This window comes from Dasypus novemcinctus, chromosome 16 (genome assembly GCF_030445035.2).
Source record: "Dasypus novemcinctus isolate mDasNov1 chromosome 16, mDasNov1.1.hap2, whole genome shotgun sequence".
NCBI classification, from domain to species: domain Eukaryota; kingdom Metazoa; phylum Chordata; class Mammalia; order Cingulata; family Dasypodidae; genus Dasypus; species Dasypus novemcinctus.
Genome location: NC_080688.1, coordinates 37526200 through 37598288, shown reverse-complemented (window position 1 = coordinate 37598288; position 72089 = coordinate 37526200). Strand labels below are relative to the sequence as shown.

The following is a 72089-nucleotide window of genomic DNA, read 5'->3' as shown; positions in this document are numbered from 1 at the left end:
TTTCATTGTTATTATTCTTACTGTCATTATTCAGCCAGGAAGTAGAAGAAAAGGGACACGGAATTCTTTTGTAACTACCAAATGGAAGAGTAGCCACAATTAGGGAATCTGCTATAGTTCTCACTAGCAATTGCTGCATTCTCATTATAAAGTACACCATCGATAACTTCCTTAGAGAAGCAAAGAAGGGCATGGCAGGCAGCAGAAAAAGGTTTTTCAACCACTGCAGATTACAAAATAGACTCCCTGCATCAATCAAGGGTTTACTTCTTCCAAGGGGGTAATCTCAAGTACATGACACAAAATAAACACAGAGCTGTGCTCCATTAAATTTATGAAAGGATGTTGTTTATTTTTTATCACATTTATTAGACTTGAAAGATATCCCTTCGTTCTCGAATTAACATCAGCGTCCATGTTTATTTCTGGGTTGCTGAGTGCTTTAACAAATAATGAAATGCTGATCTTTCACCTCTTGAAATGCAGTCTAGAACCAAGTCGGAGAGAGGAGGAGTCAAGATGGTTGAGGCGCTGCTGTGTTGCAACGTTGAGCTGGAGTCTTAAAACAGCTTTTTCTGGTGGTTGAAGGCATCCCAAGATTCTGTAAGACTCAGAAACGCAAGTAGTTCTATCTGCCTAGAGAAGCTTTCAACTCTGGTCAAGCTATTTGGAGCTTTACTGAAGGTTTTAATGAGTACAACACTATCTGTGCTAGAAGTGGTCAAGAAATAACCCCTACCAGTGCCTTCTCCAGCTGTCCCCTGCCCTCCCACCTACTCCTTCCAAGGCTGCTGTCTTCCATTCTGGAGAATTCTAATGCATGAAGAGGCCATGTCTAGCACAAAGAAAGGCTAGCCACACACCCTCTCCCTCACAGTGCTGTGTCCTGTCTAGCAGTGCTGGTATAGACACATGTGTTTTCTTGTCTTGGGGTACATTTCCATGAGTTGAAAAGAGGACCAGGTTTTTGTTAGGCTGTAAAGATTTTTCTATCTTTTATCATTTACTATCCTCTTAACAGCAAAATTTTCAAAGCTGTTTTTCACTCCAAATGGAAGTAAAGACAATTTGGTAGGATTTTTTAATGAGACTGCCTTAAGGATAAACACTCTAAGAAAGTTCAAAATATTCTCCAAATCCTGAGCAGTTAGCATGACATAATTAAAATAGGGAGGGCTGTGTGGGGTCACCCTGGGTACCTGGAGATTTTCTGCTTCTTGCCAGCCCAGTGAGCTTCTGCTGTTAGACAGGTAATTCTGCAGGCTCTACCTCCATTCTACTATCATTTCCAATAAACTTCCTTCCCCAAAGATCTATTAAGACCAGTCTAATGCCTCCTTTCTTCTCCCATCCCCCATCTATCTGTACCAATATTGTCAAGCCTCCCCCACTCATTACTTATTTGAAATCATCTTTCTGAACATTCGCAGTGAAAACTGGTGAAAATGCCTGTGATCAGGTCCCCTTGAAAGTCACTGCTCAAAAAAATAAAAATTGTGGTTAATAATGTAAATACATGAATGTTTCTCTATTATAAGATGTTAAGAAGATAGTGATACATGGAATAACTACAACTAATATAACTTGTAGACTATAGTTAACAGTAATACTGTGATATTTTTGTAGCAAAGGCAAAGAAGGTACCCTATCAATGCTAAAAAAAGAGAATATGGGATTTAGTTTATGAGATATGAATATGATTAAGCATTTTTTTTCCCTTCATTTTCTTCATTAACAAAGAGTCCTTGGTCATGTTATTTAATCTATCTGTGCTCATTTATATATCTTTCTGAATACTGGAGAAACAATTGAATTTGTTTTTAGGATTAAATAAGATAAATGTGCCTGGACAGATGTGGGAAGCCAGCACACAACCACTGAACCATATCGGCAATCCTGAGTTGGTTTTTTCATTTGTTTCCTTGTTGTTTGTTTTTGTTTTTTTTTTATTTTTAGGAGGCAACAGGAACAAACCCAGGACCTCCCATGTGGGAAGCAGGTGCTCAACCATTTGAGCCACATTGGCTTCTCTGGACAGAATTTTTTAAAGTAATGCTTTCATTATTTGTAAAAGTGGCTTTTTGTCTGTTATTTTATTTTTTGAAGTTGAAATAAAGTTTAGGGAAGCGGACTTGGCCCAGTGGTTAGGGCGTCCATCTACCACATGGGAGGTCCGCGGTTCAAACCCCAGGCCTCCTTGACCCGTGTGGAGCTGGCCCACGCGCGCGGTGCTGATGTGTGCAAGGAGTGCCCTGCCACGCAGGGGTGTCCCCCGCGTAGGGGAACCCCACGTGCAAGGAGTGTGCCCTGTAAGGAGAGCGGCCCAGCGTGAAAGAAAGTGCAGCCTGCCCAGGAATGGTGCCACCCACACAGAGAGCTGACACAAGATGACACAACAAAAAGAAACACAGATTCCCATGCTGCTGACAACAACAGAAGCAGACCAAAAAGAACACGCAGCAAATAGACACAGAGAACAGACAACTGGGGGGGGGGGCGGGGAGGGGAGGAAGGGGAGAGAAATAAATAAAAATAAAAATAAAGAAATAAAGTTTATATCTATATGTCTTTATCTGTCTATCTGTCTGTCTATCTATCTATCTATCTATCTATCTATCTATCTATCTATCTATCTATCTATTTATCTATCTATCTATCCGTCTATCTATCTATCTAGATATCAGTGAGTATACCAAAAGGCACCCAGTCCATTCCCAGAGACGGTCTCCTCTGTTGGGGGATGAGGGCCCCACTTTCTCCTCAAACACAATCCTGATCTTTCTGAAGCAGACACTTTCTCCTCTTGCGTCACCACTTGCATTTCCTCTTCCGTCTCCTTGGAGGCTAGAGGAGAACCTGTGGCCAGGACAGAAGTCTCAAACCCAGTTGCCACCACTCCTTCGGTGTTGAGATAATAATAAGATGATGAACAGAGTCTGGAAAAGACAGTCTTAGCCATTTACCCTTCTAAGAAAAGATGAAGTCTTAAGGACACTGAAAAGTAAGACATTCCCCACCAGTACTTGGGAAGGCTTTCACCCTCAGTGAGAGGTGCTTCATTATTCAAACAGCTTTTAAGACTGACAAAATGAGGCTTGAAACTGCCTGGTCAAACCAAGAACACAATGGTTTGGAGACCCATGTCCAGCAAGGCATCTACCTTTCCCTTTCATTTTCTAATGCTCCTGGGGCCTGTGCCATTTTGGGTGGAAGAACCACGTTGGACTCATTCAGCAACTTCTAGTTCTTTCCAGTGAGCCCAACGTTGTCGTCCTCATTGATAAAATAGAAACATTAAGCTCCACGGGCTTTAAGGTCTCGTCCAACTTCAAGGTTCTGTGATTCCATGAAAGCAGCACGCTTCCCCCGTCGTACTTCCCGTCCCGAGTGAGGTCATCAGAGTGGAAACCGGTGCCACCCCAGTCTCCAAGGTCTTCTCCAGCGTGGCGTGTCCAGCCATGGCCAGCATGCCTCTGAGATCACCATAGTAGTAGTCCTGGTTTATTGATTCAATAATAATTGGTGATTGATCCTTATTTTCTTTTCCCCCCTTGTCTAACAGCTCAGTCATTTAATCACACTTTTTTTTTTTTAACTACCAAGTTCTCTCCCCGAAACTGAACTGAACCTGGGGAGTAGCTGTGGGTCAGAGGCACAAGAACAAAGGACAGTCTACCCCAGAGAGGAAATACAGAAAGGATTATCCTTTTTCAAAGGTACAATAATGAAATACTTTCCTTCCCCTGGACAGGCAATTTTATCAGGGTTCAGTGCAGGGGGAACAAGATGCTATTGTCTTGACTTAATTGGCATAATATCTCCCCCTCCTCCAAATGATAGGTCAGACATCCACTAACTGCTTTCTGCTTAAAGATGAAATCCGTTTACGTTTTGCACCTTTTATCTTGCGAAGGCCCAGACCCCGCTCAAGTCTGCAAAGGAAACATTTTGCGCTCCTGGCCAGCAGCCGCCCTGTCCCAGGGCTCGGGAGGGCACTCTCTGGCCCTGTCGTCTTACCCTTCACCCCGCACAGCATGGGCTCTAGACTAGTCAACGAGAGGCCTCTGCAACCCCCAGGAAACTCAGAGAATTTAAAAAATGAGAGGGAGCATCTTTTCGGGATCTATGAGACTATGCAGCCGCAGGGAAGGGGTCGGGAAGGAGGGGCGCTTGGAGGAGTATTTTGTAATGAAAAGCCTGACCTTTTTGTGCCTTGGAGTGGAAGAAAGGGAAGAGTTGAGCAATCGGCAAAGAGTCCTGCTGGCCAGAATTGCATGACCTGATTCCTCCACGTCGGCGGTCCCTTTTCTTTATTGTTCTTGCCAGACAATAGGCAGCCATGCCCTCAGCAGACAAAGCCACTGAGTCCACCGGAGGCGGGCTGGGCGGATGACCACTACTCTTTATCTCCATCGCTTTCCTACTCAGAGAATGTGGAGCCGCTGTCCAGACATTAGAGGCTTATTTCCAGAAGAATTTGAGATCAGGTGGTAGGTCAGAAGGTGCAGTCAAAGAACAATGGGAAGTCCGAATCTCAAGCTGACAGATAGCAGAAGACACTTCCATGCAAGGTCACAGTTTGTTCCCTGCCCAATGCTGAGCTTTCTTGATAACCGTGTCTGATAACTAACATACCTCCACCACCACCCACCCTTAAATCATACATACTGCTTAGATCTTAGGTTAGAACATCAACCCAATAAAAAGTTAATAAATTCCTAAAGATCAAATGAAACTTACTCATGAGATCACTGCACATTTACCTCGGTTTTACCTCCTCCCTACCCCACCCCAATCCTCCACAAAGAGAAAGACGATTGAAATATTTTAGGATTTTTTTTTTTTAGCCAACACTTTCTGCTCGAGAGCTTCGCCACCACGGCTGGTCTATGACTGGGCTCCAGCATGTGGGTTTTGATAGCCCTGTACTGGGTGTGCAGTGGAACTTTGAGGAAGACAAGTTCTCTGAACCACTATGTTAAATAATAACATGAATTACCCCCAAGAAGACAACGGGCTTAAATGTCAAGAAGCAAGAAGTTCTTGGGTGTTTTCTTCTTGCGACGTTTGGTTTTTTAGAAGTCAGGAAACGTCAGAAAGACTTGGTCAAAAACACCCATTGAGGTGGGATGTTTTCTAGTGTTATGTACCACTTTTTAAATCGGAAAACACCTTTCATCAGAACTGAACTTCACAAAAGATGCTTCATACCTCCAAAAGAGTAAAATCGATGGGCAAGTTTTGGTAATGGATGGTGGTGATGGTAGCCCAACACTGTGAATATAACCAATACCCTTGACTTTTAACCTTGAAAGTGGTTAAAATGGGAAATGTAAAAAAAAAAAAAATTTAAGGCAAATAAAATTCACAACTAATGCAAGAAAAGAAGCCTGTTTTCCCCATTTGGTCTGAAGAATATGACAAACCTTCATTTGGAAGTTTTCATTTTGCAACGTAAGGTTCCATCTTAAGCTGCCCAGGACAAGGCCCTACTTGTGTGTCAACCTACCATGTTGCGGGCGGTTTGGTTTAAAGCAACTTTGGCAAAAGGTAAAATGGGTCCAAGAATGGTAGTTTAGGGTCATGCCTATCAAAATTTCTCAGGAGTTTGGAAAGGAAGCCTTATCCTTTGAACCCTACTCAAGCCCAGGTGAGAAACTCAGAAAGTCGAGCTTTCCTTATAGGAAGTCCCCAGAGCCAGGAATGACTCGAGCCTGAATCGGCTTCCACCGTCCCATTTGCACTGCAACATGCAAATCGCACAGAGGCCTCAGCAGTCTGCAGGAGCTCCGAGAAGGAGTGTGGTGTTAAAATGGAAGTAAGCCTTACTCATGAAAGGTGGGCAACAGTTGGGCTTCATTTCCTGAGAACCTTGTAACCCATCAAGTCTTTCCTTATTAGCAAAGGGTGGTGGGCGGGGAGCGCTCACGTCCCTCCACCCCAGCCCCAGCTGAGGAACGGGTGGGCACCCACCACAGACCCACACCAAGCTGGAAGGACCCAGACTGTCCTTCCGAACATCTAGTAGAGCCATGCCCTCCCTAAAACACTCTGATTTTCCATAGAGGCCTTTTCAATGTAAAGTTGAAACTGCTTCCTTCCAGGTTTCCTGTCCTTTGACCACCACGAATGAGTTCATCTGCAAACCCCCATCTCTCCTGCCCAAAGGGTCGGGCCGTGAACCTTCTGACTAGGCGACTGGGTGCCTCTCAGGCAGAAGCCTTGCCCACATCAGGGCAGAAGTGAAAGGTTTACCTTAAAAACCACACGGCAGAGTTTGTAGACCTTTCTGTATTTCAGTCCCCAGTCGAAAGTTCATTTCTCAGCCCTGCCCATAAAATGATGTGAATTATTTTTCCTTAAAAATAAAAAAGAAGCACATCTGTTAGATCTGAGAGCCAAACCCTCTTGCAAAAAGGAGACCATCATGTTGTCGTCACTGCCGTTCAACTGCTGGTGCTCCCGGCGAGCCACTCAGTCCACTTTCAGGGTTGCCTTAGTACCGTCTGCTACTGCCGTCCAACACTCCACCACCTGATGCAGCTGGTTCTCCATTATCCGCGCGAGAGGGAGATGCCCTTTACCGTTTTCAAACATTCTGGGTCATTCATACGCACTTATTTTTCTATTGCCACTTACTCCATCACCAAACAAACAAAAAAACATTTCCCTACATACCTGTCAATTTCATTTCAGGAAATTTTTTTAAGCACCAGATTTTCATTCTTTTCCCTTCCATCTCTCTTTTCCTCCCAGTATGCTTTTCCATGATGCCTGGTTTGTTCTGCTACTTTTCTCTTTCACAAGTTTTTGGCCTTTCCTCCACTTTCCAGGGCACAATCGCCAAGTTGTTCTCCTTTTGCTTGTTACAACGCTGCCCTAGTTCCCCTTTTGAAGACACCTAGAACTACTGCTGACCTCTTTCGTCATGAGGTTAACACTTTTATTTCCTCAAAGTATCCACCACTTTTCTTCTTCTTTTTTTTTTTAAGCATTATTAAATCACTGAAAGCTGAGTTACTAACCCTGGACAATATTATTCCTGGTACATCTGTGTTGTTTCGGAAGCGCAAGAAACAACAGAAGTTTCCATACCTAAGCACAGGCTGGGTTTCAGTTAGTTTTCCTCTTTGCTACCTCATGGCAGGTTTTAACATCTTGTTTCCAAAAATGTGTTTCCAAGAGAGGTTAACAGTAAATTGTGAAATACTTTTGATGCTGTTCTTAGCTCACAAGTTCCATAATTAACCAATTGTATCAGGACAGTTTATAGCCAACATTTGTTACTTTGACTCTGGTTATTTAACAGAGAAAGTGGCTAACTAGATCAGAGCCCTGGAGAAAAGGCAGGGGACGGAGCCTGCATCCCTGGCTCCGGTCTCAATTTGCTGTGTCACTTTGGGTAATTCATTTAGTTTCCCAGGTCTGTGTTTCTTCATGCAAACCGGAAGTTTTTCCTTTCTAACCACAAATCAGGCCCATTTTAAGATGAGTAAAAGAGTGCTTACAAAGCTGCTTGCAAATAGAAAGAATTGGAATAATTTACTCATGTGATCAGCATGAGGAAACTGGCACAGGCATAAAAAGATGGGAAGGGGTCTGGAGTCATAGACGGACCTTGCTGTGACATCACCGTCAGATGGGTCCCAAATCAGGTCAGAAAAATGCACGGGGACAGCCACAGGGGAGGTTGGCTGTGAACATCTCAAATGACCCCAGCCATGAAGGAAGAAGAAATTCTGTGTCAACGGTCCTCATTTTAAACACTCTATGCTTAATTACTGTTAAAGGATTTTCGAATAAAAGATCATTGTCACTGACTTTACATGGGGACGCATGGGTACTACCGCGTGAGAGATGGCTCTTCTGACCTCTCGTGGGTCTGGGCACCTTTGTCATCCCATCCGATTCACAGTTCATGTGGAATCATCCGCTGCTTCCTGTTTAGGGCCCAACCTATGATATAATATGAAATGTCAAAGTCCTTGCATGAGAAAAGTGCTGGATTGTGAGAAAACGTCATAAAAGACCATTGAAAGTTGCAAAACCGAGCCATGAAAGGTGCTTTCTCTCATTACAATGGGATTCTTCACTTTGCTATTTTAAAAAGTTATAAACTCTTTAATCATTTTGGCAAACGAATTTAAAAAGAAATCTCAGCCATTAAAAACTCGGGCATAGGTTAGGTTATTAGTCACGTGTCCCTGGAGCCTTTAAAAGCATTCAAACAGAACACAAAGGAAAATCTACACTATGGTTTTTAATTGCGGGGCCTTCTGTCTGATGTTAGGAAGTGCTCAAAACCTCTCGTCTGTCTCAACGGGATTGAGCAGAAACATTCGGAGGGCCCAGGCTCACTTTTAGTTGGCCAGGCCAGAAAGTCCCAAGTAGTTCCACAAAGCCGAGACAGGATAAGGAGGAGTTTCAAAATACTTATTCTGTTGTTACCTATCGATTCATCTGCCTGCCTGCACTAAACCGTAATCTTGAGGGTAGAGTCTTCCTCCCTCCCTCCTTCCCTTCTTTCCTTCCTTCCCTTTTCTCTCCTCTTCCCTTAGCGTCTTGCCCCATCCCAGGCCTTAGGTAGCTGCCAGACACTGTGGAACTGAACCGCGCCTGGCGTCCTGGGAGGCCCCGCTCGGGCAGCCACGGCACCCAGCGGGCGAGCCCCCACCTCCACCGCTCTCTGGAGGAGCAGGCAGAGATCTCAGGTCTCAGGGTCCAGGCACGTTTCACCCCGCCCTCTCTCTCCCCTCACTGCTTGTGAAGAAGGTGCTGTCACCTTCCCACAGAAACTAGACTTGAGGCCATCCTGCCACACCTCCCTGAACAGCCCCCAGCCTCGCTACCCACAAGGGTAAGGCTGAGCCACGGGACAAAGCGCCCCGGGTTCCGGGCAGCGGGGCTCGCTGGCGCTCCAGTCCTAACAGCCTGACGATGGGCAGTGGCTCCTCCAGCTCTTCCTGTCCTTTTCTTCTGGACTGAGGTGGAAGGGCACACCAAGAACTTTCTTGACTCAAGTCCCCTCAGGGAGGGTGGTTTCATGGGTGTGCAAATTAGGGAAAATGAGTCTTTTCTTCTAGGAGGAAAGGTGATGGGCAAGGAGAACAAATACTATGGTGCCAAGGGCATTTGGGTTGGACTCAGAGAGTCACTGGAAGAAAGAAATTGAAAAGCTGTGGTGGGGAAAGTGGATTTGGCTCAACGGATAAAGCATCTGCCCACCATATGGAGGGTCTGGGGTTCTTTACCCAAGGCCTCCTGACCCGTGAGTGATGAGCTGGCCCATGCCCAGTGCTGATGCGCACAAGGAGTGCCGTGCCACGCAGGGGTGTCCCCCGTGTAGGGGAGCCCCACATGCAAGGAGTGAACCCCGTAAGGAGAGCCGCCCCGTGAGAAAAAAGCTCTGTCTGCCCAGGAGTGGTGCCACACACATGGAGAGCTAATGCAGCAAGATGACACAACAACAACAAAAAAGCAACACAGTTTCCCAGTCCCGCAAGACAAGAATACAAGCAGACACAGAAGAACACACAACAAATGGACACAGAGAGCAGATAATGCGGGGGATGGGGAGAGAAATAAATAAAATACATCTTTTAAAAAAATGCAAAACTGTGGTGGTAAGTTAATGGGGTTAAGGGAAAAATCATATTACTTTAAAATTTTTTAAAAAATTACTATTAAGTTAATGGTAAATACACAGTTCACTGGAAGAATCAGAGGCTCCAAGGAGAATATAAGCAGAAGGAAATGTAAAAGGAACTATGGAGTTTAACTGAACCTATTGAATCTCTGTCATGTTTTATCCCCACTTCCAAAAAAAAGAAAAGCCTACCCCAGAGATGAGGATCAAGGAAATTTTGGCCAGTTACATCTCTCACGGTTATCAAGGGAAACTTGAAGTATTACAAGGAAAAAAATTAATCGAAATGTCTGGAGAGAGTTTGTAAGACAGTGTGTGTGTCATTGTTTTTTCTTTTTCTTTTCATATAATAAATTTTATTTTTAAAGAAGTTTTAGATTACAGAAAATTTCCATTGAAAGTATAGTGGGGGAAGCCGACTTGGCCCAATGGATGGGGCATCCTCCTACCCCATGGGAGGTCCACGGTTCAAATTCCAGGCCTCCTTGACTCGTGTGGAGCTGGCCCATGCGCAGTGCTGATGCGTGCAAGGAGTGCCGTGCCATGCAGGAGTGTACCCCGCGTAGAGGAACCCCATGTGCAAGGAGTGGGCCCCGTAAAGAGCGCCGCCCAGCGCAAAAGAAAGTGTAGCCTGCCCAGGAATGGTGCTGCACACGCGGAGAGCTGACACAGCAAGATGACGCAACAAAAAGAAACACAGATTTCTGTGCCGCTGATAAGGATAGAAGCAGTCACAGAAGAACATGCAGCGAAAGGACACAGAGAGCAGACAACTGGGGACGGGGGGAGGGGAGAGAAATAAATAAAAAATAAATCTTAAAAAAAATGAATTAAAAAAAAAAAAGGAAGTATAGGAGATTCCCATACACCCAACCTCCTCCCCTTCCCATATTTTCTCCTATTATTAGCACCTTACATTAGTGTGATACATTTGTTACAATTGATGAACAAATATTGAAGCACGGCTACTAACCAAGGTCTGCAGTTTACATTATGATTTACACTTTGTAATTTAATAGGGTTTTTTGGTTTGTTTGTTCGTTTCATTGGTTTGTTTGCTTTTGAGGTACTGGAGCCAGCGATTGAACTCAGGACCTTGTATGTGGGAAGCTGGCACTCAACCACGGAGCCACACTGGCTCCCCTGAGTTGGTTTTCTGTTTGCTTTTTTTGTTTTTAGGGGACACCGGGAACCGAACCCCATGCTCAACCACTTGAGCCACATCCACTCCCCAATTTAATAGGTTTTGACAAAATGTATGCTAGCTATATTGATCATTGCCATATCATGTACAACAATTCCAATGCCCAAACAATGCCCTATGTTCCACCTATTCATTCCCCGCACCCCCCCTCCAAGAACGTCTGGTAACAACTGTCTTTGTACCAATGTTACAAGTTATTACAATAATAATAATAAGTCTATTTTGGTCCATGGCTGTATTCTCCCCCTATGTTTGTTAATTCATCAGTCTTGAGGATTTAGGGATGGTGATGCCCGCTCTGCTTCAGACTGAGAGGGGGCTTAGGTCTTATGGGACAGATCGAAGGAACTCTTTTGCTTCCAGTTGTAGATACTCTTTGATTTTGGGGATGGGGATCGGTGTGTATTTTGCAAGGTTAACTTCCCAAGGAACAGAAATAGCACAACATTCAATAACAAATAAAGGGAAATGGGAGGCAAATTATTGGGCAAACCCATGCATACATTCTGTCAGTTTATTACTTATACCTGTCCCCACAGGGTACCTTCCATCAAAATCGCTATAGAGGGAAGCAGATTTGGCTCAATGGATAGAGCGTCTGCCTATGATATGGGAGGTCCAAGGTTCAAAACCAGGGCCTCCTGACCCATGTGGAGCTGGCCCACGTGCAGTGCTGATGTGTACAAGGAGTGCTGTGTTACGCAGGGGTGTCCCCCGTGTACGGTAACCCCATACGAGAGCTGCCCCGCGTGAGCAAAGTGCAACCTGCCCAGGAGTGGTGCCACACACACACAGAGCTGATGCAGCAAGACTACACAACAGAAAGAGTCAGAGATTCCTGGTGCCGCTGACAAGAATACAAGCGGACACAGAAGAACACACAGTGAATGGACACAGAGAGAAGACAGCTGTGGGGGGGGGAGGGGAGAGAAATTTTTTTTTAAATCTCTAAAAAAAATTGCTGTAGAATTTTTCATCACCTTCTACAGTGAATTATGCAACATTCAAATAAACTTTTAACTTTAGAATAATTTTGGACTTACAATCAAGGTGCAAGTTCAGTACAGAGAATTCCCATACAACCCCATCCAGTTTCTTTTGTTGTTAGCAGCCTATTTCACAATGGTACTTTTGGCAAAATAATAAGCCTCAAATTGCAAGCACAGGATTGTTAAATGACTTTTCCAGAGTTACAGAGTGTGTGGCCAAAATCAAGATTAGAACCGAAGCTGTCTGACTCCAAGTCCAGTGCTTTCACTATCAATCTACCTTATCTTTATTTGGTTACCTCTTTACTCTCGTACTTGGTCATAACCTCCATAAAGATAGGGACTATATCCCATGTATTTTTTTTAATCTTTTTAATTTAATTGTTTTTTTTTTAAAAGATACCTAGATCACAAAAAATGTTACGTTAAAAAATATAAGAGGGTCCCATATACTCCACCCCCCCCCACTCCTCCCTCATCAACAACCTCTTTCATCATTGTGGCACATTCATTGCATTTGGTGAATACATCTTGGAGCACAGCTGCACCACATGGATGATAGTTTACACTGTAGTTTACACTCTCCCCTAGTCCATTCTGCGGGTTATTGCAGGATGTATGATGTCCTGCATCTGTCCCTGTAATATCATTCAGGACAACTCCAAGTCCCGAAAATGTCCCCATATCACACTTCTTCTCTCCTCTCATGTGGTCACTGCCTCCACACATCAATGATACAATTTCTTCCATTGCTAGAATCACAATAGTTCTATAGTAGAAGACCAGTAAATCCACCCTAATCCATATTTTATTCCTCCATCCTGAGGACCCTGGGATGGCGATGTCCACTCCACCTCTAAATCGAGAGGGCTTAGATCCCACATGGATGATGGATGCGATACTCCTGCTTGCAGTTGTAGACCCTCTTGGCTCCCTGGTGTGGTGGTTGATCATCCTCACCTACCTGTTAGCTGGCCTGGGTAAGTCCAACAAACCCAAGAGTAGGTGTTGCAACACTGCTGAGGCTCGCCATGTATTTTTATATTACTCCAAGTACTTAAAAAAAAAAAAAAAACCCTCAATAAATAAATGTTTGGATATAGTAGTGTTGAACAATTATTGACTAAACAAAGGAATAAATAAAATCTCTCTAAAAGCATAAGAATATATCCATTTTCTTTTCCACTGGTAACATGATGAACATGATGTCTGCCTTACCTGCAGCACTGGGTGGGCATTACATTCTCCACCTTTGGGTTTGTTTTTCATCTTTGCCAACCTTAGAAGCAAAAATAAGATCATGTTGTTGTCTTAATGTGTGTTTCTTGACTGCCAAGGACTTCGAAAATTTCTTCGGTATTAATTCCAGGTATGGGATAATTCTTCTATTTCATTTCTTTGCCCATTTTTCTATGAGGGTAATAGTGATTTATGATTGACTTAAAGGAGCTGTTCATATAAGAACATTGCTCCTCTCTCATTTCCTCCCTCCTAGTTCACCTCTTAAATGTATTTATCATTTAAATTGTGCTAAATTCTAAATTTATGGGAAAGAGTGTTTGCCATGGTATAGTTGTAACAGAAACAATAGAATCGGTATAAACATCAAACAATGGGGAAGAACCAAACAAAATAAAATGCGTCCATTTGACTGAAACGTTACAGATTGATGAAAAACATGTTTTCAAAGGTGATTTAATGAAAGTAAAATGCTCATATACTTTTACACTAAATACTAGGTGGAAAAGTACATGAGTGGGTGTGCATTATTACCGTGACTTTAAATATATACTCAGAAAAAAACCTGAAGATAAATTTACAAAATTAATTGTAGCTATTTTTGGGTTATGGAATTATAGGCAGTTTTAATTTTCTTCTTTAAACATTTTTGTATCTTTTAAATTTTTTATGATGAACATATATTTAACATCAGAGAAACGTGTTATTGTCAAACACCATCACAAAGTGTGTGTTGGTAGATGAATGGCGGTCATGGGAGCAAAATATTGCTGATGTTATTGCACAGAATTATGTAGCTGCAAGTGGTTAAAATGGGAAATTTTGTGTTGTAAACATATTACCATAATAGAAAATGTTTTTTTAAAGTGTGTGCTGGAAACAACCTAAGTGTCCATTGACAGACGATAGGGTAACCCATAGGGAGGCACATACGTACAATGGAATACTATTCAGCCATAAAAAGCAGTGCAGTTCTGATACATGTGACAGCACAGATGACCCTTGAAAACATTATGCTGAGTAAAATAAGCCTGACACAAAAAGACAACTATTGTATGATGCCACTTATATGAAATAGTTAGAATAAACAAATTCAAACAGACAGAAAATACGTTAGAGGTTACCAGGAGCTAGGGGGTTGGGGGTGAGGAATGAAGAGTTATTGCTTAAATGGGTGAAGGATTTCTGTTTGGAGTGCTGAAAAAGTTTTGGTTATGGGTGGTAGTGATGGTAGCACAGCATTGTAATGTAATTAATCCCACTGAATAGTACACTTAAAATGGTTAAAATGGCCACTTTTGTGTTATATGTATGCTATCACAATTTTTAATAAAAGTGTGTGGGGAGAGGAGTGGTGGGTTGTTATGAAGCTTCTATGACGCCAAAGGGAGAGAACAAAGACCAGGGCAACGGAGCATCTTCCCAAGTTGACCTAGAAGTGCGTAATCTATAGCCTTGCGTTTCCAGAGAGCTGCTTAGCAACCCATGCCCCCTGCCCCTGACTCTAAATAAATACATATTCTCACATCACCCATAGTTCGCATCTAGATAATAAAGAAAGCAGTGTCTGTAAAGCTGTAAGAGTAATCAAATAGAGATGTGGAGGTGACTGCAGAGTCCCAGAATCAACTATGTCCTCATACCCAAATGTCTCCACAGCCCAGCCTTTACCATAAGGAGCCAAACAATTGTGCCTCTTAGTTATCAAGGCATGTACGAGTCACATTTCTCAGTGACCCCCTGGGGGAATTCATAACCTGCTAATCCCAGCCAGAGCATTCTTGGAAATGCCACCTGCCAAAGCCAGCAGTTCTGAGAAGAGAGCAAGGGATCACACCGCAATGGAGAGGGAGCCCTGGTGCCCGGCAAATGCCCCCGCCCCCCGCAAGGGAAGTATGGCTGGCTCTGTACTTAGAGGTTGGCATCACCTCACACCATGCCCTTTTCAGGACCCCGGTCTTCTCCCCTCCCCCACCCCCTCCTGGTATTCAGAGAAGGGGGAAGTTATAGGTCTGTAGGGCCAGAGAGCCTTCTCATTCTTCTCAGCTTTGCTCTGTCTCAGTCTCCAGGTAGGAGAGAATGACTGACTCCTGCCCGCTGGGTTTCCCAGGATCCTTGTCACTTGGCTTCTGTTCAGGTTCAGCGAGGGCTAATGGGAGCTTCTGGAGCACTCTGGGTAATCGGAAAAGGAAGGGCTTGACTCCTCTGCCTCTCTGCCAGCAGAGGACGGATCTCCAACCAGCCCCTGCAAGACAGCCTGTGGTTCCAGCTCTTGCCTGATGGCCACAGACCTGCATTCATTTGTCCCTCCAGCCTGGGGTAGTCCTGTCTTCCTGTTGTAGCTAACCCTGTGATTGCCTCACTGTCCCAGATTGGCTTTTCAGCTCTTCCTTCACCTATGCAACCAGTTTCTGGCATTGAAGTCCCTCTGTTGGAAGTACTCAGAGTGGCCTTGTTTTCCTGGTTGGTCACTCACCGCGCCAAGGAGAGCAGACACTGTCCCAGTTGCCTGCTATCCTGTTTGCACTCCAGAGGTCCAAAAGTGGGAAGAAATTGGTCCGAGCTGAAAGAAACCGCTCTGTGGACTGTGGACAAGGAAGAGAGCTGTCTGGTAGCAATCAGCTTCGCAGCTGAGCTCAGCTTCTTCCTGGTAGGACCAGTAAAAATGGGCATGAGGCTGGGCAGCACCCATTGTCATGCTGTCACCCCACCCATGGGGACTTTGTAGGACCTGCCTGCAAGGACTGGGCAACATAGGCTTTCTAAACATTTTTTCTTTAAAGCCTGTCAAGATTTTTCTTCCAAGAAGTCTAAGAAACCCTGGAAAAAATAGTCCTGTCGCTGACCTGACAGAGACTTTTATGGGAGTTCGATGTCATACAACCACCCTTGAAGAATCTCCCCTCGGCACCTTCCCCAGCGGCTGGGTCAGGAAAAGGTCCAGTGTGATCTCCTGGAGGAGGAAGGAAGACAGAGGAGCACCAGGCAACCACCCGGGATGCCACAGATCCTTCAGAGCCTCCAGACAAAGGATCCCCCAAAGGCTTCCACCTGCCCCTGGAGGGGCCGAGGGAAGGATTTCAGGGAAGCAGACCTGGCCCGGCCTGGCCCGGCCCGCTGTTTCTGGGGCCGCCCTGCAGGGAGACAAGAGGAGCCCTCTTCTGCAATTGCGAATCTCGTGGTCCGGGAGGAACAAGTGCAGGATCAAATGAGTTTCACGTCAAGTAAAGTGCTCTGCTGACTGAAGATGTTTGAAGCCAAGGCCCCGAGGGCACATTTGTCAAGCTCTCAAAAAATAGAAACCAGGATCAAAGCAGAAGCACTTTCCAAATATAAACATTTGTCACCTACTTTTACTTTTGATGTGTCCCATTTTGAATACGTTTCTCCTTTAAAAAAAAAAAAAGAAAAAAAAATAGCACAGCTTAATCTTTCCGCACACACACTTGGGTCCTTCAAACGGAGCCCAGGGACAATTTGGGGGTGGAGGGTGGGAGGAGAGGTGAGAAAGGAAGTTCCAGCCAGGCAAAATAAAAGAGAAGAAAAAAATCTCTCCAGAAGACTGAAACAGGGGCCCCGGGCATTTTATATATTATCTCCAGTTTTCCCTCACATTAACTCTGGAGAGAGGGCATCATTATTCCCATTTTGTCATGTATCCCAAAATAGCACATGCTTGTAAGAGCAGAGTCAGGATGCCATCCTAGGTGTCTTTGAGTCTGTAATGCAAGCTGCCCCCATAAGAGCAGCCTCGGCTAATAGGTAAGGTCTCAGGATAGTAGAATGTCAGCTATATAGAATGTCAGGATATAGAATGACACTCTGTGCCCATCTATGTGTATGTTTCCGGAAGACACCATGGCATTTTAGAGATAGAAAGCTCTCCTCTTGGGATGCAGGCATGGCTCAACAGATAGAGCATCCACCTACCATATGGGAGGTCCAGGGTTCAAACCCAGGGCCTCCTGGCCCATGTGGTAAGCTGGCCCATGCCCGGCACTGCTGCATGCAAAGAGTGCCATGCCACACAGGGGTGTCCCTCACATAGGGGAACCCCACGCACAAGGAGTGTGCCCCACATTGAGCTGCCCCACACAAAAAAAGCACAGCCCACCCAGGAGTGGCTCCGCACAAACAGAGCTGACGCAGCAAGATGATGCAACAAAAAGAGACAGATTCCCAGTGCCACCAAGAATGCAAGCAGACACAGAAGAATACACAGCAAATAGACTCAGAGAGCAGACAACAGGGGGAGGGGGAGGGAGCGGGGAATAAATAATAAAATAAATCTTTGGGGGAAAAAAAAAAAAGAAAGCTCTCCTCTTGTCCTCTAATCCGGCTCCTATTAGAGAAGCACACAGCTTTGGTACTTCCGAAACCACAGCTCTGTCACATTTCCACAAAATGGCGCAAGGATCTACTCCAGTGACATGAATATGTAACCGCCCTTACTGATTGCTTGGCATTTCCCTCATCTACAAACCCTTCTCCTTTCCCATTCAAGGCCTACTCACTCTTGGAGGTTCTGCTCAAGGATGGGCCTATCCGTAAAGCCACACCGACTTTTTCAGTGCCACTGGCCACTCCACCTCTCCTTCGAGATCACATTGTCCTGCATTTGTACTCTAAGGGTTTTCATGGGTTAGTCCTCACCCTTTAACTGGAGTGCAAACTCTCTAAGGGAGCACTGCTCCCTGAGGCAAGTAGAGCAAAGAGAACACATTTCAGCCAGGGAGGTAAACCATTCCTGCTCAGAGCTGCTTGGAAGCCATGGGGGAGTCCAAGCAGAAGGGCAGAGCAACCGAGGAAGAATGGAACCATGGCTCCCAGTGCCTGGCTTCTCCTACTGGCCTAGGCAGAGGAAAGAGAAACTAACGTTCTCTTTGTTTTATTTTTAAATCACAAATCACAAGCCTTAAGAACATCAATTTCCAAAAGAAAAAGAGACAAAGATTTAGGAACTAGAAGAAGGAAGATGAGTCAGAGGTTTGGGAAAAGGCTCTTCTAACGGGTCTTTCTGGCTGGTACTAGTTCTGGCTTCTGCCCCCCTTTTCTCCCCCTCCCCAAGGAGCAACCTTCCTATCTTTGCTTCCCCCAAACTGGGAATTAGCTTTCAGATGCACTTAAGGGCCAACCTAGAGAGATTTACACTTCTCTGGCTGATACAGCCCTGTTGATGAAATTGTGAGATACATAATTATAACAAGAGATAAGGTTTAATTTAGGAAATTTGGTAATTGTTGAATGTGGTAAATCATCTTTAAAGCAAACACTCTTATAGTCTCAGAGATAAAGTTCATTCCCCTGTGATGAGGTCGTTCCATGGAATGCTCTGAGGTCCTGGGCAGGGTTTCAAAGCCGTTAAGTTAGGCTAGGTGAGATAGAGCTGCTTATAGCTGATGGGATTTATGGGAATGTTGGCACCCAGGTGACACGTTGGATAATCTTTAACAGAGGAAGTCTGTCTGGTGCCTGCTCTTTGTTCCAACTCTACTCTCATATTTGAGAACCCTTATGATATACTTGCTATTCACAGCCGCGTTTTGGAAGGTCACAAGCACAGCCTGGTGTTAGATGCTGAGCAAATAAAGTAGCCCCCGCCTAAGTCTCCCTCCCTGAAACCTGACAAGGCACAGAGGGAATTGGCTCTCCTCTCAGTAATATTTTACAAAGGCAGTGGAATGCATTTTCTAAGAAAACATTTTACATAATTTGCTTATTTTCTTCAGCAAAGCATTATACATTTGGGGTTTAGAACAAGTTTTAGAATCTTCATTGTCTGTGTCATACACTATATCTCTTATAAAGGGCAATCTCCTCTGGACCATGTAAAATCATCTGCCCCCAGGGCATCACCTTTGTGTCCTGGACAACTGACCCAGACTATTTCTTGAAGATTTTTAATGGAAAAGAGTGTCTGATATGCCAAGGTATTTTATTTGAAAGTTTTGAATCTTTTATTCCCCTGCAGTGAGAAATTCTTTGAGCTACAGAGAGTATATACGCATGATTGGATGGTTAAATCAAAAATGACTAGATCAGCACTTATTTTTCACCCCAGCTTTATTAAGTGCCATTTATACTTTATTAATGACAGCCACAATACCCAAAATAACTTGACACCACTGGTTTTCTCCTCATGTTCCTTTGATAAGGATGAAGCCACCAGTGAGCACATTTTGATTAAATTATTCAAATCCTTTTATTGAATTTTGGAACTGGACATCCTTTGATAGACTGTATTTCCAGTGTTGCTCTTTTGCCTGACACTTGGGATGGACTCAAGAACTGCTTAATTAATAAATGATTGAAAAGCAAGAGTTGATTTTTTTTTCCATTGAGTAGAATGGCCATCCAGCATCACTTCCTTCAATGATCATCTATAAAATGCACACCCTGGATTAAATACAGGTTGCAGAGATAAATGAGATACAGTCACTGCCCTGCAAGAGCTTATACCTTCTGGGGGGTAGGTGTGGGGATGGGGCTGGTAAGCAGCTATGAAAGAATTGCTACATTAAGTCCTGGCACGGTGTAGGGAGGATGGCTGGATCTCCTCTCCCTGGAGAGAGAACACAGCCGACTTCACTACTGGGTCTCCTGGGCCTGCAGGTGACTCAGGCTCTTCTCACAGAGGTGAGTCCTGACAGCATTAAAAAAATAAAAAATAAAATAAAAAAGGCTGAAACCTGGAGCTGGAGTCAGTGGAACATGCAGTATAGACAGAGCAAGATGCTGGCCAGCAGCCGAGCTGAGTAGAGCTGGGAGAAGCCAGAGCGTCTCGCTGCACACATGGGCGGCAGATCTGTGCGTTGCACGCTGAGAAAGCCAACAATATTAGCACTGTCCTCCCCACCCCACCCTCCCACGGCTCAACACTCACCACATGCTATCCTACAAGAGGGAGACTTCAGGGCAAAAAGAAGGCAGGGAGCAAAACCTAAAGGTATGAAACCTCTCAAGGATCAACACTAGAATGAGAACCTGCACAGCCAAACGTCACGAAAGAATAACCTAGATGCGCTTTCCTGAACACCAAATTTTCTACCACTGAGTGACTTTGCCACCAAAAGTTACTTAGGACTTTCCTAAGAGGTTTTTGTTCAGACCAAGGGTTCTTAACCAGGGGTCCACGGAACCCCAACAGGTCTGTGGAAAGATTTCAGGGTGTCCATGAACTTGAATTGAAAAAAGTCAACTCGATTAGATGTCCAACATGATCTGTGTGTTGCCTTGTCAAATTTAGCACCACAGTTCAATGTTCTTATTCAAGATAAACATCAGTCTGTCCATTGACAAGTCTTTTAAAAATAAAATTTAACTTTAACTTTCTTATATTTTTGATGTATTTGATTATTATTGAATGTTAATAATATATATGTACAGTATTGTATCATATGTTTTTTATTTTAGTAACTATTTCAATATATGTAACTGATTTCCTTTGTCATTTTATTTGATGCATTTAAAAACATTATTCTTTTGGGGACGTGTTGATGCGGGTTATGATATATTTATTACATAATACACTTAGTATGCTTTTCATTTGGATGTAGGGTGTTCTGAGTGCAGTGGATCACTGCCTGCAAAAAGGTTGGTAAGGATGGCAGGGATGTTTTTATGACACTGTGGGAAAACTCGAATTTCTAAATGTTTGCTTAAAATGACCATTTGAACAGATGCTGAACCGTGTGAGGTTATGAAGTATTGAAACTATGGGAAAGTTGTAAAATGTAATTTCGGATAATCCTAAAATTTAATTTAAAGGCATACTGATGTTGAGTGTCATAAAACTATCTGCCACTACTTTCTGAGAAGGGGTCTGTGGTTTTCACCTGACTGGCAAAGGGGTCCATGGAACAAAAAAGGTTAAGAACCCCTGGTTTAGGTCCAGTTTGGTAGAGAAATAAGTGTATCCTTTATGTTTTGTGACATGGGAAAGTCTTGAACTTACATGAGATGAGGTTTTATGTTTTCTCAAACTGTACGCCTGCCCGGGGCTTGGTACTCTTACGTGTAAAATGAAGGCTGAACTGGGTGCGCTGTGAGGTCTCATATTTGATCTATTAGCTTCTCTGCCCTAACAAATCATTTCTCCCCAAACCCTCTATCAGCAAAGCCCAACCTTGGCTTTTCATTCAGCAACTATTCATCTTTATCACTAGAGGCCTTTCTCAAAGACAAAGAAAAGTTCTAGGAAAGAAAAAGTAAGGAAAAAAGGAAATAATCTCCTATCCCAGATATTTATCCATTACAGTGCTTTATGTATAGAGTGATTTTCCTGTTATATTTAGATCACAATCAAACTGTAAAGGAACCGTTATCTCCCTGTCCCTGCTTTTTACTTCAAGCTCTGAGACCTTTGTCCTTATGTATTAGAGAAGCTGTAAATACTACATACTGCCAGTGAATGTTTACATTTTAAAAATCCATTTTCCTTGATCATTTGTAGAAGGAAAAAAAAAAATCTCTGTACTAACATACCAGTTCATCTTGACTTTGTAAAAACTATTTCCATCTGAAACCACATTTTGCACAAACCCCCCCGAAGGCTGCCCTTCCGTTGAGCAACATTTCGTTTCTCCCAGCTTTCATTATAGTTTTGCTAAGTCTCTTCCTCAATCTTTCATTCTCTTCACTTTGACATGTCCCTGCTAGGGCCTGAATCACGCTCCAAGTTGGGAAGGAGAAAGACAGATGGGCCCTGCACTTGTAAACTTGAGATAGACCTTGTTGTAAAAGATTGGGAGCTTGGCAATTTGTAAGGTTTTAAATTTGTTATTAGCATTAGCATAGGGTTTACTTTCAGTTTTTTTAGAAAAATATGTTTGACACTCTTTTCTAAGAATTAGAAAAATCCCAATCCAGTTATCCAGAAACCAAATAGCAGCTGTCACTTGGTCGCTCACTGGGAAAACAAACACCTTTCCAGAGAAGCCTTTGATGGCCAGCAAAAGGGTTAGTGAAGGACAAGCAGAGGCAATCCCAGGGAGATATATGGGACAAACTTGGGTTGCGAAGGCTCGTCCCTCTACGTACAAAGCACTGCAGCCATTTAGAACAGGACGTCCGCCTGCGCGTGCGCACAGAGCCCTGGCCCTGGTAGGGAAGCGCCATGTGCAAATCAGGTAAAGTGAGTAAAAAGTGGAAGGAGCACAGCAGCGAGGTCATCACAGCTCAAACAACTGGGACCCTCCCTGCCAACAAGATAACTGGGGAAGGCATTTTTTATGCACTTTAAGCATAAAAATTTAAAGAGTGGCCCTGGGCACTATGTGGTGAGCCCTTACTGGAGATTTCCTTTTACTTTTCTTTAAATTTTATTTTTTAATTATCTCTTTTTAAAGTTAATAGATCACACAAAATGGAGGTTTTCTTTTATCCCAAAGTCACTTCCCAACCTCTTGTAGATGTCAGGCCTTACAGAGCCTTGAAAGGTCAAAATAATTACCTTTGCCCACACACAGATGGAAGTTGGTGCCCAGGTCATCTTACTGACCGTGACCTAATTCAGTCAACAACATTATTGCACTTGACCATAAGGAAAGCATTATTCTTTGAATGGAGAGCAGGGAAGAGATAAATGAAAGGGGGGGTGGGGGGCACACAATATTCAGTCACTGCCCTCAAGAGGAATAGACAAGTAATATATACTAGAGTATAGGATGAGATGACAGATAAATGCATCTGGCACATATTTTTTGCTCAGTTAATGTTTACTGAATGGATGAATAGCAAAAACGAATGAATGAATGAATGAATAAAAGCAAAGAAGAGAAGGTAAACATTTCTAGCTGCTGACACCGAGAAGTTGACATTTGAATTTGACCTTGAATGATGGGTAGGATTTTCTCAGTGACAGTGAGAAATCCATTCATGAGGTTTTAGTGTGAGGAAAAAGTAGAGAGTAAGGAACATGCAAGCTAATAGCAAAATAGCTAATGGTCTGGTTTAAATGGAATATTTGAGAGAAGGGGCAGAGGAACTGGTTGGGGTTAGTGACAGGCAGCTTTGGATTTGAAAAAAGAAGCTTCAAATGCCAAAGCACTTGGGACTTTGGGGACTTTTTGCTTTTGCTTTCAAGAGAAAGCCTGTGAGGTTCATTAATTGGTCAATTTATTTGCAAAGTAGTGCTCAGTTCACTGCCTTTGGCATCCTCCTCTGTGCTGGTCTGAGTCATTGCAAGAGCATTTCAAGGCTCTCAATACCACTTTGAAATCAGTGTTTTGTTTTTTTAATATTTATTTTACTAGAGACGTTGTAGGCTTACAGAAAATAATGCAGAAAATACAGATTTCCCACATACCTGCCTCTAATTTTCAACATTTTGCATTAGTAGAGTAACTTTGTTACCACTGATGAGAGAATATTTTCATAACTGCATTGTTAACTATGTTTATCATTTACACTAGGGTTCACTGTTTGTGTAGTACAGCCCTGTGGTTATTTTTTTAAAATATACTTATTCTAGAAATATATGGAATGCTTCATGAACTTGTGTGATATCCTTGCTTGGGGGTCATGTTACTCTTCTCTGTATTGTTCCACTTTTAGTATATTCAGTATATTGTTCCACTCCACTTAGCGTTTGAATCAAACTGGACTTAGGCAGTCAGTGTGGTCCAGTCATGAAGGTAGGACTTATCAGGGCAAAATGGAAGATGCAACCATCTCAGCCTAACACGGATAAGGAGCGGGAGGGTCTCCCCAACACCCCATGGGAAGCCAAAAGCAGCTGAGGTTCCCATGGAATTCGAACCAACAAAGAGTTATTAAGAGCTCACAATGTACCAAGGGCTCTGGTCTGTGCCACCAAAGGTTCTCCAGAAACAGTCTAGGAGAGGACATAATTCATGAATAACCTCAGTGACATATCATGAGAGTTGAGTGCCCTTGGAAGTCAAAGAAGAAGGTCGTTTGGGTTTTGGTGCCTTGGGAAAGAAATGTTGAAAGACTATGTTTTAGGCAAGAGACTGAGATGGGCAGAAATGGACCTTCTGGCCGAAACCCAGCAAAGGCTTCCAGTGGTGGATCCCAACACTTGCTGCATACTAGAATCACCTGGGAAGCTCTTAACAGTTATTCCTGCCCAAGTCCCATCACCAGAAATTCTTACTCAATTGGTTTAGGGAAGGTCCAGTGAATGTATCACTAGTTTTTTAAAGCCTCCCAAGTAATTCTGAAGTGCACGCTGTGTTGATAACTCCTTCCAAAGAGCAAGTGCACGCTGGGGTCTTCTGGGACAGAGCAAGCTGTACAGTTTGGAGAATTTGGGCACAGGAGGTGAGTGGAGAGGGGCAGAACGTACAGTGTTAGGGGACAAGTTGGTGTTGGTGGGTCTTGGTGCCTGTGATTAACTCCCAGAGTAATGAAAGTCCATATGAGGAACCCGGGGGCAGATTGGGGTGGTAGCCTTTATCCTAAGGGCAAAGGGCGGGTTTGATCAAGAGGGAGAATGACGTTCTAGGAATGGAGTTTAAAGCTTCTGGTGAAGAGAATTCAAGAGATTGCAGAAATACCAAGGTATGAAGGATCAAAGTTGTTGCCAAGAGGCAACATAGAAACTCCTGCAGAGGAAAAGAGGCCCATGAAGGAGACAGAGAAGGAGCAACTGAAGAGGCTGAAAGAAAATCAGGAGAGAGTGAATCCCTAGAATGCTGGCGAAGATGGGGACTGGAAAGTGTCTACTGGATTTGGCCCCAGCAGGCCTCAAGTGACCTTGGCCAGAGCGTTGTAAAGGAGTGGTTGATCCAAACCAAATTCCAGAGGTTTGAGGTGTAAATGCAAGTGAGGAAGCAAAGAGAGATAGGTTGATGGTCAAATGAGATAATGCCTGTGGTAACTATGGTGCTCTACAAAACCTACTCATTATTCTTAAGAGTTTAAAGCTGGATCCAAATCCATAGGCCAATAGCTATGTTGCTATGTGTTTCACATACAACACCTCCTTTATTCCCCACAACAGCCCTGTGAGATAGAAATTATTGTTCCATTTTACAGATGATAAAATTGAGGCTCAGAGAGGCAACTTGAAGGATTAAACCCAGGTCTGCCTGTCTGATGCCCACATGCTTTCCATCACACCACACTGCCTCTTTGTGTTACAGAGACATCTCCAAACAGAAGCCTCTTGAAAATCCTTGAATTCCCATGTGATTGTGGCCACAGTAATTGGACTCTCTTCACCCACTCTCTACCCACTAAAGTTGGCAGAGTTTAGGTCACGTAGCGGTAAGGGGCATGCTCTTTGGAGTCAACTAGACCTAGGTTGAAATCCTGCCCTTATCTCTTATTATCCACAAGCTTTAATTTAAGGGAAAAAAAATGGAGAGGAAAAAATCTATGGACTATATGGAGATAATTTAATTTTGGAGTTAAATGGGAGAATGTAAGCGTTTTGCACACAGCTGACATCATAAGTACTCAGTAATGGTGGTTGATATTTTTATTACTCTGTCACCTCCTCCCCCATCACAACTGCACAGGAACCAGGACCCATTTGTATCTCTACCAGCCTAACTGGCAAGAGCAAAATGCTGCAACAGGGCCCACCACATCTCACACTGAGCTGTTAAAACCCACGCTGGCTGCCTGCATGAATCATTTCAGAGAAGTCCCCTGACCGAGAAACAGTCTCCTCCGCCATCATCTTCCCTCTTGGCCAGCCATGACTTTAGGTTTTATAAAGCCCTCCCCGGCTTCCAGACTCCCCCGTTAAAATGCAAGGAGCTCTGAGCAGGATCTGCTGGCATTACCTCCGTCAGACAGAGAGCAGGCAGGAGGCAGAGAAACTCAATTGTATCAGTGCTAGCAAAGCTAGAGCTTTAGGGTCACCTTCTTTCACCCTACACGGCCCACCCCCAACCCCCGGACCTTGGTGTAATTCAACGGTCCTCCAAAAAAACGTGATATAAAAATTGACAAAGTCTCCTACTCTCTTCGATATCCCTTTCCCAGAAATTCCCAGAGCACTGTGTTCCATTTGTTGCGTCCTTCCAGATCTTTTTTCTACGCACAAAAATTTACATGCAGATGTTTGATGATGACACTGTTGAAATTTTTCTCCAGCTCATTTTCCTTACCCAATGTCATGGTCATCCCTCCATGTCAGAGATACTGAACTACCCGTCTATTAATAGGTCTTGTAGTTTTCTGTGATGTAAATTTCCCCGCATCCTATAACCACTGGCACCAATATTTTGTTCTCAAAAACTGCATTTCTGTGAGATAGAATCCCAGGAATGGAATTGTTTGGTCAAACCCATTTTGAAAAGCTCAAGCTTGCCCTCAAAGAGGGTTTTCACTTCCTTTCTAAGTCTGGAACCTGAGGGCTCTCATTTTGGTTCAAGAATACAGCTGAGTCTACCAAAAGTATTTAAATTTTGTTGTGAATACTTTAAGAAGGCACATACAGGGTGTTTTGAAACAGGCACTCTCATATATTTTAATTATGGTGTGAACATTTTAAAGGAATTTATCAAGACTATGCATTGAGTCCTTCAAATTATCTATAGTATTGTACTAAGTTGTCTCATTTCTTGGGGTCTATCCTAAAGAGAGATTTTTTTTTTTAATTTCCAAAAAAGAAACTTTTAACTAAAATACCATTAACCAACAATAAATGGTTAGCTAATGTAATGGAGAAAAATGATCTGATGATTACAAAAAAAAAAAATCTAGGAAAAATTTTATAAGAAATATGTAGGACTCTATGAGGCAGACTACAAAAACTCTTTTATGTCAAAGTACTTAAAGAAGACTTGAAGTCAGGGAGAGGGGAAAAGAGGTGTAATATGGGGGTATTTTCAGAACTTGGAATTGTCCTGAATGACATTGCAAGGACAGATACAGGCAATTATATATCCTGTCATAACCTACAGTATGGAGTGGGAGAGAGTGTAAAGTACAATGTAAACTATAATTCATGCTTAGTGGCAATGCTCCAAAATGTGTTCATCAATTGCCATAAATGTACCACACTAATGAAAGAAATTGTTAATGTGAGGGAAAAGTGGGAGGTGAGGGAAGTGGGGCATATATGGGAATCCCTTGATTTTTTATGCAATGTCTTATATAATCCCTTAAAAATAAATAAAAATATATTTTAAAAAAATAAAGAAGGCTTGATTAAAATCTCTGGTTGGAAAGACTGAAAAAAAAAAAAGACTCAAAAAAAAAAAGGAAAAAGAAGGCACATAATACACATGAGAAAGATTGCTGTATACAAATGACTGAGCTTTGGGGATGCAAAGATAAGTAAGACCCTATCCCTGAATCACTTTTTCACAGTCTGGTAGAAAAGACAGAGAATATTGGGGGAGGTGGGGTTGGGATGGCTAATGTAAAAACTCTACTTTTTGCAAGATTTTTAAAGGCAGAGAATGTTCACAGTATAACAGCAGTACAGCAACCACGATGGTGCAGCTGAGGGGAGAGACGAACAGACATGGAGCAGAGCCGACTTGAATAATCTGGCCTGCGTGTGGCATTGACCAGCGAAGAGAGGGGGACCAAGGTGCCAGGTCCTGAAGGACCTCGAATGTCATTACATTTTTTTAAGCTTTTTTTTAAACTTTTTCTCTTTTTTATACTCCCCCCCCCCCCCAAAGGAAACTATTTAAACCTTTAGAACTGGGGGATGGCATGACAACCTGTATTTTGGAAAGTTCACTCTGGCTGTGGATAGCGAATGGATCAAAGGAAGGTCAGACCTGAGACACGGAAACCAGCTAAGAGGTCCCTGAGGACTGCATTAAGGCGTTGAAGGCGTGGGCTTAGCCAAGGGCACCCGGTTGGGAAATTTCTAGGCAGAAGAGTGGTGTGGATTTCCTGCCCCGCCTTATTCAAAAGGTGGGTGGGACCCAGGCAAGTAGAGATGTGAAGGATAAAGAGTTTCTTAAAGAGATTGATTTTAGGTCACTGGAGAATTAATTGATTTTATTAGTGTGTAGTCCCCTGGTGATGCTATCAATGAGAAATTGTTGATCACTCAGTGTACTGAAAAGAAATACCAGAAAGTGACCGGGAGCTGGGGGTAAGGACATTGCCTGGAAGAAAGGGGAGGAGACAAAAGTCTTTTTCAGGCCCTACTGGGTCCTGGCCTCGGGCTCCAGAGGTCCTCTTTGACCTGGGGCTCTATCTCCTGATCTAGCTACTTTCGTTTACTCAGTTTGTAATCCCTTTGGCAGGACAAAGGGCCTGAAATGCCCCACAGCCTTTCTGGAGGGAAAAAAAAAAACAAACAAACTACAGCCAAACAACTGTAGAAATTTTTCAGCAGGAGACCATTACTATGTTTAAGGTAAGTTTGAACAAGATGTTTTTAAGCCCCACGGATTTCACTGTCACATATATTTTGGATGAGCCCTTGGATCCCCAGTTTCCCAGAGGCCCAACTCAGAGAAACACTACTCTAAACTCACTCTGAGAAGACAACGGGCTTCTCAAAGAATAGGATGCCTGAAGTTTTCCCTCTGCCCCTAACCTAGTCAGAAACTCGTTTTCTGAGGTCTGAGAATGAGCTCACCCTCCAGAGCTGTAATTCAGTCTCGCTCCAAGAAGGATCACAGGACACCCTTAAGTGTTGCCCAAGCACTTCCAATATACTCCAGAGAATTACAGAGGGCAGCATTGTAATTTCCATCCCCCCAAAGAATCAATACTAGCCAGTCGGCGTAAACAAACCCTCCTCTGCTCAGGTGAAGCCACACAGGAGCATCTAGAGGAGTGTTAACAACACTGCTTTGTGAGGCGGCTGGCACGGCGCCATCTTGTTTCTCTCATGGGAGGGCGGTGAGCAGTGCTGGCTGCATGTTTGTGCGTAAGCCTCACCACACATTTGGGAAACATCCACAGGCTAATTGAGGAGTTCTTTTTGGATTGCAGGTTCGCCCCAGGCAGAGGCCAAAGCCCCACATAGTGGCACAAGTGTTATCTCTCCCCCCTGTGGGGATCAGGGAACATTTTTTTATATAAGTGTCTGGCTTCCTTACAGTGAAGGAAGCAGAAGTAGACGAGCTGAGGCAGGGGGTATATGGGGTGGCATCGTGTGTCTTTTCTACTCTCCTGAGAAAGCCATGAGCCTTACACAAAGACCCTTCACGCAGCCAGGCTGTGCCAAGTGTGTTCTGTTTTCACACCTCTGGGTAGAGATAAGAGGTAATGCTTGGGAATCATATAACCAAGTTGCGAAATGAAACTGATCGGCTAAAATTGACCATTTTAGGTGCCAAAGTGGGAGCTAGCTTGGTAGGTCCTCAATGAGGCCCCTGTTTTTCCTTCCTCCTCCCCCAAGAGCAACACGTTATTATCAACCTCCGCTTGACTGGCGCATTGGCTAAACAAAGCTGAGGGAATCTGGGGATTTGCATTCGGTGGAGTGCACCGACTTTTACTCACTACCTTTTGGAAAGTTCTGGGGTGAACTGACTACAGGAAGCCTGATCAGACCCTCCCTGAAGTATAGGAACTGCTGTTTGGGCAGGCAACCCCTGGCAGGAGCTCAGTTAGTCAGACACTGAGAGTGATAGGGATGAGGGCTGGAGGTTGAAGGACCCTTGGCCTTCTGGCCTTCTGGGTACTATCAGCCAGGACCCCCACAGCTCAGGAAAGCATTATGTGTAAGAATGTGGCATTCAGGACCCATCCCCAATGCATGTATGATCCAATTCTTGACACTGCTAAGGGAGGAAACCAATATCCAGGTGTGGTGGCAGAAGCTGTAGGGAGGCACTCCCCTCAGAGACCAGAGTCTCAGACTCACCCTGCTATGTTGCTTCTTTGAATCTGCTCCAGGTTACAACTATGCCTAGCCCTCACCTCCTCTGGGCACCTCTGCACCTATGGACAGCCACCTCCTCATTTCTCTCCTTACTCCTCTCCCAGGCAGTCAGGACAAGGAGGCTTCCAACCCCAGCACCAAAATCTGGCTAATTAAAGACACTCATAATTGTAATAGTCTCAGAGTGATCATCCGCATTACTTTCCTTGAGTTGTTATTGCAATGCTGAGGGTATCAACAACTTCGTGGACCTTGGAATGGGAGATGGATGCCCACACATCCCCCACAATACCTTGCACAAAGAACATTTATTGAATGGATGGATGGGAAAATGGGTGGCTGAAGAAAGAGAGACTTCCTTATCATCAAAATTTAATGAGAGGGGAGAGGATGTGGCTCAAGCAGTTAAACGCCAGCTTCCCACATGAGAGGTCCAAGGTTCGGTTCCCAGTGCCTCCAAAAAACAAACAAAAAACCAAGCAAATGAAGAAGCCACCTCAGGGGAGCCGATGTGACTTAGTGGTTGAGAGTGCCAGCTTCCCATGTACAAGGTCCTGGGTTCAATCCCCAGCCCTGGTACCTCAAAAAAAGAAAAAAAGAAAAATTAATGAAAGCAAATGCTAACACCTGAACAGAGCTAACCTGAATATGGCTTCTCTGGACTGGGAGTGGGGTAGGGGCAAGTGTGGAGAGACGGTGTTTCACTTGTCCTTGCGAACACTGTACTACTAGTGCAGCAATGGGTAGGTATCAACTAAAGCCAAATTCAAATAGGAAACTGATGGAAACTCAAATGTGTTCCTCAGGTTGTTTGTACCTGGTGACCCCATTCAGAGACAAGCAGAAATAAGTGGGAGGACACCTTTGCCTTGCTTTCTCTTCTCCTGGGTTCCTTGATCTTGACTATGACCTTTCCGTGGGTACAAGGTGGCATTGCCATGTTTAAAATTTAAGAAGGTCTCTCCATAGCCTTTTTCCCTCCTGCTTAGCAGAACTTGATTGTCCTCTCAATTATTCAATAAAACTTTTAGAACAGGGGATCTCAATCTTTGCTCAACCACTACCTATTATATTACTATCCCATGGACTTCATGTCCTTTCAAGATCCTGTCTAGCAAACAAACTGCATTTATTAAGTAATCTTTGGGATCAGCATAGATGACCAGTGGCACCGCAATGGGTAGACATAATTCTATATCTTTGCCCAAAGCAAAGGACCTATGCATCCTTATCCCAGTCAATGTTTTAATTTTGTTCTGACATTTGTAGTATCAAAATGGCCTGCAGAAGCTTCCCCCCAACCCCCAGTACAACCTAGAGAACCCAGGTTAGAACTAAAGACAATAAGCTTACAGAATGGGAGGGATCCTTTTCTTCTGGTTTTCTGGACTACAGGAAGCCAGTGGCTTCAGAGGCAGATGTAGAAGACCAGAATCCCAACTCCCCAGCCGAAAGGTTGCCCAAACCAAGCCCTTTCATCAGGCTCCCTCCTCCCATCATCAGCAAGGACTGAGGGCGAGCTTGCGGAGGAGGGCCCCTCAGAAGGGAGCACATTTCACTCCTCTATGCTCCTACAAGGCCCCCCTTTGTCCATCTCCTGTAAGAATTTGCATCCCCCGGTGGGATAGTTAAATCGTGGTGACATTAGCACCATTTAAAGCCCTCTGTTATCTGGCCCTAACCTACTTTGAGAGTTGCTTATCTCCCCCTCCACCCCTTCTACTTATTTTGCCGAGGGTCTAGGGGAAAAATCAGGACCGTGGCTGAGGGTGGAGCATCAGGAATGGGGAGAAGGGAATTTTGGAATATCAGGAGAGGGGTAGGTGTAGTTTGAAAAGCATATTAAACGCGATAGTTTGACAAGTGGAAAATGAAAACAAATGTCTATTGCTGTCTCAATATAAACTCTAGAAAGAAATACCTGCTGAAATCTTGGCTAGTGGAGATCCATGGAAGAAAACCCGGAGCCCACCCAACTCAGGGAGGCAATCAGCATTTCCAGGGCAGCTGGAGGGAAGGGGGCACAAGAGTCTTATGTTTATCAAAAGGTAGCATGGGTTGAACAAAGTTGGGCGCTGCACAGACCAGCTTTCTCAGCTCATTTCCCAGTCCCCAGGGTAGGTCCGTTCATAGTCCTACCTTCCAGCCTTTACCATCGCTTGCTCACAACCTGCACTCCAGACCTCCTCCTCTTCTGGAAACATCGGGCTCTGGTTGCTCAGGTCAGCCCGCTGAGGTCTCTATACCCCTTGGCACCTCACCGGCTGACCCTCAGCCTATATCGGCTGCCTGCGTCCTGAGGACAGCATGGCTGGTCTCCCCAACTTGATTATAAGATAGCCAAGATTTTAAACACCTCTATCATTACAACTACAGCTCCCCAGATGAAGTTCAGAATGTTTTAAATGATCTCATAGCACCTTACACTTTTTCTTTCATCACACTAATTTCCATCATTAAACTCTTTTTCTGTACACACATTTGTTTAAGCTTCTCTTGCACCAGAAAGCAGGGCCTTTTTTGTTTCAATCATTAATGTAGAAGACATGGTAGTTATTGCTCACCGAGGCCTTGTTTGGATGCACTCTGGGTCAAGAACTGGGTACAAGGAGCTTTGCAGGCTTAACTCCCAACGACCCTTTGAAATAGGAGTTACTCTCATTTTGCAGGCTAGGAAATCTGGTCTTAGAGATATTATGCAAGCTCACCACCAGTCCATGTGCAGCGAGGGTTAGAACTCAGGTCTGCCTGATCCCAGAGCCTTTGCCCTTTGACTCCACAACCCTGGCTCATCCCATGGCCGTGAGGACGGCGTTTGTTAGAAAAATGAGTGAATGAATGGATGACATTGAACAACATACTTTCCACATTCCCCACAGGGACCATTCATTCCCAGATTGCGTTTTCCCCTCTCTTCTGTAAATTTTTCCGATTCCCATTCCCAATCCTTTCCCCTTCAGAGGCCCCCAAGAATACATATGTATCTTTGTGAAATACGTAGCACTGTTTTGGGTACAGATTCTTCATCTACATTAATGATATGGTTACCAGAGACTTTATTCTGTCTCTTAACTATTTCAGCCAATACTATCCTTTTAAAATACCCACTGGTTTATGTCTAGCGAACTCTTTCTTCTAAGTGCTTAACCAAAATCCATAGTTTATACTCACTAACCATGATGCCTCAGTTGCCTCCACCGCCCACCACCATACCTAACACACAGGACACTTTCAGTCCCAATTGAGGTGTCTCCGTTTTCCTATGAGCAGGTCAGACGCTGCAGCTGGGGAGGGGCCGAGGCTGGGGTAGCAGGATGCCTACTTCCCTCTGACGTCTCGGACTGTGACGACCAGCAGAAGACGTGGCCTGCCAATCCCTCTTGGCTTTGTGCCCTCAGAATCCAAGGATCCAAATATACGTTCAGAAAGAATTTTCTATTTCATGCCTTGGTTTTTCCTTTCTTAGAAATATGAACCATCCCCATTTGAGCAACTGAAAACCACTATGCGTTAGTGCTTCGCCAGGAAGTCTGGAGTCAGATGAGCTGGGTTCAAATCCCAACTTCATCACTTACCAGCTGTGTCCTAGGGCAGTTCTTAATTTCTCTGTGTCTCGGTTTTCCCATCTGTAAAATGGGGAGGGGGGGGAGTGGTAATCGTAGTACCTGCCACACAGGGTTGTTGCATTTACAACAGTGCCTGGCAGGTAGTAAGCATTTAATAAATGTTGGCCATCATTGTTTAAATTGCATAAATGGCCACACACCAATGCAAAGTATTAATAATAGGGTGGTATATGGGAATCCTGTGTTTTATGCATGATTGTTTTTAAACCCACTACTTCTCTAATAAACAAATAAAACATAAATAGGTCCGAACCTGCATAGCTATTTATGTAACTTTTGGTACCATCAGAATAGAAAAGTTAAGGCATTAAAAATAAATAAATAAAGGGGAGCAAATGTGGCTTAAGCAGTTGATCTCCTGCTTCCCACATGCGAGGACCTGAGTTTGGTCCCCGGTGCCCCCTAAAAACAAACAACAAGCAAAACAAACGAAAAAACCAACTTGGAAAGCCAACGTGGCCCAGTGGTGGAGCTGCAGCTTCCCACATCCAGGTCCCCAGTTCAATCCCCAGCCCCAGCACCTCAAAAATAAATAAATAAATAAATAAATAAATAGGAAGAGAAAATGGGTCTGGCAACGCCAAAGCAATTCTCTTTTTGTATTCTGCAACGGCAGGGCCTTTAAAGGTCTATTTTGGCTTTCTAAGCCCAATTACTTAACTCTAAACAACAGAACCCCACAGAAGTCTGCTCTCTTCTCCCTGCCTGCAGCAGGGTCTTACAAGGAAGGAAGCCTGGTTCCAGGAGAACCTGCTCTTCTGATCACGAGGGGTTCTCCGCTGTCCCCACTGGTCTTCGGGGAGCTTGTCACATTCTGATGTTGGAGCCCTTTGGAGAGTTAAAGCTGCTTCCAGAAGAGGTAGGACTACCCCTGGGAACTTGAGAAGAACTCCTTTCATGTTGTGTGGCTCGCAGGGACGAGAGCCTGACAGCACTGATTAGGGCCGTATTTAGGAGGCAGCTCTGGTGGGGCTCAAGCCTGAAATTTATGGCTTGTCTGTCGGGGACCCATGCCATTTTTTTTTCCTCGCCTTGAAGATGAAAGGGTTACTATTGCACACACTTCCCCAAGTCCTGCATTTAGTAACGTGTGGGTTCTGTCGTGTTCCTTTAATTTATCTGGAGAATTAACTCGTAAAGGGTATGCTTGTCTCCAAGTCCTTGCCGAGGGCTTTGAAACATAAGCCCTTAAATGGACAATTTGGTGTCTTTTTGGAAAACTTCTTCATGTTCATTCTGTTATGGTTCATCCCATCCCTGCAACTATTATTCATATGATAAACTCCACGGAAGGACCTTGCAAGGACAAAGAAAAGCCAGTCCTCCCACAAAGCTATAAATTCCTTGAGAGGTCACCTCTTGCATTTCTTTGATTCCCTCAGTGCCTAGCACAGTGCCTCGTGCATAGCAGATACTCAAATATCTGTTGATTCATAAGATTCCAGGACTTCGAGGAGAATAAAAGGAGTACATTTGGCTAAGGAAAGATCAAGGGCTTTATATACAAAACCCCTTAATTCTCTCTTATCGGGAATAGTCAGAATTGTAATTCCACTAAAATATTTAAATGCAGAAGTTGCAGCCCTTGTAAGATATTTTATAAGTTTTGGATTCTGGGAAGCGGACTTGGCCCAGTGGTTAGGGCGTCTGTCTACCACATGGGAGGTCCGCGGTTCAAACCCCGGGCCTCCTTGACCCATGTGGAGCTGGCCCATGTGCAGTGCTGATGCACGCAAGGAGTGCCGTGCCACGCAGGGGTGTCCCCCGCGTAGGGGAGCCCCACGTGCAAGGAGTGCACCCCGTAAGGAGAGCCGCCCAGCGTGAAAAGAAAGAGCAGCCTGCCCAGGAATGGCGCCGCCCACACTTCCCGTGCCGCTGACGACAACAGAAGCGGACAAAGAAATAAGACGCAGCAAATAGACACAGAAAACACACAACCGGGGGAGGGGGGAATTAAATAAATAAATAAATCTTTAAAAAAAATAAAAAATAAAAGCAATAATTTAAAAAAAAGTTTTGGATTTGCCTAAGGAGGTGAATTCATTTCTTTAATTGTCCACTAATAGACATTTATCGAGTGCCTGTACAGGTCAGACACTATACTGGGCATTAGGGAAGCAAAGATGGGAAAAGTCCTTGCCCTCAAGTTCATAAGTCCGGAGTGGAGACTGGTGGGCAAGGGAGCAATTAAAAAGTTGGAAGGTAAAGACCTTGATGACGGTATCATCCGATCCAAGGTAAGGCTGAGCTTTGGAGTCTGAGAACCAGGAAGAAATCTGAAGTAGCCTTGGTAGCACAGGGAATCCAACTCCTTGCTGCTGCCCTGTAAGCTCTGATTGTGTGGTCCAGTGAGCAGTGGAGACACCAGAAGCAGTGAAACCTTGGGGGGTGTCCCTTGAACTTTTCACACCCCAACTTCCTCATCTTTAATAGTGATGACAATATCAAACTTTGCTGGGAGAATTAGAACTGCAGTTTGAAAATTGTAAAATGTGCAAAAATAAGCTTTCTGAACAAGAAGTCTGTGCGCGGACATCACCCATTTGGGAGGATACTCATAAAGATACCTTTCTTTCGTGCATGTGAAGTGCTTAAATGTCTATGATACCTGCACAAATGCCTGCACCATTTTAAAATTAATTAACTTCCTATCTTTTTTTGCCTTCTCCAAGGTTAAAACAAAAAGTCAAAGATGAAAAACTGGAAATTGTCCTTTCAAACTGCTTTAGTATTTTGTACATAACTTGGCCCATGATGGTAGCATAACATTGTGAGTGTGATTAACAACACTGAACTGTATACTTGAAAGTGGTTAAAATGGGAAATTTTATGTTGTATATGTTACCACATTAAAAAAATTTTTTTAAACCACGTAAAACTGCAACACAAGGAATGAATCCTACTGTAAACTAGGACTTTAGTTAATAACATAACAATAGTAATATTGGTTCATCAGTTGTAGCAAATGTGGTATACATACAAAATGTTAATAATAGGGCAAACTGTGTGTGTGTGCATTGCTCAAGAAGGGCATATGGGGACTCTGTACTTTCTCCATAATTTTTCTGCAAACCTACAACTGCTCTAAAAATAAAATTTATAAAGGGAGAGAGGGAGGGAGGGAGGAAAGAAGGGAGGGAGGAAGGGAAGGAGGTAGGAAAGGAAGGAGAGAAGGAGGGCAAAAGGGAGACAGGAAGGAAGAGAACTGCACCCAGAGTCAAATCTTGGGGAGGGGTGTTGTATGTGGTTGACATTTGATAAATTGACAGCAGTTAATTTATATATAAACTCAATCCATGAAGATAAAGATCTATGTACTTATCTAAATATTCGTCAGATTGAGTGGAATTTCATTTGACACAGTTTATCATTGGGAAGTTGCAGTCATTTACAAAAATAAAACAAGACAGCAAAGCAGAAAATGGTTTCGATACCAACGCCACAGGTACCACGGTAAGTCCTTTCCCCAGAGTAAGACCTAAAGATTTTACCTAAGTCTTTCTTGTTTTTCAGGCATCAACACAGGCCACGTCCAGAGATTCTTTATTAGGGACCCCGAAGAGGTCAGATGTGTAGCCATTAAGAATAAAGAAAACTAAATGCAGACGTGGAAGCGAGGGAATCATTTGTGCTCTCCACCCTATTCAGTTAAGAAATAGTGAAGGATGAAGGGAAATGGGCTTAGATTAAATTAAATGGGTTTGCTAACTTGGCCCCCTTTTCTCCATTTCCTAATCCTTTTATAAATTCCATTGAGATGGGATTTGCTTTTAGACTGATTACGTGACTGGAAATCAGCATAATTACAAGATATTCATTGAAAGGAAATTCCTCATCTTGACTCTGTTTAGTTTCCTCACTAGTATTGAGTGGATGGATGATCTGGCTGGAACCAGTTCCATCTGGGACAGCTGGGTCTTCCCTGAGTCTCTCAGAGGTAAAGAGAACCTTAAAGATAATCCCTCAATTTTAAAATGAGAAAGCCAGGGCCCAAAAGAAGGCAGGTGATTTTCTCAGAAAGCCAAAAACAGAGACTCTTCTTGACAGAAGAATTTTTTGCATAAGAAAAGCTCAGGCTTCCTCCGTATCTCCACTTCCCTTTTGGCCTCGGAATGGATCTTCTGGAATGTACCAGGCGAGGATTTTTTTTGTTTTTTCTTTGGTTTTCAAAAAAAACCCTTCAGAAATTCTGGCATCAATCACTATTATAGTCTCCACAATAATCATGAGCTGATTATTTGTAAATGAGCATTGCTGAGCCTGAAAGAAGAGTGAGAGAAAGTCCCTGTTTTCACACGGTTTCAGTTTGGAGAGCACGATCTGAGATTAAGGGAAACATTAACAATAATAATTATTATAATGTTATTGAGTCAAGGGCTATGTACTTTATTTGTCCATCTGTTCTAACCATCGCATTAAACCCCACAGATGAGGAAACTGAGACCTGCTTTACTTTCTCAGAGCTCAAGTCATGGCTTGACCTTGAGGCTGACCTCACTTCAAAGCCCAGGTGCTTAAAAGACAAAATTACACCATCTCCCATGAAGAAGCGGGAATGGGAGAGTGGAATGCCCCAGGTAAAAGAATAATTTGGGCCGTATCCTCAAGGAGCACCCTGAAATATTATATGGTCTCATCTTAGGCCTCAGAAAATGTTTTCTTTTTTTCTCAGCAAGGACACGCACTAGAGGCCAAAGCCCATGTTCACAATACCCCTTTGAGGTGGACCAGCTATTCTAATATATTAATGTTCTCTTTATGTACAGGTCCATCGTAGAGGTTTTTAATTTATCCTTATTTTTAACTAATTTACTAAACATATGTAGCTTTTTGAGTACCAAGCATGCTTGTAATCATTTAACTTCCCAACGACTTCAAGTTGTAATCACAACAACTTCAAGAGGGAGGTACCATTATTACTCCCATTTTACAGATGAAGAAACTGAGGCACAGATTGTTGGGGCAAGTAGTGATGCCAGACTCAAACGCAGGCAGTCAGTCTCCTGAGTCCAGGCTTAACCTCCACATTATGTTGCCTCTTACACAGAGTACAACTGCCCAGAGGATGCCCAACAAAATAAATCATGCCTATCAGGAATTAAATTCCTCTGCTTTACCAGTATGGAATTGTAAAATTGCCTGTAAAAGTTTCACGCAAGAGCTGTTTCCTAATTGTTCTAACTCCTGCTGCCTCCTCTACAACCCCTGTGAGGGTTTTGGGTGCCCAGTTGGTGCTGAATAAATAGAGAAGATGGACTGAATGGGGCAAAACTTTTGTCAAGGTTAATGTTGAAAGAGGTGCCCTTCACTGTTTCCTTTTGCTTGCTTCTTCTGGAAGTAAACAGGCATTAGGAATCATAAAAGGCAGCTGGGAATGTGGACCAAGGACACGCAGGGAGCATGGAAAAACTCAGCATTACTGAGGCTGTTTTAGGTAGAAAGTATTTTTTCGGTTTTGTTTTCTTTTGCTTTTTTTTTTTTTGTTGTTGTCTTGTGTTGTTTTGTTAGAAGGACAATTGCAGAATTGTTTAATTTGTAGTCAAATGTGACAAAGTTTTCATTGTTCCCTTATAATGTTCTTATTTCCCAGTTAATTTCTGGTCACTCCTAAAGGTTTGATGTAATTTAATCTCTGTGATAGATTATTCATCATGATGATGTATGTTTACACTTTAAGAAAATGCCTTCACAATTTAAACCAGCTTTGGTAAAAATTGGTTAGCTGCGTAACTTTGTAATGATTAGAGTAACCATGAAGAATTCAAGCAAATCTTCAATAAAACATTTTATTCATATTCTAACTCAAATAAGAGAGACAATAGGGAGTCAGGAATGGCTGGTTTTCTTTCCAACCAAGCCATGGATTTGGCAGTGTGTCAGGGATAATAATTGTTACCTACTCCCCTACCTTTATTCCCAGGATGTTGGAAATGACTAAGATATCAGACAGTAAAATATAATACCCCGGAAGTTAAACAGTGACTTGTGTGTGTAGAATCTTATGGAAAATAGACAGGAGTGCCTAGGAGAGAATTTACTACAGGAAGGCCTTGTCTTTTTATTGGCTTTTCATGAGAAAGGTGGGCAGTAGAGCGCGACTCAGGGATTTTGTTTTAAGTTGATGCTGGAATACTTTTAGCCTAAGCAGTCAATGGTAATTGAATTAGGGTAGGGTGGAAGAAGCTCAGATAATGGAGTACACATAATGGAGAATATAATATAAATAGGAGAAGTAATATTTTGTGGGATATATAGAATTGTGGGAGGATGGATGGGCTTTGAACATTCTGTTCAAGACTGTGATTGTGGTAGATGGTTGGCAGAGACATCCCCTCCCATCTCTACATACTCACCCTATATAATATGACTTTGCCATTCCTCCGATGCTAGGTGAAATCCATTCCCTGACTCTTGAATCTGGGCTAGCTGCCTAAGTTACTTTGACCAATAGAATGTAACAGAAATGACATTGCATGGCTTCTAAACTTAGGCCTAAGATGCCTTACAGCTTCTACTCTTGCGCTCTTGCAATGCTGAAGCCCAGGCCAGACTCTGTGAGAATGAGAGACCACATGGAGAAAGGCCCAGGTGATAACCAGCATCAGCCACAGGCATGTGAGTGAGACCATCTTCAGCCATCCAGTCCTGGCTCACATACCAGCTCACACAGGCCACATAAGTGATCCCAGACGGGACCAGTGGAAAAAATGCCCAGCCAAGCCCAGCCCAAATTGCTAACCCAAAGAATTGTGGGCAAATAAAATGGTTATTGTTTAAAGTTTTCAGAAAGTTTGTTATGTAGCAATAGATAACTGATGTAGAAATTGGTACCGGGAGTGGGGTGCTGCCATAGAAAATCTAAAACGTGTGATATTGACTTTGGGGCCAGGTGGAATGTTGAAACTGAGAATATGATGAGAAAAGTGTTCGTGGAAGCTGGAAATGCAGTGAGGAAATTTGCTACAAAGAGATTAGGAGAAAAGGGCAACCTGCTTTTTTGTCGTGACAGAATAATTGTCAAAAATGCTGCCTGCAGTAACTTGGAAAAAAATGTCTTTTAAGTACCTAATGAACTGTAAATCTAAGTAAGGAGAATTCTGTCTTGAAAAGAGAGATAAGTTACAGGAGGAACTAGTCGGTTTGCAAACAGAATAGAGAGGGAATATAGAGGGCCTGGTACATGGCTAATTGAATAATAAAACCATTTTTCATTGCCAGCCCTTGCCAGTTGACAAAAGATTCTTGGAGTAAGAAACAGCTTCAGGAAAAGATAAATGCAAGGATGTGACTTTAAAACCCTCTGTCAATGCCTCAAAAAAGCCTTGAAAACCCCGTTTGCTAAACAAAAGAGCTCTAAGAATCTTAAAGCCATTTTCCTACAACCCCTTGACTTGCTGCCCAGAGGAAGAAGTGATTTGTCTAATGAAGTGAATTATAAACTGATATACCAGAAATCCACACCGTTTTTAAAGGAGTTGTATCAGATTAAACTAAAAAGGACAGAGTTAGTTCAAAATATAAAGAGGCCTCTGGGTCTCTGAATTTTTATAAGCAGGAAGCAGTCTGGAAAGTTACTGAACTGAAAACTTGTGCCATTTTTAGAGAAAAGGAAATAACATCTCAGAGAGTGGACCAAGAGCCCAGAGGACAGAAGAAGAATCAAGGAGAAGAATGGACTAGGGAACCACTTCCAGGAAGCAAAACAGGGTCCTAATCAAGGAAATTTCCTTCCCCTTATCTTTCTCTTCTCTGAAAACATGTGCCCAGCTGGGCTTGCCATAGATGAGTGACTGCTATGTGTCTCCAGTTCTTCCCATTTTTTGACTCTGAGTGTCTACAAGGGTTGTTGTTTTGTTTTGTTTTCAAGTATCACAATGTTTATTGATAGATACAAGAATATAAAATCAGGGTATGAACATGACTGGATAAATTAAGTAGACTTAATTTCAATACTACAATAAGAGGGACCAATTCAAATTCTCACTATTTGTTTCACACCCACAGAGACCAATTCAAGGGCACTAATGATCTCTCAAAACTGATCAGTTTTGTGCAAGTATCTTTAGGGGCAGGACACTGCAGAGAACCTGTTCACAGGAATCTTCATCCACAGAAGTCAGACCAGAAAAAACTCTTTATGAGGTACCAGAGGAACCTTCTCTAGATCTGGACCTAATTTCTATGACTGTATTCTGGATGTCAAGCCTAATGCCCTAAAGGAAGGAGTTTTCTGAGGGAGAGTGCTTTTCATGGGGGAAGGATGTGATTTTTTTTTTGTTCAGAGTGGACTTTGCACTCATTATTTGCAAAAATGGAAACAATAATTTCTCCCATCCCTTTATGTGTGCTCTTTGCAGTTTGACATTCTTGTTTCCTATCAAGCAGTAGCATCTATTTCCCTACCCTTTGAATCTGAAGAGGCCTTCAACAGATTGTGGCAGAAGTGACATTGCGTAACTTCCACATCTAGGTTTCAAGAGGCCCCACAGTTTCTGCTCCTGCTTTCGTGGAATGCTGCCACCTTATAAAAAAATTCCAGACTAGCCTCCTTGAGGATGACAGACCACAGGAAGAGAGAGGCCCAGTTAACAGCCAGCACATCAGCCAGACATGTGAGTGAAGCCATCTGAGACCTTTGTCCCAGCTGATCCAGGCACGACCAGAAGAACTGTCCAGTTGGCCCCACCCAAGTTGCTGCCCCTCAGAGCCATGAGCAAATAACGATGGCTGTTATTTTCAGCCAGTGCTTATTGGGGTGGTTTGTCACACTGTAATAGGTAATAGATGTAACAGGGAAATGTCTATCATGACAGTAAAAGACTTTCTCTCCCTTTCCTCCAAAGTAGTCCCCGGCTCTTTGTGAATTGGGCCAAGTTAGGTGGGGTTCAGGCCTGGGGAGCAGGGCAATTGTTGTGCTTTCGGGTGTGGTTTGAATTTCTCTGACTCTCTATGGAACAGAGAGGAATATGTGTCCATGAAGTTCTCCTTCAAGTCTTGTTGAGACTTTGGACTTCATCAATATTAACAACTTGAGCCCTTATTATGTGTCAGACACATTGCCAGCTGTTTTACTTCAATTTCCTTGTTTAACAACAGGTACCGATTGCACATATTTTCAGTTGCTGTGACTGAACCGTAGTTGCTAGAATTCAAAACTAGTCTAACTCTAGAACCTTAACTATTGCGCTAGAACCCCTGCTTTGCTGGAACCATGGCTACAAGTATAAGGAGGACAGAGAACAGTGACTGGCTTTGGGTTTACAGGTACTGAGGTTGAACATGAGAAAGGATATCCAGAGGGTTCTTTGCTTAGGCCCCCTCTTTTCTCCTGACTTCACTAGCCCCACACTGGTTATTTTACCAGTTTTTTGCAGGGGCTTTATGATATCACTTGAAAATTGCTTCTAAAGCTTCACCTCAAATTTAGAAATTTTGAGAATCTCTACTGTAGCCACCAGGTACCAAGAATGAAAGTCACCTTCAATTGCAGAAGGGAAGGCAACTTCTTATTTGTTTTTCCAACCCAACCTCCTCACTAACTCTTTGCCACACATTTGATTCTTTTGTGCCTTTCCAGCTCACCCACAATTAGAAAGACAACCTTCTCTGTTTGGGCAGCAATTATTAAAATCACGATGCTGAGTTCAGAGTTCAGAACAAATTCAAAACCCTGGACACATGGGCTACAGTAACTGATATTTCTGGCCACGCTCTGGGTCAAGTTCTCTGCCTTACAGTTTCTGGGGGGAGCAGCATGGGAGGAATGGACAGGAGCGGGAAAGTCCAATAGTAGAATTAGCAAAAATAGGGGAAAACTAAAAATTGGGAAATAGAAAAGAGATGATGAAAGAAAAAGCAAAGAAGGTGGGAGAAAAAGAATCCACTTAAAGAGAAAAAATGGAATAAAGATATGAGAGGAAATAAGAACCACTGGAAAATGAGCGAAAAAGGTAGATGGACTAATTGTGCCTTAGTTGTGTGAAAATTAAAAATATATATTATCTTTGTCATTGTACTCATTCTGAGAACCCAAGTAAAGTCTCTGGTGATCCAAAAAAAATTTTTTTTTTCCATTTTCCATGTTTTGACTTCCTACCACAAGGCTAAGTGGAAATACAGATCTCTGGGGTATCAGTATCCCCTCTCTGCCTCCACACTCACACACACACTCTCTCACACACACAAAGTGATGGGGAGGGGTCAGGGAAGCCAGATTCTTTGCAAGCATATTTTGTGCACTATAATTCCTTTGCTTTCCCTTTCCTTTCCAGAAGACCTGTAGCCGCCACCAGTCTCCTTAGCAGAGGACAGATGAGTTAGTCTCTGCGGAGCCCTCTGATGTTGTCATCTCTCAAACATTTTCATAAGATAGCAAGTTAGGGACCAGCGTGTTCAAAGGGAGGATTTAGTCTATTTACAGATTCCTATCAGTGGGTGGCCGAGTTAGTTTGAATCTTGATAGAGGACAGAAAAACAAGGAGGCTGGCTTGCTTTAGTCAAAGGTTTTAAAATATACATTTGGAAAATCCATGGAGTTTTGAGGAATATCTCCAACATATTTTCTGAGAGGTCTGTTCCTTCATTCTAAGTTCCATGTGACCCCATTATTAGCACTGTATACACTTCAGATTTGACTTTTTCCAGGCTGAGTAAAAATGAAAGAAAATTCTACCTTAGCTACTAAGGACCATCTAACAAATATTTTTTCGTAGCATAAGGAGCTATTTTTGTCTTTCCTCCTAAAAAAAAAACATTAAAGCCAGTGTGTTCCCCCAAAATGAAAGAAAAAGAAATATAAAGCATTACATACTAAATTAGAGAGCCAAATACCACATTTTCTTCCAACTTTTGACTTTGGCAACCTGCATATACTTTAAATCAAGCAAAGGTTTTAAGATACCAAAGTTTCCGATCTTTTTAAAAAAACTTTCCAACTGTCCAGAAAACACAGCAAACAAAATACAGAGCACCAACAAAAAGCAAGCAACTGTCTTTACTTCCTCCATCACACCACTGTCCTATCCCTTCCCCCATCCCTCATCCTGACTTCACTGTAACATGACAAAGAAGAGGGGTTTGGGCGTTGAGTATCTAGGTTCCCACTAGCCTTCAGCAAGTACCAATTTATTCATCACCAAATCCCTGAGAGCAAGGTAAGCCGAACAATTATGATACACTTTTCAGTAGGTGGAGAAACAAAGAGAGTTAAGGGTCTGTGTCAAAGGTCACACACACACAACCGGAAGCCCAAATAAACAGTGATGGCTCAGGGTAGCTCTGATCCAGTACCCCAGGGCACGTGGCACTGAAATGAACACTCCCTAGCAACATCAAACTCACCTGTTAGGGTCTGAAAAGGCCTAAGCCTTGCTGTTTCCTCAGTGATGTGCTACAAGGTAGCACAACTTCGAAGTATCCCTTTCCCTCAAGAGCACAAAAAGAGGAAGGGAGGGAAGGAAATCGGTAAACCCTAGCATTTTGCTGCAAGGTTTTTACATCTTCCCATGCCCCACAGAGCAAACATTTTGTGCTATTTTCCAGTGGCCTTGATTAACGATATTATTGCAATTCAATATGACTATAGCTTGAAGGAATTAAAGACCAGGCCAGACTTATTAAATGTTTAGACCTGTCAAGAGAGCAAGGAACATTAAGCACTCACAACACAGCCAGTTTATTTCTGTGGAGCCTGCTCCTTCAAGGTCTTTGCCTGGTACTCAAGACCTCCAAAAACTGTCTGCAATCTATCTTTTTTTTTTTTTTTTTACTGTACCAGCAACTACCTGCAGGTATCATTCACTGTGGCTGGCCTGCTGGGGCAAACCAGCCTTCTCTGCAGGCATCTCCCTCCACCCTACCCTACCCCCCAATTCCAGCTCACCTACATTCTCTGCTTATCTGAATCTGGCTCCTTCTTTGGAATCCAGTGGACATCCTGCTTCTTGGCAAATACTTCCTTCACCACTTCCATCCTCTGAGCTCCGAGCATTTGTCCCAGTCCTGGTCAGTCCATGGCTATGTGGGTCCACTCAGGCCGCATCCTTACCAGCCTGGAACCTCGGTGAGCTCCTGGCCATCCCTGAGCCCGTTTGCTCCCTGGGATAAGAAGATCCTGCTACTTACCTCACTGGAACTTTTGAGGATTGCATGGGATAGCCGGTGGACGGTGCCCAACACACGTGTCTGGAACATTGGTGGACGTCCCGAAAACACGTTTTCCTGCCCCATGTGCCAAGCACAGCGCTAGACAGGGCGAGGGCTACAGAGGGGAGGGGTGCCTCATATATGCTTGCCTCTGTGGGGTGGGAATGAGCGTACCCCGGGAGCTTCAAGCGAGTTCTTTAATTTATCGGGACCTCAAGGTCCTCATCCTAAAAATGGCTTAGTATCTACATTATAGCGGTGATGTCAGGCTTAAAGGAGTAACAGGGACCAAGGCCTCACGACAGGGCTGGGGCATCGCAGGTAACCTGTAAGCTGTAACTGCCATGCAGAGGGGAGCAAGGGAATATTGCGATGAGCAAGACAGATGGGGCTTCTGTCTGTAAGGAGAGAGTAGAGATAAAACACGAATGCATTTGTTCTACAATGCAGCTCACTTGGCATTTGACATACGTTACTTGAGTTGCTCGTTCTCTGTTGACATGTGTGTCTTGTCTCCCTCATCGAGACGGTAAATTTATTGAGGGAGGAGGGCCTGCATCCCCTGCTCTCACCATAGCGTCGTGCCCGTCGCGGACATTCAATAAATATTTGTTTAATTACCCAAAGGATTGATCTTCCCTCTGCAATAAAATTCTTTATTATAAAGATCCTATTCATCAGGGAAGACCTATGGCCCTCACGGTGTGTTCAAAGCAACGTGTGAAGCGTTAAGACATACCCGATTTTCCCGAGAGCACCGGCGCCTCCAAGGCTCTCCTTCACCTACATTCAAACATCGTTGTTTAGATTTGCGTGCGCTGAGCCCACGCACGGCGAAAGCTGAACACTGGTGTTCTTGCCATAGAATGACAATAATGACATTACTGTACTTAACCCTGACAATAACCCTGTTACCACCTGCGTTTCAGACGGGGAGGCAGAGGCTCACAGAGGGAGGGCGTTGGCCCAAAGCCACAAGCGTGTGCTGGGGCCGAGTGGTGACCCCGGGATGTCAGGCACGGCGGGGGGGGGGGCGGGCAGAAGCCAACAGCCCCTGGGCCCGGCCGCCTGATTTGGTGACAGAGGAACAGCTTGGGCTCCTCCAACCAGAAGGCAATGGCATGTAAGTAACGGTGGTACCCGGCACCACCCCCTCTGCAAGCCCCCAAGAGAGCCCATGGCCGAGAGACTTTTTTCTTGGAGGGTGAAGAGAAAGGCAGGCCAGGTCCAGAGGGGCCCGATTCCTCGAGGGGCTCAGGGCAACTGGGCTGCGGCGACTGGGGAACCAGCTCAGCCTCTTCAGGGGTCCCCCCCCCCCAACCCAGGCTCCTCAGTCAGGGCCCTCACTCAGGCCCCCCTGCCCAGGTACTCCCACCCAGGGACCCTGGCCAGGGACCCCCACCCAGAGCCCCAACCCAGGGCTCTCACCCATGGCCCCCACCCAGGGACCTCTGGAGCAAAACACCAGCCCACCTCTTCCCTCCTTCCAGTTGTGCCGTCTCCGATTGGTGATTTTTTTTTTTTATTTATGGTTTTCAGTCCAGCCGGTTGTTAGCCTGCAGTGTTTGGAAATGGTAGATGATTAAACCTGGCCAGGTGTAAATGCAACCTTTGTCATTTGGAGGCTGGGAGAGTTGCCTGGCTTGCGGCCTCCCTCTGGCTGGAAGACCCTCTTACAGGCTGAGCCCTGAGAGACTCAGGCCTCCCCCCACACCGACCGCTCTGCTCTCGGCTCAGCCCCAGAAGCCAGCACTTCCAGATGTTCCGACAAGGCCAGAAAAGTACCCCACAAGCCCTACACGTTGGCCAGCCGGCGGGAGGGAGGATCAAGTGTCCTCTTTTTTTTTTTTTTTTCCTGGGAATTTTTTCCAGGTAAATAATAAAAATATGTAATCATTGACTAGGCTGTTATACCTGAACTGAAGGTAGGTGTGCATTTCCACTGCCAAGCGCTTTCCTTTGCCTCGGTCGTTACCCTGAAGCCCTCAGCGTCCACTTGGACGCTGGGAGCTAAACCCAGGTGGAGAGGAGGGAGCAGCAGCCGCAGCCCACACCAGCAGCCCCAGGAGGCTACGGGGAACACCCAGCCCTGACCTCGGGCCCCGATTCTAAGAGGGAAAGGCCAAGAGGGGACACCCCGTGCAGTGCTATTGCTGAAATGGAGGGCAGGACGCTCTGGGTCTGCGCTGGCTGCAGCAGCAGCCCAGTGCTCCTGGAGAACCAGCCAGAAGCCTTCTGTTGACTTTTTAAGGCCGAGTTCTCACCAACAGGCATGTGCCTCGGGAAGGTTATGACTGAGCAAACAGAACGCAGCCAGCGACCTCTCCACGCGGGCGCCCGGCCTGCTGAGCTTGGCTCCTGCTCAAGGCGAGCTGGAGGCGGCAGAACCTGTTCTCAGTTGCTTTCGTTTGACCAAAGTCCTCTTTCAGGAGTTGGATGCTTACATTGAATTTCGGTGCAGTTTGGGCAGAGAAATAAAGGCCTACTTGGGGTTTCTCTGCGGGCAGCAAATAAACATTTGTCAAAGGCTGAATGAATCAATCAATAAATCAATTAGCGTGCCTTGAGTGAGCATCACCTCTGAGCCCACCCCTGAATGAAACTCAGCGGGGGATTCAGAGAACCCTCTAGCAACAGCGGACAAATTGGGGAGCCAAAAGTAACACACATGGGATAATTAGAAAACAACCCAGTGCTAACAGCCTCTCCTTGCACTTAGAAATTTGCTTTAACTTTGTTCCATTTTGGTTTTCTGAAACTTATGTTACGGATAGCAGGGCTCTGTGAATTTTGCAAAGGCTTTTTTTCTTTTTTGGCTGAAAGTGATAAAATTTTAACCAGCAACAGGATGGTGGTGCCTTCCGCTGCAGTGACAGTCACACTCGATAGGTACGCAGAGAAGCCGAGATGAGACCGGGATGGAGTCAGTCCTTGAATAGATGGAAGGGTTCAGATAAGTGGAGAGGAGAAAGACACCTCGGCCAGTGAGGGGCAGTCGGGGGGCGGGGGGGGTGGCTCGTGCAACTGTAGACAGCACCGTAAGCCGCAGGGAGGAGCACACGGCGAAGGGTCTGGAATGCAAGAAAGCATTTCTTTAACTGAGGGTGGACATCGCTGGGGGTGACCGTTTGGAACACTGGACTGCAGCAAGATGCAGGACCCAGAGCAAAGAGTGATCAGCCCTAGGGGGCGAAGTGATGGAAAAGAGAAAATGGTCCGTTTCTAGAGATACTTTGAAGAAGCACAGGACAGACAGTGACAGACCCGTGATGGGGAGGATATAGGCTCTGGGGCGGGGGGAGGGGTGCACTGGTTCTAGCTTGAAAGATAGGGGCAGGGAATAAGGAGCGGAATCCAGAGAGATGCATGGGTGCCAACGGGGAAGGGCTGCTGAACAGGACTGGGAATTTCACCCTGAATCTTCTCTAACCCAGAACCCAGCGTCCTCTGAGCAGCCTGAACCACTCCACCCCTTGCTTTCTCCTATTTGGGGCCTTAGGGTCTCCTCTTCTCCTGCTTCTCAAAATAGTCTCATTTTACCCCAGGTTTCTCTCCTACCTAGTTTTTCCTCCTCTTCAAGATATGGCTAATGAGATTCATTTTCTCAGTATGGAAACCATAGCCTTGGACACCATTAGGAAGCTCATCTTTGAAGTAGAAATGAGCCTTTTCCAGAAAACCACTTCTATAATACACCAGATGGTTATACGGGCGAAATCTGAATTTAAAAAACAGATAAAGGCATTCTAAAGAAGAATGGGATTGGGAAGAGATGCAGTCTGAGAAAGGGTTCAGGAAGGAATGTGGGAGAATTGACTTTAGGGTTGGGGCAGCCCTCAGGAATGGCTTTTGTCTGTCAAAGCTGTTTGTCTGTACTGGATGGGAGGTAGGTTAGGAAAAGTAGATAACAGCCTCTGAGAGGCTGATTGGATGAATGAATGGAGTGAGTGACAGATTTAATACTAATGTTTGTATATTTATTAAGGCATATTCTGTGCCATGCACTGTGGTAGGCTGGGGGACAAGAAGACCAAGTCACAGTCCCTGTACTCAGGGGGACCCAGAGTTTACATGGGGAAACACCAAGAGGGGTCATGCCAATAATGTGAACTGTGCTCTCAGCAAGGCATGGTAATGAGGGGTTAACTCTTCCTGGAGGAGCTGGGGAAAATTCCATAGATGAGGAGGCATTTGAGCAAGATCAAGGAGTGTAAAAAATGTACATGCACACACATGCACCCATGTGCACACAGCACACGCAGAAAACAAAGCTAAACACAGAGTCCATCAGGTGGAGAGCAGGAGCAGCCCGTTGCAGGCAGGTGGACTTGGCATGCCTAGAGCAGGAAGGCACGATGGTATCTAGGTGCCTTCAGGCAAATGAGCAATGTTCTGAGAGGGGAGGAAGCCAGGGAGGAGACAGGCTGCACTATGATGCAATTAAGCCACACTGGGAACAGACGAAGCAAACCATGCCAGGAGATGCGGCACAAAATAATGAGTACTGTCTGGGCCAGGCTTTGCTGTCACCACCTATCTCTTTAGTTGACGCCCAAAGCAACCTGAACACCTCCAAAGGCCTCAACTCCTGATCTGCCACACTTTCCAGACGGCAAAACGGACCCCTGGGCAGGACCTACGACTATTCCCACCTGAGCGTGTCGGATGCCAGTGTTTTCTGTTACAGCCATTTTTCACTTTGGAAAGTGACCCCAGAATAGTCGGCATATAGGACTATCCTAAAATAGATCATTCCTAATCTTCAGTTTAAATTTATCAAGACTCTGGCAAACAGACAACATGGCATTCCAATATATGCTTTATTTTTTATTTTTTTAAAGATTTATTTTTATTTATTTAATTCCCTCCCTCCCCCGGCTGTCTGTTCTCTGTGTCTATTTGCTGCGTCTTGTTTCTTTGTCCGCTTCTGTTGTCGTCAGGGGCACGGGAAGTGTGGGCGGCGCCATTCCTGGACAGGCTGCACTTTCTTTCGCGCTGGGCGGCTCTCCTTATGGGTGCACTCCTTGCGCGTGGGGCTCCCCTACGCGGGGACACCCCTGTGTGGCAGGGCACTCCTTGCGCGCATCAGCACTGCGCATGGGCCAATTCCACATGGGTCAAGTAGGCCCGGGGTTTGAACCATGGCCCTCCCATGTAGTAGACGGACGCCCTAGCCACTGGGCCAAGTCCGTTTCCCCCAATATATGCTTTAAATTAGACATGTGATGGTAGATGCTCAATAAATGTTGATCAAGTGGATGATGGTAATGACTTTGTACCCAGCCCTGTGTGGTATGATTCAACAAGCAAAAGAAAGTCCCTGCCCTCAAGCCCTTCACCATCTAGTGAGGAAGACAGGTGTGTCAACAAATTGTTACAGTGTGATTGCTGTCATATAGGAGAGAAACCAGACATAGAATAAGGGCTCTTTACTGCCGAAGTATAAAGGGCAGGCTGGCAAATGGCCAGCCAAGGCAGGGACAGGGGTGCTGAGCTGAAGTGTCGGACCTTTATTGGAAGGTGAGGTGGAGCCATTAAGGAGTCCTAAACTGAAGAGTGACATTATCAAGACTGCGTTCTAGAAAGGTCACTTTGGCAGCCGAGTAGACAATAGCTTAATTAAAGAAGATCTGGGGGGAGGTAGGAGAGCTAGGAGGACATTTCGGAGGTCCAAGTGTTAGAGGTTGACTTTCTGAATCAGGGCAGCACCAGGAGGGGACAGAAAGGACAGCTCAGCCAGAACAGCTGTGGGAAGGTAGGCTCAGCGGAACTGACGACGGAGCTGTGAGGAGGTGAAGGAGAGGAGCGTGTTGAGAACGCAGCCCTGGGGTTGGTGGAACATTACTAAGAGAGGGGATCATGACAAAAAGCCTGCTAAAGTGCTTAGCATGAAGTTGATGCTTTAAAAATATTGGTTTAAAAATGATTAAATAAATGAGTGAATTTTTTTTTAAAGACTTATTTTTTTTTAAATTTCTCTTCCCTTCCCTGCCCCTACCCGCCCCCCCAGTTGTCTGCTCTGTGACCTCGTCTTTCCTTATCAGCAGCACTGGGAATCTGTGTTTCTTCTTGTTGCATCATCTTGCTGTGTCAGCTCTCCGTGTATGTGGTGCCACTCCTGGGCAGGCTGCACTTTCTTTCGCGCTGGGCGGCTCTCCTTATGGGGCGCACTCCTTGCGTGTGGGGCTCCCCTACACGGGGGACACCCCTACGTGGCACGGCACTCCTTGTGCGCATAGCACTCCGCATGGGCCAGCTCATCACACGGGTCAAGGAGGCCCGGGGTTTGAACCTTGGACCTCCCATGTGGTAGACGGACACCCCAACCACTGGGCCAGGTCCACTTCCCAAATGAGTGAATTTTTAAAAAAAGAATGGTGGGGAGGTGAAGGGCAGGAGGGAGAATACTTAATTCCAATTTGGACATGATGAATTTGAGGAGCTGGGAGTCATCTAAACAGAGATCTGGGAGGGAGTTGCATAGTCAAGTCTGCAGATAACAAATTTGTGGCCAGAGGGACTAATGTGTTACATGACCTTCAGTACATGCCTTAGTCTCTTTCAGCCTTGGAATCCTTCTTCTGAAAAAGAGAGAAGCAGAGTAGTTCATGTTTCCAGGGGCACAGAAATGTCATCCTGGTGGGGAGAGGTCTCCAGACCCACCAAAATCTTATGCTGCGCCACAGAGAAGAGCGTTTCATGTTTTCACACCAAACCTTTTGCAAGAAAGAGTCCCAAACAAATGCTTTTCCCCAGGCTGCTGACGGAGGACTGAAGACTCCATGCTGGTGAGGATGCCGCAGTGATTCTTGCTCAGCCTTGACACCAGTCACGGAAACCCACGCTGGCCCCTGCCTGATGGAGCCCTGCCTCCACAGCCCTCAGCTGTAACCACTTAGCAAGAGGAAGGGCAGTTGTCTCCAAGGAAGACGCCAGGGGAGCAAGAGCCTTTCAACAGCCACCTCTAGGCTGCATCCCCTCCTGGACTGCAGCTGAAATAATTCACATTCTTTATTGATTTAAGCATTAGAAGTTACAAAACACCTTTATGTTTCAATAAATGATGCTAGAACAATTGAATACTCCAATGTGAAAAAATAATAATAATAATAACCTTTCCCCACACCTTGCACCAAACACAAAGAGTTAACTTGGAAAGGATCATAAACCTAAATGTGAAGCCTAAAACTGTCAAATTTCTAAGACAAAAGATAGGAAAAAAACTTTGTGACCTTTTCGGGTTAAACAACAAGTCCTTAGCCAGGACACAAACAGCCGAAACAATAAAAAAGTATTGCAATTTAAAATTTTCTGCTCCTCCAAAGATGAAATTAAGAAAATGAAAAGATAAGTCACAGACCAGAAGAAAATACTTACTTGCAAAAGACATATCTGATAAAGGACTGATATCCAAAATATATAAAGAACTCTTATGATTCAATAATAAGACAACAAGCCAAAATATTTGAACAGTCGTTTGACCAAAGAAGATATATGAATGACAAATGAGTACATTTAAAAGATTTTCAATTTTTTGAAAACTAAAAAAATAGAATCAAAAGAAATTTTTAAAAAAGAATGAAATAGGACAGTTTTAAAGATTCATAAATGGTAGTCTGGGTGGAGTCACTGTTTGAGCAGTGTATTAGAATTATTCAATTTCACAGAAGTAAAAAAGTAAACAAAAAATGATTTTTTTGAAATTAGAAATGATGAGTTACTCTCAAATGTGAAAGAGCTGGACTCAGATATGACTTCTCTACAGGTGCCTCTTCTGTCCCTTTTATTGAACCTCTAGCTGGCACTGGAGTCTGTGGGCATATGTCCTAAAGACTTGAATCTCTGGGCTGTCCATGTGCCAGTTGGGTCCTGAGCCTCAGCGGAGTTGCAACACTCACTGTTCGGTTCATTGGACTCACCCAGGACAACTAACAAGAAGGTGAGGATGGACAACCTCCATACCAAGGAACTGAGAAAGTCTACAACTGCAAGCAAGAGAGTCCCATCCAACAGCCATAAGGGATCCTAGAATCCTCAGGATTGGGGAATAAACTATGGACTAGAGTGGTCCATATTTTATTGGACCACTTACTGGTGTTCTACTATAGACTCACTGTGAGTCTAGCAATGGAAGAAATTATATCATTGATTCTAGCAATGGATGAAATTATATCATTGATACGGAGACAATGGCCACTGGAGTTGCTGAAGGCAGGAAGAGGTAAAAAGAGGTGTAATATGGGGGCATTTTTGGGACTTGGAATTGTCCCGAATGACATTGCAAAGACAGATAAAGGCATTATGTATCCTGCCATAACCTACAGAGTGAAATTGGAGAGAGTGTAAACTACTATGTAAACTATAATCCATGCTTAGTGGCAATGCTCCAAAAGTGTTCATCAATTGCAATGAATGTACCACACTAGTGAAAGAAGTTGTTAATGCGGGGGCAGAGTGGAAGGTGGGGGGAGTGGGGCATATGGGAATCCCTTATATTTTTTTATGTATCATTTTATGTAATCTAAGTATCTTTTAAAAATAAATAAAATATATATATATTTTAAAAAAGAAATGATGAATTAAATATTTAAGATAAAAAAAGATGTTTAAAATCAGAGGTCATTAGGGAAATGCAAATTAAGACCATGAGATACTACTGTGCACCAATTTGAATGGCCGAAACAAAAGAAAAAGGAAAAGGAGACCCCCAGTCAAGTGCTAGTGAGAATGCAGAGCAACTGGAACTCCTACTTATTGATAATAAAGATGCAAACAGTACAACCACTTTGGAAAACAGGTTTCAGTTTCTTATAAAATTAAACACACATTTACCATATGACCTAACAATCTTGTTTCTTGAAATAGACCTAAAATTAATGAAAACATGTTCACACAAAAACCTGTACAAGAATGTTTGTAATGACCTTAATTATATAGTAAAAAGCCAGCAACAGTCCGTTCAACTATTGAATAGATAAGTAAATTGCTTTTGGAAACATGACTTTATACATTGTGCAAATCAAACAACAACAACAAAAAGATAAGTAAATTGTGGCCATCTATACAATGGGATAAATATCTACTTAGCAATAAAAAGGAACAGATTACTGATACATGCAACAAGAGGGATGAATCTCAGATGCATTATGCTAAGTGAAAGCAATTAGGCTCAGAGGACGTTTACTCTTAAGATTTCATTTATATGACATCTAGGAAAAGGCAAAACTCAAGGAAAATAAAACTGATCCATGGTGGCCAGGGGCTGGGGATGGGAGAACTGACAACAAAAAGTCACAAAAGCACCTTCTGGAGTAATAGAAATGCTCTGTATTTGGTTGTGGCAATTGTCACACAACTATATGCACGTATTGAAATCCATTGACCCATACCTAAAGCAGGTGAATTTTACTGTGTATGTAAATTATATCTCAAGATACTTAAGGAAAAAAACACAACAAAAATGAACTTTTATGGAATTTCCCTTTTCACTTTCAAGAAAACATACTGTGTACTTTGTTCCCCAAACTTCCCACATCATCTTGACCAGAGTTATATATATATTGCACAGCACTTTGGAAAAAATGAAACTGGAAGTCTAAGAGCCAAACCTCAAACAAGGCTAATTCTTCTTAGACTCACGCCTCCCCTCAGGAAACCATTTTATGAAACCTCTGTGTGTGTGTATGTGTGTGTGTAAGTGCATCCACCACAGAGGATTAGGATCCCACAACAGAGGTGTCGTATCAGCCACTCTTAGGCATTGCTGCTGGAAATGTAAATGGATACAGGCTTTGTGGAGGGAAATTTGCATTAAAAATTCTAGAAATACTCAAATATGTTCACCCAGAAATTTAACTTTATCCTAAGGAACTGATCAGATAAGTAGTACACTGGAAATAAGAGTAAAAATGGTAATTTATAAGGTTGGAAAATTTGAAAACGGCCTAAGTATGAGAGACTGTATATCCAATAACTTAAAAGCACAAGCTCGAGTTAGGCTGGCTGGTCTGACAGCAACTCTACCACTTCCTAGCTGTGTGACCTTAAGTAAATTAGAGTCTATCTTTCTATGGCACAGTTTTGTTATCTGTGCGATGCAGATAACAATAGTGCCTAATTTTTAGGGCTGTTGAGGGATTGAATGAGATGACATATGTTAAGTAATCAGCACAGTTCCTGGCCCATGATAAGCCTTCTAAAAGCATTAGCTATTAAATCATCAAATAGTGGACAAGATGATTTAATAGCTAATACCTTTTGATATTGTCATACAATGAAACAATATGCAGCCATTAAAAATGACTCACTAGCGCTGATCTATAATAAAATATTGTCAAAGTGAGGGGATCAAGCTATAAAATAATACATAGAGAATAACACTTTTTTTTGCTTCTGCATATGTATATTTTTAAAATTTGGGCAGCATAATTATATTTGAGAGGGAGGATTCTGTAGGATTTCTTTTCTTTTTGCATATTTGTAGTCTCTAATTTTTCTACCATGAGCAAAGATGACTTGCACATTACCAAAAAAATTTAAAAAAATAGGAGGTGCTTTTGGAGCCAGTCACCCTGCTGAGGGTCAGAGTTGATGTCACTCAGCAGGAAGGGTAGGACATTAGCTGGAGAAAGAGAGAAGCAGAGTAAGTGGGTGTGTACAGGACTACTGGGCAGAAAGAGGTGGTGGGTCATCCCCATCTGGCAAAACCAAACCAATTCTTTCTGGAAAATTCATCTCCAAAATCACAGATTTCAGTACAGATTCAAACTCGACTTGCTTCCATTTTCCCTTTCATGGCGCCAACCCCTGCCTCAGAATCCCCACATTCCAGTATTTCTGGAAAGCCCACGAGTTATAAACACAGTGTACGAAGGTCCAAGGGCCAGAAGGAGTCTGCAAGACATTTAGATTTGCCCCTCGGATTAATGACTTCAAGAAGCTTTTGCCAGGAGCGCTTCAAAGCTGGAAACAGAAGCCCTGAAGCATTAAATATAAATAAATACTTAGTCGATGTTTCTTCCTTGCTTTTCAAAGGGCAGCTTACTTCCTGGATTATCGTTACAGTAGTCTGTTCTCTGGAAACCAGGATTATTCAAGTGCCACATTTCAGGGATGGGCAAAAGAAAAAAAAAAATCTCAAGATCACCTTGTTGTAGGTCTGCGGCAGGTTGTATTTCCTTGTATTTAGCCTGCGTCTGTAAGAGCAGAAGTGAAAGGGTTCTAGCTGTGGGGACCCCTACCAAGTCATAACGTTTCCACTACTCAGCTGTATTCTTCTTCCTTGAGGTATATTAATTATACCTGGGGGGGAAAAAAGCCCTATCTCTGCATGTTAAAAAGAAAGCAGTGGGAAGCTGTTGTGGCTCGACTGATAGGGCATCTGCCTACCATATGGAGGGTCCAGGGTTCGATACCCAGGGCCTCCTGACACGTGTGGAGCTGGCCTATGCACAGAGCTGCCTGCACACAAGGAGTACCGTGCCATGCAGGGGTGTCCCCCACATAGGGATGCCCCATGCGCAAGGAGTGTACCCTGCAAGGAGAGCACCCCCGTGTGAAAGAAGTGCAGCCCACCCAGGAGTGGTGCTTCACACACAGAGAGCTGACCCAGCAAAATGACACAACAACAACAACAACAAAAAGCGACATAGTTTCCCAGTGCCACATGACAAGAATGCAAGCGGACACAGAAGAACACACAGCAGATGGACACAGAGAGCTGACGACGGAGGCGGGGGGGGGGGGGGGGGTGGGGAGAAGGGGAGAGAAATAAAATAAATCTTTAAAAACAAAAAGAAAGCGGTTGTCTCTGTGGCTAAGGTGGGATTCAATTCAACCCATATTTAATGAAATCCTAGAATGTGCCAGAAGCTGTGTCTAGGATAGGAAGAATATCAAAATAATTTAAGACCCGGGGTCCATCGCCCAAAACATTGCAATCCATTCTATAGACGTATATGTAAACTTCAATACAAGGCTGAGGAAATAATATCCCAACAGCACGGGTTTTTAACTGGGCCAACAGACAGGCCCAATGTCTGTGACCAGCTGACAGGGCTGGCAAAATGCATCTGTGTATGCCTGGAGATCTGTGTGGAGGACAGGGGACCCACGTTCCCCACTTCTCAAAGGATGGTAAGAGAATAAGGGATTAAAGCCAAAACTCACCAGTTTGAGAACCAGAGGACTAGAAGGTGCTGCCTTTGCCCAGTCTAGCATCTTGGTGGTGAAGTGAAAAAATCCTTGGGGTATGACCCTTAAATTCATTTTCAGGAAAGGTTCTTCCATTTTCTGCTTAAGCTACCTCACGTAAGCACTTTCCCACAGGCAGCCTCCACAGCTGGCAACTCTAGGCCCTGCCCTGGCTGCAGAGTTCCTGTGTTCACACCAAAAGTCTTTGGGGAGGGAAGCAGATGTGGCTCAAGTGATTGAGCTCCTGCTTACCACATAGGAGGTCCCTGGTTCGGTTCCTGGTGCCCCCTGAAGAAGATGATCAAGACAGTGAGCTGACGTGATGGGTGGGTGTGGTGAGCTGACACAACAAGATGATGCAACAAGAGACATGGGAAAACATAATGAGAGACACAGCAAAGCAAAGAGCTGACGTGGCTCAAGTGGTTAGGTGGCTCCCTCCCACATCAGAGGTCCCAGGTTCGATTCCCAGTGCTTCCTAAAAAGAAGACCAGCGCACAACAGATAGACACAGCAAAATGCAAAAAATGAGGGGGTGGGGAGAAATAAATAAATAAAATAAATCTTTGAAAAAAAAACTGGCTTTGGGGAGTTTTTTGGTTTTTTTATAGTGCTTCTAGACTCTCCTGGTAATGTCATTGTTGCCGTGAGAGGCTTCTGCTTTCTTAAATTTGATATTTCTACTGGGATTCTGGCCTACCTGAAAAACATATTCCCAAAATCACAGGAGATTTGCCCATAATTTTAAGGTGATTTTTCCTTACCCTAAAGAGTATACTTGAAAGCACTAAATCTTTAGCACTGATGCCAGAATTGCCCTAATCATCTCCAAGGTTTCTATTGTAATCTAATTGGTGAGAACAGGAAATGAAACTCAACCACAGAAACATTTACTTGGGAGCAATAAACACAAAGAGAATTCTTGACCTTGAAGGTGTCTGAAAAACTGGTCTTCCCATCTCACCAACTCTATTCTTCATTCTCCTCCTTCTTCCTGGAGATTTCCCACATGCTATTTCATCTGCCGAGAACACCTTCTCCCATTTTTATTTTTCTGCAGAGCCATAAGCCCGCCTTGCTGCAAAATTATCCTCAGAATGTCCAGGCTCAGAAAACACTCCCATCAGCCTACACAACTCCAACCAAATCATCGCTCACGTTCCTTCTCGCTCACTCCAAATTTGCTACGGATAGTGATCCAAACATGTAATTTATTCAGGACACATTCATCTAGCACATATTACATGCCATTCTTGGAAACGAAGAATTTCATTTACATTCCCTATCAACCCTGCAAGGTGGGATTATTGTTCTCATCTAAACTAAACACTGAAGCCAGAATTGAACCCACTAGGTCCAATGGTACAAGGAGGTGCCACTCGCCACTCACTCAGTACTTACCATGTGCTGGGCATTGCCTAAGGGCTTCACCTGTGCTCCTTTAATTCGTATAAGAACCCAAAAAGGGGAAGCGGACTTGGCCCAGTGGTTAGGGCGTCCGTCTACCACATGGGAGGTCCGCGGTTCAAACCCTGGGCCTCCTCGACCCGTGTGCAGCTGGCCCATGCGCAGTGTTGCCGTGCCACGCAGGGGTATCCCCCGCGGCAGGGAGTCCCCCGCACAAGGAGTGCGCCCCGTAAAGAGAGCCGCCCAGCGCGAAAGAAAGTGCAGCCTGCCCAGGAATGGTGCCGCACACACACGGAGAGCTGACACAGCAAAAAGAGACACAGATTCCCGTGCCGCTGACAACAGCAGAAGCGGACAAAGAACACGCAGCGAATAGACACAGAGAACAGCCAACTGGGGTGGGGGAGGGGAGGAAGGAGAGAGAAATAAATAAAAAATAAATCTTTAAAAAAACAACAACCCTACAGGAGACATTCCATTATTTTCTCTATTTTACAGATGAGTAAACTGAGTCAGAGAAGTGACAAGCTCAAGGTCACACAGCCCAGGAGCAGTGGAGCCAACAGTCTGTTTCCAGAGTTTACCCTCTTAACCACTGCTACCTTGGACGTTCAACATCAAAGTTCAACCTTGTTCCTTGAAACCACAACATTGATTTATACTCCATTTGTTGCTTCTTAAGGTAATGAGGTCCTTTTAACACACTGTCACTTTGTTTCAACAACAAAATCATAAGTTTAGTTATTCATTCATTCCTTTAACCAATAATATTAAAGTCCCCAGTGCTCCCACTCCATCCTCCAAGCCACATCTTGAAAGCTTATATCACACTTCTGGGGCCTCCGAAAGTTTCAATAGGATTTGAAGCACAGCAGGCCTTAGAAAATGTTCTGATTCCAAGCTATTACTTGTTAGAAAATTACTGGAGATGTAGAACCAGTAAATTTACTGGCTATTCTGAGAGCAAGAGGAGTCTAATCCAGTCCCCCTGGAGGATTGCTTTCTCCTCCAGATAATTTTCACTCTGTCTCTCCACGGAAAAATCAAAGAGGTTTCACGTTTTGAATGTGAGTTCAAGCTTCCATGCCAGCCCAGGGCTTCCATAGTGTGTAGCTCCTGCCCTTACGCAGCTCTGTGCCCCAGTACCCTTGGTCTCTTTGTGCATTCACTCACCCATTCATTCTTTCAACAAGCAGTTACTGGGGAATGGGTGCTGGAGATGGAGTCAGACCTCTCCACCTGAGAAGGTGACATTTGAGCAGAGATCCAAAACCAGTGAGGGAACAAGGCAAGTGCAAATCTGAGGGAAGAGCATTCCAGAAACAGCAGTTGCAAAGGCCCGGAGGCAGGAGGGTGATTGGCCTGCTTGAGGAACATCTGGGAAGAAAGTGTGGCTGATAGAACATGGCCTGGGGGTAGTGGGGGGGGAGAGTGGTAGGAGATAAGATAAGAGGGGTGGTGGTGGGGAGGGGAGCCTTCAGAGGGGTCCTGGCAGAGGTGCAACACGCCGAGACATGTGCTCCAACCCTGGGTGCCTGATCTCCTGCTGGTCCTTTACTTTCCAGCCTTCTTGGTGCTCACCTGGTCCACTCCCCGCTCCCACTCCCAGCCCACTCACCCCTTCAGATGTGAGTCATTATTTTTTTCTTTCTAGCTTGTGCTAATCTTTCCTTTTCCTAAACTCTTGGTGAGTGTACAGTTGGCGGTTGCTTCACTTCTTGAATCCCCTACATGTTTATGAACAAGCAGGAGCCAAGCTTGCAACCTCTGGTCGTGCAGTGGAAGACACCTCCCCTGTACTGCCAGGCATCCTGTGACCCAGGCACTGTCTAAAATTGGGTTTTAACAGTCCCATTAGACAGTTTTGCTGGGAAGTGGATGTAGCTCATTCGATTGGGCTCTCGCCTACTATACAGAAGGTCCAGGGTTTGATAGCCAGGGCCCCCTGGTGAAGGCAAGCTGGCCCACATGCAGGGCGGGCGCAGCAAGATGATACAACAAAAAGAGACACAGCAGACCAGGGAGCTGAGGGGGCACAAGAGAATGAGGGCCTCTCTCCCACTCCGGGAGGTCCCAGGATCAGTTCCCAGAGCTGCCTACTGAGAAGACAAGCAGACACAGAAGAGCACACAGCAAATGGACGCAGAAAGCAGACACGGTGGTGGCAGGGAGGTGAGGTGAGTGAGAAATAAATAAAACTTAAAAAAAAAAAAAGTTCTGCTGTTGAACTGAAAGTGGCATCCCCAAACTTCCACACTCAACCATAGTTTTGACCTCATGAGGGACACAGGCAAGTCTGAGTTGTCTTCCACAAGGCACCCTTGAAGGCTACATAACATTCCTAGTTCCCTCAATAGACTGCTTTTTCTCAGGACAGACCTATCTCCTGGGCCCCAGCAGGTATCTTCACTTGGATGTCATCAAGACTCCTCACCACTGACATGCCCAAAATCAGGCTCGTCACTCTTCCTAAAAGGTGTGTCCCCTCCACATTGATTACTTTGGTGAAGGCCTCATCCAGTCACCCCTGAGGGAGCATCCTGGGTGGTCACACATCTCTTTCCTTCCATTCCCAGCGTCCTTACCCACCTCTTCTTCCCATCCTCACTGCTGCTGCCTTGACCAAGGGCTTCGCCATCTCACCTCTGCATAGGTGGACCTGGTTTCCCAACCTGTCAAGTTGCATCCCTCTAATCCATCCTCCCCACTGTTTCTTGGGTGATATTTCAGAAAGGGAAATCTGCTCTTGTCCCTCCCCAGCTCAAAGCCCTTCAACAGCTCCCTATTGAAGTCCAGATTCCTCGGTTTGGCAAAAGAAAAGATTCTCCATGACCTTGTACTCTGCTTGCTCAGAATTGAGATTCGGTGTCTTAAAAAAGGAAAAATATGGAATAAAACTAAAAAGATGAAATTTATTAGATATAAAGATTCATCATGTCCTCCATTCAGACTGAAATATAAGCTTAAATGGAACAGAGTAGGGATAACTTGGCTTAATAACTATTCCTAAAAAGCGAGCAAACCCAGCTACCCCAGGAGTTTCTCACTAGCCACACAAATAGCAACTGCCTCATTCTACTCTTGGGTGGCTCATTTTAAGTGGAATATTGGCCTACTGGAGTTTTCAATTGAATTCTGTTCAATCCAGTGGAAATGGACTCATGGCCATTATGCTCCAGGCTCTAGATGACAAAAGTCCATGATGAACCTTAGCTAACTTCAAGGTCACCCGCCCTTGCACTCTAGGTTCCCCTTACACAGCTCTACCATCTCCCTTTCTCTACAGCACTTAGCTCTTTCTCACATACTATAGAATTCACTTACATGGTGACTGCTTTCCTGATGTTTATTGTTTAGTGCCTGTCTTTTCCTGCTGGCTCCCACATCCACAAAGGCAGGGATCTTTGTTGGGTTTGTTCACTGACCAACAACAGTGTCTGGTCCATGGTAGGAGCTCAAACTACAGCTTGAGTTGGATGCACGATGGTCTGGTGGAGACGGCCACGCCATTCTACCAACCGGTTGAGCTGGCCCTCCCTCTCAGCAAACTTGAAAACTGTCTTCCGTATTTTCAACCCTGTTGCTGACTGAAGTGTTGGGCTACAGATACGCTAACACACATTTTCCAAGAATTATGTACAAGAATATTCCCAACCAACCACAATGGTGGACATAGCAAAAGATTGCATGCAGCAGTCAGTTGATAGAGGCCTGGTACACCCATGTAATAAAGGATCATATCGTTATTTTTTTTAAAGAATGAGGAAGAATATGCCTGTAAGTGGTTAAAATGGGAAATTTTATGTTGTACAAGTTATCACAATAAAAGAAAAAATGAGTGAGGGTAGAACTTTGGGAACGGATATAAAGCATTTCCCAAGATTTAAAATCATCAGTTTTTTGTTTCATTTTTTTGTTTTTAATGTAAAGTACTTAGCATTTATTTAACTTCCTTTTATGTCTTAAAAAAAAAAACTAAAGGAATTTCTCTATCAGTCTTGCCACTGCTTTTGCTTCTTGCTTTGGTTGTGTATTTTTTTTTTGGGGGGGGGGTGTTGTGCTAATATTTACTTAGTGAATTTGTTTAGGAATAAGTGAACAAACATACATTAATTGAGCACTGACCATATGCCACACAGGCGCTGGAAACTTTGGATCCATTGTCTCCTTTAACCATCCAGTCCTCACCACAGCCAGTGGAGTAGTGGTAACCAGTCCCATTCCACAATCGCAGAAATTGAGACATCGTGACTTGCCCAGGCCCACACGTCTCTTGGATTGTCCTTGACCCCCTCCGTCCCAGCCCCTCTGTCAGGAGCAGAGTTTGCCTGCGCATCCTCCTGGCCTCCTCCCGGGAGAGGGACGGCGGCAGAGGTGGTGGGGCTGGAGCAGCCTGGCCTCACATCAGCTGCTGCTTCCCAGCTGCTGCTTCCCACGGGAGCCGGGCCAGCTCGTCCTCCGTCCCCTGCAGAGGTGCGGAACGACAAGGCATTGTCACAGCCCCGTCAGAGAGCAGGAGCCAGCAGGGACGGTCTCTCACCTGCCCGGGAAGCAGCGCGCCCACCTGCCCACCCGTGCTGGAGCCCCGCGGGCCAGAGGCTGGCAGAGACCCCGCGTGGCCCCCTCCCCTTGCTTCCCGCAAGTTGGGTTTTTCACTTCAAGTTCAGGGCTGCAGGGAGGAGGAAGCCTCATGCCCTGAGCACAGCTTCCCTATCAAGGTAAACTCTGTTATGTCTAAGGCAGAAGGCCGGATTTTAGTTCATTTTATCGTTTTAAGTGATTCGACTGTTTTAATGAATAGAAGGACCTTGGGTCGTGACGTCCCAGATAAGGGAGGGTGGAAAGCGGCCGCAGATGGGTGACCTTGCTCCGCTTGTTAGCTCCCTTCCTTCCCTCCCCTCCCCCCTTCACACCCCTCCCTCGATTTCATTTTCTAGTCCAAGGTTTTAGCACCGGGACGGGAAAGAATAATTAGCACTGGCGAACCTTGGGAAGTTCCTGCTTCGGGGCCATCCACGTGTGCTCAGTCAGACCCGTGGCCTTCAAGCCCCTGGACGCCCCCCAGAGCCGGCCCCACCTCCACCCTGGAGGAGACGCGCCCGCCTGGCACCCCAGGGGGCCGAGGATAAGGCTGTCTGGACTGCCCGCTGCTGTCTGGGCTGAGCCGCCACCCACCCGGAGGGATTAATCCAGGGGCTCAGGAAGTGAGAGACCCTCTGCTGATTCTCACCCTTGCTAAGTCCATCCCATCCAGCAAGCACTTATTGGGCGCACATTTATTTGCTCAACAAGCTCTAAGCTAGGGGCCGGGGATTCTAGGAGTGACACCCATCCCCACTGCAGAGCCCATTTGTGATTTTTTGGGGTCGACAGAGTCCACATGGGTGAACTGAGGACCAGAAGAGAGTTTCTGGGATAGACTAAGAGCAAGACGTGAGCCTGTGACCCCAAACTGCCAGGAAGCCTAAGTCACCAGGGCAAGTCCCCCCCGGGGTTAGAGGCCAGCACGGGAGGGCAGGCGGGCTAGAAGTGCCAGGGCCAGTTCTGAACCATCAATATTCCACCTCATTACTGCCATAAAGACATTTGTTCTCCTCATACTATATGTCCTCAACTTTGGTTTAAAATGTTTCCCTGAAATAAAATGGCACGTGACGGGAGTGTGTGTGCACGTGTGTGTGGTATTACTGTGCTTGAAAACATAGGGCGGCCAGTGTAGCTCAGTGGTTGAGCACCTGCTTTGCATGGACAAGGTCCTGGGTTCAATCTCTGGTATGTTCCCCTCTTCTTCCCCCAAAAAATACTGCCTCTAACCAGTTCTGCAAAATTTATACTGCACACATTTCCATTTATTCCATCCATCTAATTGGAAGCCCATGTTTTTCTTTACCTGACATATTTAAGGCACAAGACAACTTCATTGGATTATACATAAAAAGATTATGATACACTCTGAATATATTTTTCCAAAAATAATCATATAGGCAAATAATTTCAAATAATGCTTAGAATAAATTTTCCTGGAAATTTTCACATAAGCAGATTTCATTTATTTGACGTTCTTGGTTTACAAACTATTCCACACATGTGCCTGCACAAAAGCTTTCTTTTAACTAAAATAAGTATCATGCACATCTTCGTCTTCTTTTTTTTCTTGCCCTCTTTTTTTTGGTACGTCTTTTTTTATTATTATTTATCACCCCCCCCCCCCAATTGTTTGCACTTGCTCTCTCCTCTCTGTGTCCATTCGCTGTGTGTTCTTCTGTGTCTGCTTGTCTTGTTATCTTTCTCTCTTTGGGCAGCAATGGGAACCGATCCTGGGACCTTCTGGAGTGGGAGAGAGGTGCTCAATCATTTGCACCACCTCAGCTCCCTGGTCTGCTGCATCTCTTATTGTCTCTCCTCTATGTCTCTTTTTGTTGTGTCGTCTTGCTGCGCCAGCTCTCTGTGCAGGCCAGCTTTCCACGTGGGCCAGCTCTCCATTGGGGCTGGCACTCAGCTCAGGCCAGCTCACTGAGCAGGCCAGCTCGCCTTCACCAGGAGGTCCCAAGAATCGAACCCAGAACCTCTTATATGGTGGACAGGGGCCCAATTGCTTGAGCCACATCTGCTTCCCTCACCTTCTTAAATAGGCTGTGCTGAATATCACCTTGAAGACGCAGGGAGCTATTGATTATATAATGATCATACTTCAGCATTGTACAACGTGGGGTCTCCAAGTGCTAGTGAAATGTATTGAGTAGTTTTTCTTTACACTGACTGAATTTTTCAATTTATGCTTATGTTTATTTCTATAATTTTTCTGCCCCTTTTCCTTAATGTTAGGCAAAAACTGCTTTCAGCATTCCAATTTACAGCACCCAATTTGGGTAGATATTGATAATGACAATAATGATGGTGTTAATATCTGTTTATTAAGCAGTCACCATGAGCCTGGAGCTGTGCGAAGCACTTCCTGGGTATCCATTTAATTTGTATGGAACCCCTGTGCAGCAGCCACTACAGTCATCCCCCATTTACAGCTGAGAGCCCTGAGGCTTAGAGAGATGAATTCACCTGCCCTGGCTCCTGCAGTGGGAGGCAGGCGGGGATGTTATGCTGTCCACTTCCGAGCTCAAGCAGAGGCATGCTCACCAATCAAAACTGGTTGCAGATGGTTCTAAAATAAGAGACGGTAGGCTTCGTGTCAGGGTCTGTGAAGCTCTCCAATTACTGAAGTCCCTGAGCTTTAGTGGGTTTCCTTGCTGAATTATTTGTCCTTGGACATTGTGCAAATAGCTGAGATGGCTGGAAAAGCGGCGCTGGCTAAGTTGTTTTGATTCTATAATCCCTGGCTCTTGCGTGGTGCCTGTCCTAGAATTATTTCAGAAAAGGCAAGCACCTTCTTTACCTCTACAACAGCTCTGTGATATGCTCCTGTTAAGCATTATTAGGACAGTTTTACAAATTCTAAAATGAGCCCAGAGAGACCAAATGCTGGGACGAGAATCCACAAGTAGCCTCCTCTTGACATAGAGGTGCAATGGACACAACCAATCCACATGTCCACATAGAAGAGGTGGCATTGGATTGGGAAAAGTGGACATGGTGGCTGATGGGTATGGGGAAAGGCAGGAAGAGATGAGAGGTGGAGGCGTCTTTGGGACATGGAGCTGCCCTGGATGGTGCTTCAGAGGCAATCACCGGACATTGTAAATCCTCACAGGGCCCACTGGATGGAATGGAGGAGAGTATGGGCCATGATGTGGACCATTGACTATGAGGTGCAGAGGTGCCCAAAGATGTACTTACCAAATCCAATGGATGTGTCATGATGATGGGAATGAGTGTTGCTGGGGGGGGGGGAGAGGTGGGGTGGGGGGTGGGGTTGAATGGGACCTCACATATATATTTTTAATGTAATATTATTACAAAGTCAATAAAAAATAAATTAATTAATTAAAAAAAAAAAAAAGAGAATCCACAAGTACCACAGACGTTCATTCTGCCCCAAAATAGATCCTGGCCCTGGCCATTCATTAGGCAAACATTGACCTGCTCTTCCATTTCACTGTTTTCCATTCTACAGACTCAGCTTGCTGACAACACCAGAGGCCTGGAAGCAGCTTCACTCCCCTCCACGTCCGCTGTATGTGTCGCCCCTGCACAGTCAGAAGCGGGCAGAGGCATAGGGAGGGAGACGATTTCACAGCTTCACCTTCTTGGCAAAGGGCAGTTGCTCAGGGCAAGGCCTTGGAGCCATCCTTGACTCTGTCTCTCTCTCATCCCACATCCATTTCATCAGAAACCTTGTCATCTCACCCTGTCCCCCACATTGCTCCCACCTGGTCCGGCCACCGTCCTTCAGGGTAGAGCCAGGCCTCCACGCAGTCTCCCTGCTGCCACCCTTTCCCCTCAGTCTTTTAGGCACCAAGAGCCAGAACGGTTCTCTAGAGAGTGCAGCCAGATGGAAACTTCTGCTCAAAACCTTCCAACAGAACCCAGGATAGAGGATGTAGCTCAGTGGTTAAGCGCCTGCTTCCCATGTACGAGATCCCAGGTTCAATTCCTGGTACCACCTAAAAAAAAAAAAGCCAAAAAATATATATACATGGACAGAATGCAGGATAAAAGCCAAAGTCCTTGCGAAGGTCCATGAGACCTTCTGTGATCTGTGCGCACCCGCACACCTGCCTCATCCTCCCCACAAGCCCTCTCCCCCTCCCCACATACCCCCCCATCTCCACCACACACTCCCTCGACGCCTTCATCTCCACCACACTGGCCTCTTGGGCACCTGCTGTTGAAAGTGGTGTACATATCTCTCCATACGCAGTGTTGTTTTTAACCTCAAGCTTTTCTCCTGAAGATGAACACGTGGAATTCTGTAAAGAGCGGTCCAGCGGTCCTCAGAGGTCTGGGTGGTGCTTGGTTTCCCTCCCGCACCCAGCAGGGAGCCCGTGCTTGGGCCAGCCAGGCTGGCGCCTTTGGGTCAGGCAGAAAGTCCACGGTCCTGGGTCCTTCCCCCGCCAGGCAGGTGTGCCCGCCCCTCCCCCACGGGCCACCGCAAACAGTGGTGGCGACACTGAGGATACGCTTTCTTTTCCTATTTGCTGTAGGTGGCAGAATGCCCGGGACTGGCCCAGTGCTGGCATTTCAGGAAGAAATTCCAGACCTAAGAGGCATCTAGAGAAAAAACGGGGAGCCTGGAGATGCCTGCAGGTTTCGATGGTTACCCTCAGAAGTAAGCTGAAAACAGAAGGAGCTTAACAGAGGGTTTGAGGGCTGGCGCAGGCCCACCCAAAAAGTTTGTCAACACTAGAGCTGGGATCTGGCCCTGGCTCCTTCTCCGCTCCGTCCCCCTTCTCCCTGTAGTACTCCCAGCAGGAGCTGACATCCGGGGGAAAAGGCAGCTTTTGGCCTGCACAGCCAAGTTCCTCTCCTCTCACCAAGTCACGGTGTCCAGGTTTAGGGAGAGTGTGGCCAGCCACCAGATCAGGTCTTCACCTTTGTATCCCAGCCATATTGGCACAGCACCGTGCATGTAGTAGGCGCCCGAGAGGTGCACGCTTGTGGAGGGAGCGAGTTAAAGCTGGCCCCCCCCACAGTCCTTCATTTCCTGCCTTCCTCTTCTGACCCCCTTTTCTTTTGACTCGGGGGCCAGGAGACCCACCCTTCTGTTTTCTCAAGCCCCGTTCCTCTGGCTGTGCAAATGGCCACTTCCCCTCCTCGTCTTCCTGTCCTTTGGGAGGCACAAAGGAGCCCGACTCCCAGAAACACTGTCTCCTGGCATCAGGAGAATTCCTGGAATGGGCAGGGAGCTGGTCTGAAAAAGAGAAAGGGGAACCGTAGGCGAAGGCAGAGGGGAGCGAGGGGAGATCAAAGCGGGCCTGGACAGGGTCAGGGGTAAGGAGTGCTGGCAGGGAAACAAATGGGCTCGTCCGGGGTCAGCCGAGGGACAGGCAGGCTACGCTCAGACGCACGTGACAGCGCAGGGGCAGGGGCAGCGGAAAAGCCCAGTGGTGGCGGGAGAAGACAATAGATGGAAGAGATAAGAGAAGGTGCAAATTAATGGAGAAAAGGAACAGCAAGAGATAAGGCTATCTCCCTGTAATGAGAAACGTACAGAGCCTTGCCATCATCAAGGCTGCTGGTGTCCAGGACGGTCCTGCACCTGAGGGGGCGGGAGCGAAGGGAGAAATAGGGCCAGTTAATCATTAGCTCCGCGTGTGAGGGTTGGAGGCTGACTCATCTTCATCCCCAGGCAGGAGTGCCTTAGCCAAAGTTACATGTGATGAGCTGAGTAACCAACCAACTCAGGAGAGCCAGCGCTAACCCCGGGCTTTGTCAGGTAGCCACCCTCTCGGGCTGGCCAGGCCACGCCCTTTGTTCATTGTTTAGATTTGTGTGTGTGTGTGTGGCTTGGTTGGTGGTGGTGGTAGTGGTGGTGGTGGTTTTAGTTTGGGTTTTTTAATTCTAAGCTTTTCTCCCACAGTGATTGTCCTTGAATTTGACCTTGTCAGCCCCACACCCAAAAAGGGTACTCGTTGGCCATTTCTGCCAAGGTCATCTGCCTACAGTTGGAGGTTAATTAAATGCAAAGTGGTGGAAATAATAGATTTTAAAGCCAGGCAAGATACCTTTTTTTTTTTTTTGGAGGTACGGGGGGTTGAACCAGGGACCTGGTATAGGAGAAGCAGGCACTCAACCACTGAGCTACACCCACTCCCCGAGCAAGATACTTGCCCCCTCATGGGGTGGCTCTGTGCACCAGGCCCACGGTGAGCCTTCGGCAGGTGCCAGCTGTTATTATCATTATCATGTTAAAAATTATTATTCTCTTTCTCCACATTCTGGGAACAATGCCCTAGAATAAGTCTAGACTTCTCAAAACCCCATTTCCTCTCTGAGAACTTCTGAGTACTCCCACTCCCTGAGGACAGATGTGCATGAACTTATCCTAGGGCATCCATTTCAGAGTATGGTTCCAAAAAAACCAATACCTCATATCCAAGTGGTGGCGGCTGGGGAAGGGGCTTACAGGCTCACACACACACCTCCTGCAAACGCCTGCATTCCTCTTCCTTGCCTCCTCACATCACAAATCCTGTCTATTCCATCTCCAGAATAAATCCGGACTCTACCCTTTCCCGTGATGCCACCCCAGTCAATCCCATAGTTGTTTCTCACCTGAACGGCTGCAACAGCTTCCTTCCTGCCTTCCCTTCTTCATTCCTCCCTCCAGCCCCTGTCCGTTTTACGCAGCATGGACAGTGATACTTTAAAACCGAAGCTCTGCTGCTCACCTGCTTAAATATTCCTGGCCCCACCACCAGTGGCTTCCCATTGAACTTCAGAAAAGTTCCAAAGTTCTTAGCTGGCTTAATAGATTTTGCATGACTGGGCCCCTGGCCACCTCTGCGAGCTCATTCAGAGCCACTCTCCCCTTTGCCTACCACACACCAGCTGCCCTGGCCTCCTTTCTGCTCTTTAAATATCCTTGCCTTCCCTTCAAAGGGCCAACTCCCTTTCAAGTCTTGGAGTCAATGGCGATTCTTCAGAGAAGCCTCCCTTGGCCACCCTATCTCAGTGCTTCGCCAAGTCCCCCTTTTACTTTCTTGCACAGCATCCTATTCATTCCCTGCACGGTGATTATTTCTGTAATTAGTTATTTATTTGTCTGTTAACCTGTTGGCTTGTTTTTTTTTGGTCTCCACCACCACACTCTGAACTCCACAAAGGCTTCTTTTGTTTTCTTCACAGATGTGAAGGCAGAGGCTTTGCACCACCAATGAAGAGCTGCCTTGCCTGACGATTGAAGAACCGAAGGGGATGATTACCTCCATCTCCAATATCTGAGATCCTAGGGGGAAGGAAGAGAAAGGAGAGAGACTGGGAGAGAAAGCCATCGATGTGAAAAGTTTTATTCCAAGATGGCAAAGGAAAGACATTTCCATTCCCTTCTCACAAAAACAAAACAAAACAAAAAATCCCAATAAAGGGAAAACAAGACACTAACACAAAGTTAGAAATTTGATGAAACTGAAAAATCAGTGACCCAAACAAAAATATAGGAAGAGCATAAACTGATGGAGAAGTAGTAAGTGACTCAGTATGAAAGAGGAAGGTCAAACCTAGGTATTGGCAGGGTGTGGTATACGGGATGGGAAGCAATCCTATTTATTTTGAAAAACTTGAGAAATGCTCGAATATTAATTCAGAAGTTAAGTGTAAAAAAGTCGTGTACAGGGATTGTACAGGGATTGTTTGAAAGTCTATGTAAGAAGCAGTCAGGTCCCTACCTGTAAGCTGCACAGACAAAAGCTCCTCAATATTAGCCCCCCCGTACCCCATATTTCCCCATAATGAAACTAAGTATTTGTTCCATAGAGAAGCCAAAAAAAAGAGGTTCAAGGAACAGATGTGGCTCAAGCAGTTGAGTACCTGCTTCCCGCATGGGCGGTCTCACATTTGGTCCCCTGTGCTTCCTACAAATAAATAAACAAGAAGCAAACAAATGAAAGAACCAACTCAGGGGGCCAATGTGGCTCAGTGGTTGAGCACTAGTTTCCCAATATGAGATCCTAGGTTCAATCCCTAGCCCCAGTTTCACTGAAAAAAAAGAGAGGGAAATAGACTTTATCCAGTCTATCTGGATAGTTCTGCCTCCAAATACTAGCAATTCCAGAAATAGAGAAAACTAAGAAAATGTAAATGAAATTATCAAAGAAATATAAGAAAATTTGAAAGACGTGAGTCTCTAGATTAAAAAGTTCAGTGCCACACACAAGGAATGAAGAAAGACCCACACCCAGACACATCATCATCAAATTTCAAAAATAAATGGATAACAGATTCCAAAAGTTTCCAGAGAGGAAATACA

General features: G+C 44.8%; 1 long non-coding RNA gene and 1 pseudogene across 1 annotated transcript; both read right to left on the bottom strand.

The window, feature by feature from the left end:
• Nucleotides 1-23549: 23549 nt before the first annotated feature.
• Nucleotides 23550-23649, bottom strand: LOC111765738 (U6 spliceosomal RNA; annotated as a pseudogene).
• A 6568-nt stretch (nt 23650-30217) lies between these two features.
• LOC105746751 (uncharacterized) lies at nt 30218-47207 on the bottom strand. Its single transcript, XR_001119024.3, has 6 exons — nt 47102-47207; nt 46368-46411; nt 45366-45580; nt 33434-33484; nt 31780-31865; nt 30218-30438 (listed from the first exon to the last, which is right to left on the bottom strand). It is a non-coding gene; the product is annotated as an uncharacterized lncRNA (long non-coding RNA).
• Between the last annotated feature and the right edge of the window lie 24882 nt (nt 47208-72089).